This window comes from Botryllus schlosseri, chromosome 3 (assembly GCF_051294905.1).
Source record: "Botryllus schlosseri isolate E-star chromosome 3, Bs_hap1, whole genome shotgun sequence".
In the NCBI taxonomy this organism is placed as follows: Eukaryota; Metazoa; Chordata; class Ascidiacea; order Stolidobranchia; family Styelidae; genus Botryllus; species Botryllus schlosseri.
In genome coordinates, this window is record NC_137238.1 from 32,335,800 (window position 1) to 32,396,747 (window position 60,948).

Below are 60,948 nucleotides of genomic sequence, written 5' to 3' on the forward strand. Positions count from 1 at the left end.
ACTGTTTACTGCTCTGCATTTTAATTTCAAACGTTCAATGTAAGTTTGATGCACTTGTTGAAGCCCAGCAGAGGCTACATTTCTCGCACTAAACCGCCTTTTGACAATCATATTCACAATATCTTGGTGATTATATTTGAAATTCATCCTGGTGTGCTAATAGAAAGACGTGGTTGGCGTTGGTGTGATTAGCACATAATGTAAAACGGCTCATGCTCGTTCAATCCAAAACCTCAACGAGCAACCGATTGTGGCACTCTAATCAACACCAGCGTCGTGCTTGGTTACTCATATCAAGAGCAAGGTGAGGAAATGTTGATTAGAAACGGAATAACTTCACTGTGCTCTTTATAAACCTTAATATTGAAATGTAGTAACAATGAGATCTTATGACTCGCATCAGTGAGGAAAGTATGATCCATGGAACAGCTGGTTGATCTAATGCGCCATATGGCCGTGATTCTGCAATAGACACAGTAAAGCCTGTTTGCATTATTAAGACGCACCAGCCCACAGAGTGAGTGAGTCATCCGCGAGTGATATGCACACATTTATAAGGTAGAATTAGTTCCAGGGTACAAATGGTAGAGACAACTATTATCCATTGTTTAAGCATAAAGACAGAAACTGGCCGGAAATGGACATGTACAGTTTAACATGGGTAGCTGGTGTCCAGGGCTTGTACCAATACCGGGGTAACGATTACCGAGAATGAACACCACCAAAAATGGACATGACCGAGAATCTTACTTACTGCGACGGACGTTGTCGAGAATTTATACCCGAGAATCGACACCGAATGTGGCAACGCCGTGATACACACATACGCGATCTGTACATATGCATGACATGCCTGCATTGCGTACATTGTATTCTCGGTGGTGTCCATTATCCAGTGGCGGTTCGTACTGTAGGGCAACTGGGGTATTGCCCCGCCTAGAATGAGGTTCAATAACAATTATTTATCATTTATAGACGCACAGCAATCGATATATACCGAAATCACAGCGAAAATCGCATTCTTCTTGTGCTTTCGCTTGTAAATGCCCATATATTGCGAAGTCTCTGCAAAAATCGAATTCTCTTCCACGGGGTGTTTTCGGTTTGCGAATGCCTACCCGATTTGGAATTTCTATGTCCTAATTCAATCCAAATCCGAAGCTTCAAATCCAAATCCAGAACTTCTGTATATTCAAGCCCATGTCCAATCCTAATAGAGAGAGAGAGAGATATGGTATTCCTTTTCGCCTGCACCATCGAGATGCTTTGACGACGGAGTTGCGATACGGCCCCATGAGGTCATCTAGTCTGCGCCCCCGTTTTTTTTTTGTTCTCCATTCTATCCGTGATTGCTGAGCGCCTAGCAGGATAGCTGCGGATACCAATTTTCGAGTCTTTGGTATGACCCGGCCGGGGATCGAACCCACGACCTACCGCTCGAGAAGCCGGACGCATAACCATATTACACTATCTCGCTCGCTAATAACTTTGAAATTCAGAAAAAAATTCTAATTTATGCAAGGGAGGACTTGGGAAATTTCTTTCATAACCAATGATCAGGGTTGTAACCGAGTCACAAGGCTCCGAGTCACAAGTCAATCTCACTTTTATAGTTTTAACTCGAGTCAAGTCGAGTCATAGTTTTAACTCGAGTCAAGTCGAGTCATTTCAATTCACCACCGAGTCAAGTCCGAGTCCAAGTCAGCGATCAGAGGGTCGCGTTCGCGTCATGGAATTATGACTCGAGTTTGAATCCAAGTAATTGTATAGACTGCTCAGTTTCCAGTTAAAGTCTTGGTAAACCCACTTTTGTTAGTTTTGACTCGAGTCAAGTCCGAGTCCAAGTCAGCGAGCAGAGGGTCGCGTCCGCGTCATGGAATTATGACTCGAGTTTGAATCCAAGTCATTGTATAGACTGCTCAGTTTCCAGTTAAAGTCTTGGTAAACCCACTTTTGTTAGTTTTGACTCGAGTCAAGTCGAGTCATTTCAATTCACCACCGAGTCAAGTCCGAGTCCAGAGGGTCGGGTCCGCGTCATGGAATTATGACTCGAGTTTGAATCCAAGTCATTTTATAGACTGCTCAGTTTCCAGTTAAAGTCTTGGTAAACCCACTTTTATTAACTCTGTTTGGTGATATCGAATGTTTCGCATTTATAATATACCAATTTTCCTCACTTTTAGCAGTTTCTGGTCGCATATTCAAGTACCAGTACCAACAGACGAAATCCCAATAGTGTGTTCGCTTCGGAATTACAATGAAATGTCGGTCTTGGCCGTCTGAGTCTCGAGCCAATGACTTGGTTCGAGTCATGCGCAATGACTCGAGTCCAAGTCGAGTCAATACACATATTGACTCGAGTCATCCGGAAATCGTGACTCGAGTCATTACAACCCTGCCAATGATTGTCTAGATTTAAGATAACTTAGCATAGGGCTGCAACTCTCATGTTCATTTGCATCGCCTGTACCATAGTGCAGTGTTCCATAAGTACATTAATAACTGATCTGAATGAATAAAGTTTGTCTCCATCCGCCACACGACATATCAAACAAACAAACAATTTCATGGGGTTGGCAGAAAAATTCGAAAAAAAATATTTTGTTTGCGTTTCAGGCAAATTCAAAATTTTCAAACTCTACGAAACCAACGAATATTTGTTGGAATGAATTCAAATTTGGTGTGCGTCATTTTTTTAAGGCATCCTAACGATTTAATCACGCAGCCAGCAAGATTCAGGAAAAAAAGGTTATTTTGGTACAGCCTTAATATTCATACTGAAATGAACCCGAATATTTTTGGCTGACACTAGTCGGGGGTAATCAATCGTCAGCAACTAGTAGAAGTGTAGAGAATTGGAAAGAACATCGTATATCAACAATCCTATCACTAATATGACGTAAACAGCATGAAATTTCGATTTGAAACGAACCCGAATATTTTCGGCTGACACTAGTCAGGGGTAAGTCAGCAACTAGTAGAAGTAGAGAATTGGAAAGAACATTGTGTATCAACAATCCAATCCTATCACACATATGACGTAAACAGCATGAAATTTCGAATGAGAGAGCGTTCAATGTACGATTTTACGTGGTACACGAACTCCTTCTGTGGACAGAGTTTCGGTTGGCCCCAGGGGACTACCTGCGCGCCGCTTCACTGTATATTTGTTGCAACAGAACATCTTTAAGGCTAAACTGATCAGAGCAGGTTGAGGCGTGTAAAAGTTCAAGGAAGTCGTGACGCGGGATTGATGGTTCGTGGCAGCAGAGAGCTTGGGAATCACTTTGTAAGTGCTCGGAAAACCGGTTTCCGCTTGTACTTTCCGTCGAGTTGACCTCTTTTTCGGGTTACATGCAGAGTAAGCAGCAAGTGCATTTTTACTGATTCAATACTATATATGCCAATGGACGTTTCGACATTTTCGTCCCTGTCGCCGACTTTGGCATATACACACCCCCTTGTTTCTCAAAATCGCCCCCTGGGGGTGGGGGGGATAGCGCCCACGTTTGGTACCACTGATGAAAAGGACAGAAAATTATTAAAAACCTAGCAAAGGTCTCTTGTACCACTAGAGATATGCGAACCACAGTTAAGAACCACTGGTTTATGGTATTCAATAGTCGTTGTATCCTACGTTTTTAATATAAAAATATCAAGATTGACTTCTGCTACATAGTTTACAATACCCGAGTTTGACTTCTGGTCCATAGATTACAATACCCATTAGGGGCAGTATCCCGGATTTTTAGATGGTTAGCCATTCCAAGAGTAGGCTTCTCTGTGAATGTGGGCAATATATAGCTGACTATCATCAAATCGTGCAGACAAAAACCTCCATTCCTACAGGATGGAAATAATAGAAACGTATCGAAGAAATGAAGACTTCACATTGCACGGACCTTCGTTTATTAATTGAGCAATTCGCTTCTTCAAGAAACACTCGCGCGCTCTGAAAACAATAATAACTAGCAAGATTAGACACACAGGTGAACTCACATGGAAATTGGAAACAAGCCGTGATAAGCTTTCGATTCCAGAGCCCGCTAGTTCAATTACCTTTTTAGAATCAGTGCGACCCTAGCCTTTAAATTTGAGAGCTAGGATCACCAGCTTTACGCCTACCAGTTAAGTTGCTTTTATCCGGCGTAGCAGTAGACCTCTCCGGGTATCAAGTGTGACGACATGAGTTGCGACAATGAGAATATAGATAGATCACATAAACACAATACGCACGTAATCGAATTCGTCATATTCCAATGCCAGAAATTTATCCAGAATCTTCGGGTATCCTTCAAACCATTTCAAAGCTTTCCGATTTCGGATCTCTGTCTTCCACATTTTCAATATGATCTCGGTGATTCATTCCTGCACTGGCGTAGCAACATGTGCTGCCTCTTGATGCTTGAGTAAACAGGGCCATCTTTGCACTTGTAGCCGTGCTGCCTGCGAATCGGAGAGCCGTAGTGTAGCTTGCACAACACGAAAACCTCCATGTCTTGAGACAGTCCAAGAATGACTGCTGGCCAATCGCTCAGAACAGGAACATCATACGTAGGGCTCTGACAGGCGCTTTTGCCAGGAGTCGAACATCTTCTCCGTAAGGCACGTAATCGAATTCGTCATATTCCAATGCCAGAAATTTAACCAGAATCTTCGGGTATCCTTCAAACCATTTCAAAGCTTTCCGATTTCGGATCTCTGTCTTCCACATTTTCAATATGATCTCGGTGATCCATTCCTGCATTGGCTTGGCAGCATGTGCTGCCTCTTGATGCTCGAGTATACAGGGCCATCTTTGCACTTGTAGCCGTGCTGCCTGCGAATCGGAGAGCCGTAGTGTAGCTTGCACAACACGAAAACCTCCATGTCTTGAGACAGTCCAAGAATGACTGCTGGCCAATCGCTCAGAACAGGAACATCATACGTAGGGCTCTGACAGGCGCTTTTGCCAGGAGTCGAACATCTTCTCCGTAAGGCACGTAATCGAATTCGTCATATTCCAATGCCAGAAATTTAACCAGAATCTTCGGGTATCCTTCAAACCATTTCAAAGCTTTCCGATTTCGGATCTCTGTCTTCCACATTTTCAATATGATCTCGGTGATACATTCCTGCACTGGCGTAGCAGCATGTGCTGCCGCCCCACCCTAGGTAGACCGCAGCAATTTCGACATAGATTCATGTGCAAGCAATCGGCGGTCATTAGGACGTCCATGGAGCAACGAAGAACTTATAGCAGCGGGAGCGCCTAGACTCGATCGTAGGTTAACCGAATGAGCTCTCTGCGATCGTGTTAGATTCATGACCGGTCTTCCTGATCGTGTTAGATTCATGACCGGTCTTCCTGAGCTTGAGTCGATGGAATTAGGCTCTTGGCGTATATCCAAACCTTGAACAGGCTGTCGGCTCTTCGGGCTGTTATGAACCAGTTCGGAAAACCCGGCGTCGCAATCCGGGAAATCCGCACTAAATCGGTCGATATCAAGCTTGGACTAATCTTCAAGCCACGATAAAAAGTGGCCGTGCAGAGTTCCACGCTCTTGAAACCCGAACCTATAGAAATAGGTTAGGACGTTGCATCCGGGCGATCGAGAATCATTTGAGGTTTTGGCACCAGTCTATTTTCCCTTTGCCCGAGACGAAGTGACCCGTGATTTCCATCAGACCATGTGCGATATGAATCGTGCAATTGACGCCAACTCTGTAGGCCCTTTTCCGAGATTGCGTACTCGTTCGACGAGGACTTCAGCTCCAGGAAAAGTCCATTCGTAAGGGGATATTGTAATGAATACGTCGGGAAACCGAACTGCCGCACGGCGTCGACGATATCGCTCAACTGCAACTCCCAGTAGGTTAGCGAGAATGGTTTCAAATCCAATGCCCTTGCTGATGAACATCGAGCGCACGTGCTGATGAAATAGCACCCGAGATGGTCTTATAGAGCCACCTATCGAACTGGAAGCGCAGTATCGAGAAATTAGTCGAGTCGTCCAAGACACCACAGACCAATTTCAGCACGTAAGATCTCTTTGCGCTTTTGTGACTGCCGGTATCCGAAATTGACGTCTCACAGAGCGACCGGAACGGGTACAAGAGCGGCCATATAGCGGTCTCGATGAACTTGAAGCTGAAAAGCTCATCGCAGTTAAGCCTTGCAGGTAACCCGTTGTTGTCATGACGGGTAACGAACTATCCGTAAGCGCTCTCGCGACACGCTCGAAGATATTCATAGGCTAGGTCAGTGCTTTTCAACCTTTTTGAGCTCCATTCGCACTTTTTTTTGAAAAATAATTTCATTCGCACCAGTCAGCCGAAATTTAGTACACGAAAAGAAATTGAAGAAACTTATCACTTTTGTATGCGAAGAGCTTCTTGGAGGTACAGAGCTTCATTATTTTGCATTCAGTGTATCGTATTATTGACTAATCAAGCACTAAAATCACTGCAGTAGAAAAATCACAGATATCGCACTCCCGTTGTTCTCGAGAAGTTCGTTGCATTTCCGGGGGTATCGTGCAGTGATTTCCTTGGAAGCTTAAAGGGCGAACCCAAGAACAATATTCACTCGCAAGTCGCAACCATATCACTCTGCCACTAAATCCACATGTTGCGTCATCGCGATGTGAATTTGTTTGTATTTAGAACCAGAACGCACAAAATAGTGAAACTGCACTTGATTCGTAGCATCAATGCTGGGACTAGTACCTTTGGTTCATTGGTCTGACAACATTCGAAAAGATGCTTCGCGTACTAAGGTATGTTAGATAGGGTTACCATACGTGCTCCTTTAGGAGGATTTGTCCTCCTTTTTCCGGTTTTTGAAAAAGTCCTCCGATGACGCCTAAATGTCCTCCTTTTTGAGATTTTGTCCTCTTTTTAGGACTTTTGGTCAAATTTATATCAAAATTCGATTGAGATGCCGTAAATCAGCTCCGGTGGGTATTTCGGGAGCTGAGCGAAAGTTGACCGTTTCTTCTTTATTATTTTAGTCAACCGACTACGAAGTGGTAAAAATTTACCACTTTTTCGGGATTTTCCACTGATATTCTGTGTTCGAAAATTTTGAAATAGTGTCGTTCTTTCCCGATTCCAAAATATGGTAACCCTAATGATAGACCAGAGGCGGGCAACATACGGCCCGCGGGCCGGATCTGGCCCTCGGACAGTTTCCCGTTTTATATGATAATGTGGCCCGCGGCCCAAGTCTGCCGAAATTCCGCACTTATACTTGCTTAACGTCAATAAGTATTAGTGACTGTATGTTATTATATACGTGTGTGCGCTGCGTGCGTTCGTCGAAGCGAGACTTGCAATATTGGCATTAACGATGTTCTCAAACCCAATGAATTAATATATTGGGTAATTTGGGGTACCGGTCTTAACGAATGCCTTGATCAATCGGAGAGTCGCAACGGGTCATTGTTATGGCCATTGTGTTGCGATTACCCGATTGTTCTCAACAATGCCGAAATTTCAGACTTGGAGGACAGATTCTAGGTGGATCAGTGCCTGATCAATATTTTAATTTATATTTTCGGAATCTGTGCAACAGTAGCTTTCGATCAAGACCAGATTCAGTAATTTCTGCGCTCGGGAAGATAGCTTTTGGATTGCCAGAAATCCTACAGACGCTTACGCAAAACAATTCTCCACTCCAGCCTCAGCGAAGCGGAACGAAGCTGCAAAATCGGTCGTTGCCGTTCCTTGTTTAATTTCTATACGGCCGTAAACCAAACTTTACGCTGATTGGTCGAGAGACAGTGGCCATGGATACGACGCAGCAACGGAGGACGCTGCATTTACCTAAGCCTAGTTGGCACTACGATGTATTCCTATAGCCGTGTAGACTGCATAAAAACGACAAGATTACAGTTAAATGTTTATTACTTCATCAATAATAAAATTAGTAAAGGATATTAAATATTTAGTAATGTATACTAAAATATAATGCCGAAATACTGCTGTGTTTATAAATGCTGTGTCACCAATGGCAATGAACTGCGGAAGAACAGATTTTTCCATTCATTTCCTTCCAACGCAAAGGTCAGGAAGGCTTGGGAATGCAGAGTAAGAAGGCAGGATTTCAAGCCTACTTCCACAAGCTTCATTTGCTCCTCATCGCCGACCTCACTGCAGTTGCAGTGACTTAAAAAGCCCAGAAATCACAGTGAGCCGAGCTACAAGTCAGCAGCTAAAGACCCGATGAATCGCGAGCCGATGCATGAGAGAGTGGAAAGAATGTCAAAGACAAGAATAAATGCATTGATCAGTTCAAATACTGTCATGTCGTGGAGCACAAAGCCTTAAACAGGCTAAAAGCACCACTGTTGTGTACAATTATAATAATAATAATAATTTGCTACCACCACTTTTGCAAGGAAGATTTTGCTGCTAGTACATTATAGATACACCAATACAGTCACGTCTAAAGAGAGGTGCGATTCCCAGTCGCAATCTCCGTGGTGAAGCAGAAGATATGCACATTGCAAAGAGGCGGACCCTGAACTCACTGCCGTGTCAACTGTCTTCCTGCAATGTTGTGGATGCTGCACATGCGAATCTTACATTGTCATCTGGTGATCCTGATCTAGAATCGCCATCGACAAGCCTTGAAATGGAATCTTCAAATCCATCACCTGAATCTTAGGGTAAGAAGCCAACGAAGTCAGTCATATGCAGATTAGCTACCTATAAGCCCACAGGACATCAGAACAGAGATGATGTGCAGAATGGTGTAAATACATAGGGCTCTTCGACTCACAAGTAGCAATTTTGGTAGGGTTTTGGACTGCTTTGAGGGGAACAAGACAGCAAGTAATCCATATGCAACATCTCTTTTCAAATCACTTCAAGGACAGTACAGTATGAACAGGTATTCAATATTGTGGGGGTTTATTGCACGAAGAAAGGGCCATTCAATACTACTAAGCATCACTCATGTGAATGTAGCAAAGATAGGTCTTGTTCTTTTTCCATATGGATATCTGGGTGCTTCACATGATAGAGTGGTTCTAGCTGAGCAGACCTCATCTGCCTTGGTGTGCTTGAGGTATCGTAACAGCACATGCGATGAGTTCATGAAATTTGAACTTGGGCAGAAATCACAGAAAAAGAGTTTTTATTTGACTGCTGCTAGATAATTACAAGTAAATCACTCTTATTGGCATCAAATTCAGGCCCAAATGTGAGCCACAAATAATCCTGCCTTCTTATACTCTGCCTTCCCAAGCCTTCCTGTCCTTTGCGTTGGAAGAAAATGAATGGAAAGATCTGTTCTTCCCCAGTTCATTGCCATTGGTGGCACTGCATTCATAAACACACAGTAGTATTTCGGCATTATATTTCAGTATATGTTATTAAATATCTTATTTCCTTTCCGAATTTTAATATTGATGAAGTAATAAACATTTAACTGTAATCTTGTCGTTTTTATGCAGTCTACACGGCTATAGGAATACATCGTAGTGCCAACTAGGCTTAGGTAAATACAGCGTCCTCCGTTGCTGCGTCGTATCCATGGCCACTGTCTCTCGACCAATCAGCGTAAAGTTTGGTTTACGGCCGTATAGTGCGACTATGGAATGTGACTATGGAACGGAAACTCCCGTCTTCCCATTGTTAGGTCACGCTCGACTGAATCTAGCGGCTTTGGTCAATCGCAGCGCAACAATCGAACAATTTGCCTTAGGTTAAATGGCATATAACACTTACAGATACTCGAACAGATACTCGACTTTGATAACGAAATTACTAGACTCATCAGTTAGTGGTAATCTTGAAACTTGCCACAGAGTTAGATGACATTATCAAGATATACAATGCGGAAGCTAGTCGCTCATCTGGGTATGCAACACAATCAAAATCCACACATACCGATAGCGGCTTTTGCGAAAAATCCGTTACGCGCTAGGCTGCGCGCACCTATATGCTCGACATCGATAACTAAATTACCACCCTAATCAGTTAGTAGCAATCTTGAAACTTGCTGTAGTGTTAGATGACATCATCTCATCAAGATATACACTTCGAAAGCTAGTCGCTCATTTCCGTATTCAACACATTCAAAATCAACATAGACCGATACCGGCTTTCGCGAAAAATCCGTTATTGGCTAGGCCAGTGGTTCTCAGCCTTTTTGGCCCGCGGACTCTACTCAAGCTCGTCCATATATCCGCGCACTCAAGCTTTATATTTGCGAAAAGTAGGTTTTTTTGATTTCTATCCAAGAGAGTGTAATACGGTATCAACAAAAAAGCAAGCACTGTTTTTCACTCAACCCACTCTTAATGAGAGCTTTGTCCTTGATCTTGCTTGACAAGTTTATCGAATTCCGGAATTATGGTTGTCAATGTAGGCCTACATCTGATGCCATCTTCCGGTTGAAGTCTATTGCTACGCTTCTTTTGTTTACCGTCAGAGTTGAGAAGCCAGATTCATACAGGCACACAGCGAAATTTTTGTACTGTTCAGTTAACCAGCTTGTTTCGAATAACCACGCGAAGCGCGAAAATATTCTATATTTCATGATTGAATCGGTCAATATGATCAGGAATTGCATATATATAGCTGTAAATTTTTTTATCATGTCTCTGCTCATGTAATCAGATTTACCGGCAGAGCTGAGTGAGGCGTTTTGGAAAGTGATATAACTCATGCGTATTTTTTCTTGGGGAAGGGTTGGCTACCCAATAATCAAGAAATCCGACATCATTAAATCGCGCACTTTGCGAGTTTTTTTTTCAAGTTTCATACTGTAATGAATAATAGGGATTAGATTCTTTGTATAGTCGAATTATAGAATCTCACATTCGATAGTAGCATAAAAAGTACATATTTGAACTTTGACATATTACATACTTTTATGACGTCATATTGAGTTATAGTCGATTTACCGACTCGGCTCGAAGCATTTTACGTGATTCAAAATCGAATCACTCAGGTACTCGATTTTATCCTGCCCTAATTCCTGCACAACAGGAGAGGCCTAATCGCCACATTTTACGCCTATAGAAATAGACACATATAGCCTCAGCGGGAGATCGCGTCGCGTTACATTGTGCACAAACCATCCTCACTAATTGGGAAAACGCTTTTCGGTAATTAGCCGTGGCCGCGCGGCGCTACAGTGATAAAATCTGACTGAAAGAATTGCAACTGAATGATAGCGTCCGAATGGCCATTTCAAAAGGACGGTGTTTTGCTAAGCGTCTGAATGTATTGCTGCTGATTTCCATGTGTTCAGCAGCTTTACGAAATACAGTGCTCATTCCTTAATCGATCAATTCATCAGCCAGTCAGTTGCAGGCCTATCCGAATTCAGGGTATGCCGCATAGTAGGCCTACTTGAAAAAATTCATACAGGCATGCGCGGCATACCTAGTATACTTGAGTTCAGCGCCTATGAGTCTAGGTGTAACGTGTATAACTGGTATGGACTACAATGTCAATGTTATATGACAGTGAAGGTGTAGGTTAGTAAGCTTCATCAACTGCGTATTTACTTATACCAAACAACTGTTTTATAGCTCGAGAGAAAGCTTTCCAGACGATATTAGTTATTTTCTGCTAGTTATTTTCTGCTTTCCAGCTATGCAAAGATACCTCACTCAATCTATATCTCTGCAATTCTCTGCAAAGTTTTCTCGGCATCTATCAGGGTGAGTTGGCCAGGTACTTGCATTCGCTAGCCTAACTTACCGTCAATACTTCACTGCTTTTTTAGGCGAACGACTGCAAAAGTTTCAGCGGCACCGCAATCCAGGTGCACGTTCTGCAGCATATTGTGAACCAAAACCAGACTTCGTCTATTCAAAATCTAATTTCTTCAAAAATGCATTCAAACTCTGGTAAATATTATGATTTTAATCTGATTTAGAATATTTGTTACTTATATAGGCTAGATCACTTATAGTGTGAAAACATTTGAGGGTGGGCGCACAGCTACAGTTAAGTTTGAAAATTTTCGCGCTGGTGCGCGATTTACTTCGAGCTCATGGTTATTGCTCTTGTCTGTAGTCCGAATTTCATATTTCAGAATTCTCTAATCAACAGCCATAACCTTCAATGCCATCACACTCAGCACCGTAACTGCCGCACCCCAAACCCCCCAATTTAGGGGGGCCCGAGCTCGAAGGGGGCCCCAAATTATTTCGTGAATTAGCATAAATTATAGAGTATTTTTTGAAAATTTATGCAATATTTTCCAAAATTTTTCGCGCCGCGCGCGATTTAAAGTTGCCAAATATCTTGATTATTTGGTACTCTTCCCCCAAGAAAAAACACGCAAGATTTATAGAAATGGACATATCGGCGTTGGCCATTAATACGCCACTACGCACCAAGATATATAACGATTTACGGCTTATTACATGCGACTCCAAGAAGTGTGCCAGAACGATCGGCAGCACGGAAAGCTTGGCCGAAACAGACTGCCCTTACGCAGACCGAAAACTTCGTTATATATACAAAATAATAGGTTTAATTGTCCATAGGCGCCTAAATGACTGGCGCCATATGTTGCTTCCTGTCTTGGCAATCTGAACCTCAGAAGACAAAGACCATCCAGCAGGAAAAAATATATGCCTGTGAAGAAATACCAATTTGAAATCGTGTGCGTCTTTTAGTTTAGTACGTTTGAGCGATTCTATATTTTTGATATAGCAGACAGGAGGTCACGAAATAAAATCATGTAACGAAGTCATACCAACGGGTCCGTCCGAAGATGTTCAATTATTATTTACGGGCCCTACAGTTTCAGGTAAATCTGATAACGTGAGCAGAGAGGACAAGATATTGATAGCAATATATTAGCAATTCCCGATCTTATTGACCGATTGTATCATGAATTATCGAAAATTTTCGCGCTTCGAGCTGGCTCACTAAACAGTGCAGCTAATTTCGTGGCAAAAGCGAACACTGTGATGAGGGGGTCGGTTTATCACCCTATGAGACCCCCAAACCCAAGTTTTTGTGGGGGGGGGGGGGGGGCGAGGCTGACGAAGTGCTGTTTCGTTCCTGCAATGGATATACGCCCGAAGTTGTCTAATTATTATTGGGCGGTCCTACGTTTTAAAACATACCTCGCTCAGCTCTACCGGTAAATCTGATTACGTGAGCAGGGAGAGGATCAAAATTGATAGCAATATATATGTAATTCCCGATCATATTGCCTGATTCAATCATGATTTACTGAAATTTTTTCGAGCTTCGCGCGTCTAGGCGGCAAAAGCTGATTCACCAAACGGTCCCCCAATGCAGATGTGAAATAGCGTCAAAAAGCGGACAGCCAGAGGGGGGTCTGGGGGGCGAAGGCCCCCAGAAGTTAGGTTCATCACCCTATGGGGGGCCCACGGCCAACGTTTTGGGGGGGCCTGACGAAGTGCTGTTACGGCCCTGACACTATATATATATGTTGGGATTGCTAGAATTCTGATTGCTCTTCAATATTTTGAGAACTCATGAGACGTAATGAGTTCTCGCTAATTCATCAGTCGCTCCTCCAACAGGCGTGGGTGTGCACGACATAACCGTGAGCCTGAGCAATCGCATCTGACCTCGTTCGCAAGATATCGCGTCGCCGGCCTCGTAGGCTGGCTGTTATCTACCATCGTATAGAGGCAATACCGTTACTTGTATAATGATTAGCAATCACATCTGTAATAGGCCTCGTGCGCAAGACGTCGTGTCGCTGGCTCGAACTATCGCGTCGCCAGCCTCGCAGGCTTTGGCTGCTCTCTACTATCGTTTAGAGACAATGCCGTTAATTGCATAATAATTAGCGATGATTATGTCGTGATTGTTCGACAGTGACATTAGAAAACAGAACACCATCGTGTACTAAAACACTTGCTATTCATGTACTGCGAATGCAGGCTCTTACAAAATATGCTGCGTGTAATTCTATTAATTTTGGGAGCGGAAAACATTCCCGTACATGCCAAAAGACAGGTATGTTAGGTAGGTTGATATAAGTAGTATCGGAAATATTAGGTTGGAATTTTGAGTTACTTGCATTTCACTTGTAAACGAGCTGGCTCTTCCAAATCTGTATGGGCCTATGTGCGGTCTGGAAATCAAATTTTAGGCAATCTCGGGATTATGCATTTTCTAGTAAGTAGTTGTGGAGAGGGACTTTGTGTGGAATATGTTGTTTCCTTGATGTCGTAAGCTGTTAACTCCAGAATGAAGCCAGTAAAATTGCGTATAGCCTTGATTGTGATATAATTATCATGACTTTGCTATTTTTACCAGATATATGTTAGTGTGGTCCTGATAGGGTTGAAATAAAAACTGGTGTGGTCTGTTTGGTGGAATCGTAATCTTGTAATCGGTACTTTGTTGCATTTTGAGAAGATAATCAAGTATTGCTAAATTTCATGCTGGTGACGTCATATTTTGTGATACGATTGTTGATATACAATGTTCTTTCCAATTCTCTACTAGTTGCTGACGATTACCCCTGACGAGTGTCAGCCGAAAATATTCGGGTTCATTTCAATATGAATATACTATTTAATTGTATATTGAAGTTCTGTACCTCCAAGAAGCTCTTCTAAATTCAACACCTAACGATTTCCAGCACTGAAAAATATTGTGCTGCTTATAGGTATAGTGCTGCGCTTTTATCGTTATGTGATTATGAGCAGCTTTTTGACTAACAGATCGGAAGGATATTCCTTGATATTTACGAAAAAGAAGGCCGTAATGCTCCGGTGAGCTACAGGCCATTTGTGGAGGAACACGAGGAGGACTTGGATAAGTTGAGGTGAATCCCGTTTTGTGAATTGATATAGTGGTTTTCTAGGATGCTGTAATCTTTTTAGCTCGTCACGTTACGACGGCCAAACCATCACAAAACAAGTTGATTTCATTAACAATTGTTAGAGATTGTTAGGATTCTTTCATTCACTTGTCACCAAGAGTTTGTGTAGCCTATATTCTTAAGATGGTACTTTGTGCTCAAACCCTCTGCACCCATCGCATTGTGTGTCTTGTATATCGCATTGCAGGCTACATTGTTTGTGTGTGTGTTTTGGGCTGATGAAAATATAATCTGACCGTCATTGAATTGAATGCTCGCCGTGACCATTTGAATTTTCATGCCTGTGATGTCAAAGTTGGTGATACGACTGATGATATCCAAACTTCTGCGATGTATTCTGCCATTGGCAAATATTTGTAGGCAGATTTTATTGTTCGAAAAATTATTGAGATGACAGATTTCGCGTTGCCAGGAGAAGCGACCTAATTTGTCTGCCTTGGAAGCGTCTTTTATCAAACTTTTATCAAAATACGCAAATCTAGTTATTGCGCGGACCACCAGCCGCGCGAAATTTTTTTGAAGTTCATAGGTCAATAATATTGTCGCCTGACTATATTGCGGGCCTGCTGTATATCGCTGGGCTCGGTTTGCGAGGACTGGTCTACTCGGCGCCCGGACATATCGTTATCGAAAGTTTCGACCAACATGGCGTCAATCATTTTGTGCCTAGGTTTCATAGTCGACGGTTTTTCTGCGAGCGCAAACGCAAAGTCGCATGTGTTGAACGACTCTTTGTCTCGTAATCAGGAATATAGTAAGACTCAATCTGATACATTGAGCGTTCTTCGTTCATTTTCACAAAGGGGCAATACTAAATGCAAGAAATGGAGTGACAACCTGTTGCGCGAAGCTTGTGAAAATGTTTTACTTTTGATAAATGTATCGCAAATTATTCTGTTTTATGGTAGTGTACGAAGATCTACCAATATGTGACTGGCTCATGGATCAGCCATTGCGTCGGAACTGATATTTTAGTCATCACATATCAAATGTTGCGGCCAGACCAATCAAATTTTTCGTTGGCCTCACAAGATCACAATCTATGCAATCCATTTTTGATAATATTAAAAATTTCTGAAATTACCTTGTGGGCCGTTCAAAACCCCGCGAGTCACGGGTGGCCAGCCCTGATCTAAGGCACAGATTCCAAAAATATAAGTTGAAATTTGTTCAGGGTAATGGTACTAGCGGGGCCTGGTATCGAAAGGTGGATCAATGCTTGTTTCCAATCCCTATTCGCGCATAATGAAATATTTTCCTGACATTTCACTTCTCCGTCATAAACAAGAGGTGGTAACGAAGTACTTGTACTTTTTTAAGTACTTGAACTAGATTTGCCTACTAGCATTACTTATTAGGTGGGTATGATTCGATATCAGATATAACATCAGGTAAAATTGCAAGTCCAACCAAAATTTGATTAGACTGACCGCGAAGCTTGATGATGACTAAAGTATCATTTTCGGTGCATTGACGTAACCTTGGCCCAGAAGATCGCAGATCTTCGCATATGACCATAAAGCAGAATATTCCGCAGCAGATTTATTAGACTTGAAATTTTTCTTAAAACTTTGCATGATTTTTTGTCACATTTCTTGCATTTAGTATTGGAACCCCTCTTGAAAATTTTAAATACCCGTAATTTACAGAATTAAGTCCCAACTATACTCGCAATTAGAAAAAACGTGTCGTCCAACATGCGTCATCGATTGTGCGCTTGCAGCGAGATCGTCAGCGATCAAACATTTTCACAAAATGGCAGAAGCATGTTCACTGAAACAGTCGACATTGCTATGTCTAAAAGGCCAAATAATCCTGTTCTTGCCATGCGAGCTCATTGCTACAAGTAAATGGTATTTTTCAGACCACACTGACGAGGTTCGGCCGGTAATTCCTATCAGTCCGGTTACTTTCGAGGCAAATTCCACCATCGAACTGCCTGGTATCCAGACACTTCGGGACTCCCCTCGTGATGTGAGTCCACCCGGAGTTGCGGCGAATGGCTCGCCGAGAGGTGAACGTCTTATCCCGACTGGTCACACGGGAAAGACACTGCAGGATACCCGCCGACGAGATGTAAGTACTTGTCCAGTCCGCCCGTCTCCCGGTTTCACGAATGAAGTTTTTTGCAGCTACCACCTGGAAAAGGTGATAGACGAGAAGGAGCAAAAAATCGTGTTCCTGGCGAACAAGATCAACCAATTGAAGGCACGCCTGCCTGGTTGGGAATAAATGTCGGATTTGGGATTTTCGGTAAAGGGAAGGTGGTGGTGAAGGATTCATTTGAGGCCATTTTTTTCGCTAGTTTTTTTTTGAATCGTCAAAGTCCGAAAAAGTCTGGACGTCTGGGCCTGACGGCAGGCTGAGCAGCGGCCGAAGCGTGGGCGTTAGACTTATGAGGCTGCCGAGGAGGTGGCAGCCGGCAAGGCAAATTCCACCATCGAACTGCCTGGTATCCAGACACTTCGGGACTCCCCTCGTGATGTGAGTTTCTCAATGCAACTGCACTTTTTTACGCCAATATTGTTTAATAAGACTAATTAGTAGTGCTGGGAAAAATCGAGTACCTGAGTGGTTCGATTCTGAATCACGTATTATGCTTCTAGTCGACTATTACTCAATATGATCTGTACGTAGGCCACTCACTCACACACGACACATAAATAAACAGTAAACAATCTTCACACGAATACATATTTCTGGTTCAGTTCATACAGCCCATGGTTTTAGTTCACCTATTAACATTTTAAAGTAGGTGTTACTGCAGTATTCTGCAGTGTGTAGTAATTATCAGTAATTGATTAGGCGCCTCAAGTGTTGTTCTCTATATATGTTGATTGGGCGCCGCGTCTAGTTTATTCGGTTCTGTCGTTAGTACTATGTGTTAGCTACGTTGAGTTGGTACGCTGTCAGCTGTCATTTGTTTCCTATGTGGTCTCCAGTTACTGACATGTGTGTCTATTGTTTAGGCTTAACATTCCATAACCGCAGGCGACCACTATTTTAAAACCTAATTCCACGACAAACCTTATTTGCTGCATCTGGGACATTCATTTGTCACGTCGTTCATTCGAATACATCATTTCAACATTCATCGACGGATCAACGTTGGTCATTATCGGTCGTGGGAACTGAGTTCGATTAAAAGTGGTTTCAATAACGCCGTTAGCAGCTTTTGGACGCGAAAGTTGTGAAATGTTTCGCTGCTTCAATATCAATTTGAATCTAATTTGAAGAGTTTCTTTGCTTTAATTTCAATTTCAACCTAAATTGTAAAATGTTCCTATGTTCTGAAATGAATTCTAATCTAATTCATGGTTTTCCTGTAAATTCTGCAGGAGATCTCTAGGCCTATATTACGAAATGAGCCGAGCTTGCTGTGCGCACATTTCCTATTCTCATCCTCCAAGTTTTCACGAAATCAATAATTTCAATACTAATCTAGTTGGAATAAAAATGGCTCTGCTCTAATTTGGTAAAAAAATTCGCAGCTCTAATTTCAGTTCTAATCCAGTTTGGAAAAGCTGAAAATTCCCGAGTTTTTATAAAGTGTGCTTTCTTTGTCTTGCTTTTTTTCCAGTCTTGCTTTTTTTCCAGTGCGGTTATCACGAAAGGATATGCCTCGCCAGTGCTGGCGTCGGTCCACGTACACCATGATCTCCGTTCAAGTATGAATGAGAATGCGGACCGTGCACCAGCACAACCACTTGCAGAGTGGGTATCGAAGTTGCCCATGAAGAATAGCAGAGGTATAGTGCACACGGTCGGCAGCGATAGCGATGAAATTAGGGATACTTTGAACGACAAATTTGCCAATTCCAACACCAAGAGAACAGGAAAAAAGAGGAGTACGTCGCATAGAAAAGGTCGGCGCTTTAACTATATTTAAGGCTCGACAAAATCTAGGACCAGAACTGTAATTTCCCATGATACACCCCCCTGTATAGTCCGCACCCTGCACTCGCCGTGTAGGAATAGTTCATGCGTAAATGCCGATTACGCAAGCTTCTCGTGTTGATGAACTTGCTGGTTTGATAAGTTACCAGCGATTGCTGTGTTTAAGTTACCAGCGATTGCTGTGTTTTAGTATAAGTGGAAATCGATTATGGACGTTGAAGTCTGCTCGAAGCTATTTAATGTCATTCTGTTTTGCGATGCCGCTGTTGAACCATGACATGACGATCGCTAATCATCATACACTTAACGGCATTGTCTTTAAACCAGGGGTGTCGAACATACACCCAGCCAGATTATTTCATCTGCCCCGCTAAGCGATTCTGAGTAGATTGAAAATTACTTATGTTATCCAGCACATATCTGACAAATGTTGAGCTTTTTAGTAACAAATAATACTTCCAATAAATAGTCCTTAAAGACAGCACAGGTCGGGTATGTTTACAGGCCACATTATAACCACCCGACTGAGGTGTTGTGATTTCTAGTCACCATTAGGAGCAGGTCACTGACATTTACTCCGAGAAGTCTAAAAAGTGGGAATTTTTCAAATGACAAAAAGCGAAATGCTACTGTGAAACCCTGCTAATGAGCCTATATGCAGGATAGACTGAAAATATAGTAGAGGTGTCCAGCCTCGAGAGAAACCCGAATCTTGAAGCAAATTTCAACGTTCGCATTTATAGTTCAATCTTTTGCATTCCTCACAACCAGGGCTGTGGAGTCGGGAGTCAGAGTTTGGTTAATTTTCTTTATGGAGTCGGAGTTTGTGAAAATGACCGTGACTCCGACTTTAAGTGCGAAAACAATTGCTTTCAAAGGTATCTATAAATTTCTAATAATAACTATATTAGGAATTGTGTACCACCAATCACTGTTATTAGTAACGATACAGATCAGGGGTGGTCAAACCGTGCCCCGCAGGCCAAATGTGGTCCGCGAGGTTTTGTGTGGCCTGCGAGATAATTCTCGATATCAGATATAACATCAGGTAAAATTGCAAGGCCAACCAAAATTTGATTAGCCTGACCGCGAAGTTTGATGATGACTAAAGTATCATTTTCGGCGCATTGGCGTAACCTTGGCCCAGCCTGATTCATCGCAGATCTTCGCATATAACCATTAAGTAGAATATTCCGTAGCAGATTTATTAGACTTGAAATTTTTCTTAGCAGTTCGCATGATTTTTCGTCACATTTCTTGCATTTAGTATTGGAACCCCTCTTGAAAATTATAAATACGCGTAATTTACAGAATTGAGTCCAACTATACTCGCAATTAGGAATAATGTGTCATCCAACATGCGTCGTCGCTTGTGCGCTTGCAGCGAGATTGTCAGCGATGAAACATTTTCACAAAATGGCAGAAGCATGTTCACTGAAACCGTCGACATTGCTATGTCTAAAAGGCCAAATAATCCTGTTCTTGCCAAACGAGCCTATTGCTATACAGAGGCGACCCCCAATATATGCAAGCAATATATTTATTGATCGAATTCCTTCATTACCTTTCACAAAATTTCGTGCTTCACCGGACTAGGGCATGACTGCGTATGCGCACTGTACAGTTGCACACGGAATTTTCATGACATATCTGTTTTCAATTTTAAAGCATAGACAATACAGGTCTTGTTTTCAATGTTACCTAATATCGGACGACTGAAATAAGGTTATCAACATTTTGCATTATTGCAATTTGGGGAATTATGCCATGATATTGTGACAGCAAATATACTGTCTGGTTGTAAAATTGATGTAAATATAACCGAACGCTCCTTCCCACTTGACAAAAGTATAAATATTTATATTTGTGGTATAGCTTAACTGCCCGGGTAAAACAAATGATTAAGACTGCAACACCTAGTCCTTTAATACTTGTCGAAGTGCATGTAGTTAGACTAGACATATGCTATTTGACTACCTAAATTTTGTTCATGACCAATGCCTATTAGTAGTGGGAGTGTGTGTGCTTGTAATCAGTACAGTGTGCAATGAGAAAATCAGTAAGATGCATCTCTGTATTAGTTGGGATTGAAGGAATTTTGGTGTGGCCCGCGAGCAATCTGAAGTTTTGAATCCTGCCCGTGATGTCAGTTGAGTTTGACATCCCTGCTCTAAACAATTTCGGATGTGAGTCGAAGCGTGCGATGCCCAAGTCGCGATAGTTCGGGCCAGCAACCATATCTTGCGCACCAGGCCTGTTGTAGATGGGATTGTTCAAGCCTGTTGTTGACGCGATAAATCAGGTCAGCGAGGATTGCACGATTGTTCAGCAATCATTTGCCTAGTTTCGTATGGTGAGCAAACATAGCAGGAGATCGCGTGCTGTTGTGCAGTGCAGACGAATCTCATTAGGTCGAAAATTTTTTAAATTGTTTACAAAGTCAAATATTTTTGTACAAACTGCATTTCGTTCGTGTTGCAGCGTTTGGCACTTTGGCATTAGACATTTTACACCTTGTAGTCTGCTTTATTGGCCTACTGTTCAGTTCATTTCAATATGAATATACTATTCAATGGTATATTGAAGATATGTACCTCTAAGACGCTCTTCAAATAAATAAGTTGACATGGCGTGATGATCAACGCACCTAAGACGAGTAAAATTGTTAGTTGGTCTGAAGTTTTTACAGTCTCTCGTCGATATCTCAAATCTGATTCCGAAACTTGACATTGTAATGGACCTTTGGTTCTTATAGCACAGCATTACTCAGCGCATGGGTGACTTGTGAGATGTTAACGATACTCAGATATTTGGATTGAGGTCAAGAACAGTGGTTCCCAATCTTTTTTGGTGTCGCAGTCACATTTTAAATTTCAGAGTACGTCTGGAGCCTCACGAGTTCCCCCAATAATTATTACAATGAAAATTACAAAGCATGAAACCACGTACCAACGAATAGCAACACTAAGAAGAAAACGATACAAAAATCAATTTAATGGCCAACTTGACATTGGCTTTGAGCATCAAGCAGTGTGGCAAACAGAGGCGAAATTGCAGAGAACGTAGTATGCAATAGCTGCTTGAGGTGGTCATCGGTCAGTCGGTTGTGATATTGATTTTTGAATCTGACTATTTTGCTAATAACTGTTTCGCGTACATTTGAAATCACTGATAATTGCGAATGCAATTAATGGTATTTTTCAGACCACACTGACGAGGCTCGGCCGGTAATTCCTATCGGCACGCTTACTTATGAGGCTGCCGAGGAGATGGCAGCCGGTGAGGCACTATCGAACTGCCTGGTATCCAGACACTTCGGGACTCTCCTCGTGATGTGAGTCCACCCGGAGTCGCGGCGAATGGCTCTCCGAGACGTGGACGTCCTATCCTGACTGGTCACACGGGAAAGACACGGCAGGATACCCGCTGAGGAGATGTAACTACTTGACCAGTCCGCCCGTCTCTCGGTATCGCGAATGAAGTCTTTTGCAGCTAACACCTGGAAAAGGTGATAGAGAAGGAGCAAAAAATCGTGTTCCTGGCAAACAAGATCAATCAATCAAAGGCACGCCTGCCTGGTTGGGAATAAATATCGGATTTGGGATTTTCGGTAAAGGGAAGGTGGTGGTGAGGGATTCATTTGGGGACATTTTTTTCGCAAGTTTTTTTTTAATCGTCAAAGTCCAAAAAAGTCGGCAGGCTGAACGGCGGCCGAAGCGTGGGCATGAGAGTTATGAGGCTGCCATCTCGGTCAGGCAAATTCCACCATCGAACTGCCTGGTATCCAGACACTTCGTGACTCCCCTCGTGATGTGAGTTTCTCAATGCAACTGCGCTTCTTTTACGCCAATATTGTTTAATAAGACTAATTAGTAGTGCTGGGCAAAATCGAGTACCTGAGTGGTTCGATTCTGAATCACGTATTATGCTTCTAGTCGAGTATTACTCAATATGACTTCATAACAGAATGTAATATGTCAAAGTTCAAATATGTACCTTTTATGCCACCGCAAAGAATGTAATGCCTCTTATCTACCACATTAAAGATACTTTGATATTTTTTCGACCATACCGATCTCATAGTACACTTTACGACAATATTGTGGGATAATCATGACTTCAGAAATGTGTTATTTCCAGTATTTGTACTCAAGACTTCAAGGCTTCCACAAAGAGTATCGAAACATTCATTCTCTTTAATAAATTAAATTTTAGTGCTGACGAGCGTATAATATCAGTACTCGAAAAAATCTTCTACTACTCTACTCGAATTATTAAAATTAATCCTCGATTCAGATTCGAATACTTGAATCATTATGCCCAGCCCTACTAATTAGAACAAAATACCGACTAGGGTTTCCTCTGGAGGCCGAGCAGCCGGCAAGTCATAAGTGAAATAGGATTGTGATCACAGATATTTAAACTACGGTACATTTGTGTCATAATTATATTCTTCGTGTAACCTGCATTACATCCAAATAATAGTATCTACGAAAACCAACTATCTCGTGACAGGCCATTGATTGCGCATCAAATCCGATCGTGATAACTCTTTACGACCCTATGGGAAACAATACAAGCCAACAATTGAAATGAGATTCAGGTTTGTTTCACTTATTGCAGACCCATTTATTGCAGTAGTGTATAAAAAATTGATTGATGTATTCCACGAGTATGACTATGCTATATTTTTCCATAGCAATCATATTTATGTTTTGTTGCTACGAATTTCAATTTATGGCAATGATGAGTGAACACAGACCTACGTAAAGAGTACATATCTACGGAAACGTTGATGTATTTGTATATGTTACATGTATTACACCAGAAAATAACATGCTCATTAAGTGTTGATTTTTTCATACTGCCAGCATCATGCATATAGTGGTCCGCAATTGAAGTGCAATACATTTCAACGAAAGATGTTATAATGAAGTCCGAGTCATTGCAACAATTTGTTGGCCGTTAGCTAACTTCAAGATCACTGTTGGTGTGAGAGTATAGTTCTGAAAATATGGCCCGAGAATGTATTGGCTAGAACAGAGATTTGTATGTGGATATTATAAATTAGGACAAATCTATTAACAAGCCTGTATTTGTGTACAAGTTGTTGCCTTTCAGACATTAGCACAACACTGATACTGTCCTATGACAATTTCCTCTACAATGTCCAAAAATACAGATTTGGTGCATTCTGTTCGTTTCAAATACTACATCTAGATTTTTGAATCGTATCATTTTCATCACAGAACGTCGTTCTGGCAAAAGGCGAAAGAAGAGGAAACGTGAGGTTGTTTATATGTCGGAGTCGACATCAGGTATGTCGGTCTTTCTGAGGTCACAAAATTAACGTCCTAATTCGCGGTCAGGTTAATCAAATTGATGGGTGGCCTTGCGAATTCACAATAAATTACATGGGTAATAATTTTTTGAAAACTATAACTAATTTCGAGAGTTGCCTCGCTGGCCACGGGTTGGCCGCCCCTGGTTTCCCATGTTCCAATTTGTTTTCGCGTTTCAGTGGGAATTTCGTTGTCATTACAGAATTGTAACGTTCCAGTATGACAAGCTTGTGATTGGAAAGAAAACGTACCTGCCGACGTACTGATGGTGCAACTGTGCCGATTTTTGCTTATTTAGCGAAGTGCTCGAACTTAGGTGCCCCTTTACCGAGGATGGTTCGGAAAACGAACACGTATGTATCAGTTTCGAGATAACTCAAGTCATGACTTGGACTCGAGTCAACTTTTTTGTATGACTGACTTGACTCGAGTCACTTTGCAAAAATGACATGACTCGACTTGACTCGGCCCTTCAGAAATGTGGAGTCATATGAGTCATATTTATGAGTCATAGCAGAGATGAGCACGAGCATGGATTAGGTTTTGACAAAACCGTATTTGGGTAATTTTGCCAGATTAGGATTACGATTAGATATGACTGGTTAATGGTGACAAAGTTCTTGTCGTGCATCGATTTTACAGAGTTTTCACTGTTAATATTTCACATACTTTATTTACACTCATTAGGCGTTTTATTCCCTTTCACAGAATTATTTAGTTGGAATAGTGTATTCATATTGAAATGAACCCTAATATTTTCAGGGGTTCACATCACAAAATATGACGTCACCAGCATGAAAGAAGGAATAAGAGAGCGTTCAATGCATTATTTTTTAGGTGGTACATGAACTACTTTTGTCGGCACAGCCTTGACCGGTGTATTTTGATGAAAGGCACACAACTGAAAGTGAACGGCCCCTCCCAACTACACGAAATCTGTCGTCTCGATAATTTTTCGCACAAACAGGATTATCTAACAAATGTTATGTTTGCTGATTGCAGAATTTATTGCTAGAGATTGGCTGAGATTTGCAATATTATCCCTGTACGACTTTTTACTTTACTAAAAACAAATTGCAAACGTAATTAGTTCATCCAGAATACTGTTCAGGTAGCTGTTGAAAATTCCACAATTCACAATTCAACTTCAGCAAGTACTGCAAGTAGCCAAGATCTACTTGAGTACCTCAAAAAAGTATAAATATTCAACTTACATAATATATTCAACTTACATAATATCTCAAAAGCGTGACGTGATAGAGCAAAGAGAACGTCAGATTTGTATTCAGCGTCCCCAAATTAGGTATGTTTGTCCCAAAGAAGTCCTGGCGCGCAAAAGACCAGTGTTACAATAGAATCAGATCAGCGGCGTTCCGCTCAAATTAGGCAACTAGACTTCTCTAGTTGCCCAAGGCTCGCCCTAATGACGATGCTTTCTTTCAGCCAACAAACGCACTGGGGCTTGTGAATTGCACGTCAACTTCAAGGTGCCTGTCTGTCACGTGCTCAAGGATTTACGGATTCAGTACAAGGTGTCAAACAAAGTTGTCATATTTGGAAAAACACTTGAAAAAAACTGGGGCTGGATTCTAGGAAAGCTGGTGAGGGTAGCCGCATAATAGGCACATATATATTTGAAATTTCCACATCCGTTTTGCTTTGACCTCATAAATAATGATACTTGAGAATACTCGACTCGAAGTCCGACACTCTAGATTTTGCTTTCACTACTGATTATGCATTCTCCATCCTGCTATTACAAACGTAACAAACCTATGACTCACTATAAGCAGTATGCGACACCTCGGGTCAAGTCTACTATTACTACCTCAACTACTGAGAGATTTGCAATGCTTAGTACTGCGACCAACTACTAATAGATTTGCAATGCTTGGTATTGCGACCAACTCTACCAATGTCAGGCAATCGTCACTGGTAAAAAAAGCTATCACATCGTCCACTAGTAAAATTATGCATTACATTTCATCCCATACCAAAAGATCGTCGTGCAATTTTATGTCATGGTAACCTCGTCCTTTTTCTGGATAGAATTCAAACGACGATGTCAGACATTGGCAACCTGTGTCAGCGGAGATGTCGCATGCAAGTGCAAGGTTTGTGTGTTTGATGAATTTTATTTTCTAGACATAACCATGATGGGCATGCGTTTAGCTTGATGGCTGCATTCAAAATGGGAGTTTCTCTGTGGGCAGCACTATGGCAAAGACATCCATACCCATTTTAATTTGAGGCCATGTCATATAACTGTTGAGTTGAGAAATTTAGCTATGGACGGGTAAACAAAAGGGAGCAATGGCAAGCTATTATCAATATCCAGAGTTGGATCAATTACATTGATTTAGTTCGATTACAATTACTCCCTTACATGTGTCAATTACATTACAATTACAATTACTTAGTGCCAAAAATATCAAATTACAAATACTGTCGAACATCTGATTGAATAGGTAGAGAGAGAAATATATTTAGCCGCTGCTTGTCGGTTCATTTCCTTTTCGTGGTCGTAAAATTCGGTGCGTAAAGTAATTTATTTAAAAATTATCTCACCATCACTTAAACGTGGCTATTTCAATAAAGTGGACTAATATCCAGCTAATCCGTGTCTTATCTTTTTTCCTCTACTGGCGATTGTCTTCATCCAAACTCCACCATAGGCCCTTGTCAAGATCAAAACAAGTTGAAAAGACGGCCCTGCCTCTTCAGGCATACCTGGAACACTATTTTTGGTCATGACAGTTTGATGAAATGGGTCACCGTAAATACTATTATTTCAAAAATGACCGAAATTTCAATTTGACTGACCTCGGCTTCTACTGGTTGGAATTGATGCAAATTTGGTGTGGAAAGTTTTTTTAGGTAACCTGACGATTTGACAACCAAGCCGATGAAATTTGAAAAAAAGTGATTTTCAAACATCCTTAATTCCCAAGGAACAGCTCTTGGTTTCAAATAGATTAGTAAAACTTTGCAACGGCGATGTCAGAGTTTCGCAAGCTGAACATGTATTAGCGGAGATGCCGCATGCGAGTGCAAGGCCTGTGTGTTTGATGAAAACCACCGCACGTTACTAGTAGTTGGTACCCGCGTATGACTATGCGCACCAGCGACAGCAAATCGCGCGATCATGAGAATTTAATTTACAAGTAGCTTTTAACGTGATCGACCGGATCATAGCTTTTATAGTGATCATTAATGACGTTATTTTTTAACAGATCGTCTTCGGAGGACGATCTGCAGTAGTTAAGTGAACGCCGATAGAACGGGTGGTAGAACGATGGTGAGTCATGCGTGTCGGTTCAAACTAACATGAAAAGGGTAAACAAAATTGATGATTTGCAGACACGGAACGGACCATGATTCCGAACTTGACCCGAAAGTCAAATGCATCAAGCTCCGCAATTACGCTGAAGCAGCGTCACCGTGACGTTACATCATACCGTTTTTTAGTTCTGTTATTGTTACTTGTTGAAAATGGTAAAAAACTGCAACGCGGTGACTAATCGATATCGGAGGGGGCTAAGAATGCGATTACTATACCCGTAATTAGTGCGAAGTTAGCCAAGGCATAATTAGCGGCACGCACGTCAGTCAGATACCAGACACTATGCCAACAGACCAGTGTATATATAACTAAAGAAATAGACAGAATTGCGGATCCGTGTTGGCGGTTCTCCTGCTTTTTGGGCTCGCTTCATTTTGTGCGTACACATTGGGGTTCGACCTGGCCGTTTCTATTCATTTATTGCAATGACCTGCACGTTTCTGTTCATTTATTGGAATAAGAGACACTGTTTCGTGTGTTGCAATATTAGTAGTCCCAAGGGTCGTTTTTCAGTATGCAGATATAACATGAAAGCGACGAAAAGTGAATGTTGCATGTGTCGGTAGACGAGGTCGATAACTCGATATGTCAGATTGTGGTCCGGTAATTTCGAAGGCACAACAGTAGCCTATTGCAACCGTCATCTTATCTGATCGTGTGCAAATTTCAATTTTAGGCTAGTAATGACAATCAACAAAATGAGTTTTCTTGACACTATCTAGTAATTGGGTAGATTTATTCTTTCGCAGCGGGATTTATTGTCTTCTCAGAAACACGAGTCTTCGATTTGATATGAACAAGTGCCATCCAGCAAAACTCTTCCGACGACGGCTATGGTGCGAGTTTTTGATGAACTATCTATGGTGCGAGTTTTTGATGAACACATCAAGTTCATCCTAGTAATTTTTCTGTCTACCATCACATCTTGAAGTTATTTAGTTAGTGGTAACACCGGAGAAAATATAATCCGTGGCGAGTTTTCAGTTAGTTCATCGAAACAACAGACAAAGTTCATCGAGACAAATTAGGAAAAATCAATCCGGAATAATTAGCTTTTCGAACGACTGTTTGCTAATCTGATGGGACTGACGACTGCAAATCCAGAATTTTGCAAACATTTTGAAGTCGGTCATGTCTAATTAGGAATATGTTTGCAGTGGCAGCAATGTTCCCTCTATAATTTTTGACGAGTCTGCTCATACTCACCAACTCACTGCGCAAATATTGTTATTGAAATAATCTATCATGAAACCTGTGTTTATTGCATAACTGAGTTTTCGTTGAACTCTTATTTTCGACCCATAAAGTTATATGTTGATGCATCTATTTTTAGACGGTAGCAGTTATCATTATCTACCACTCTTTTTTTTAAGATTGTGATTAGTTGCTCCGTACCTAATTTAGCTCCCTGCGTTATCTATCTTTATTCATCTGTCCTCGTACTTGATCGGTCAATGCATTTTGCGATAGCACACTGCTCTTTGGTAAAACGTAAAAGTTTGCAAACAACAAAAATTGTATCGCTGGTATTTTATATAGAAACAACAAAATTGTATCGCTGGTATATTATATAGAAGAGAATTGTTCACTCTGGTAGGGGGATGTGGTACCGATGAGACACTGGGACCGAATATACTTGATATATTATCTATCATAATCCCATTACAGTACGCGAATTTGTCCACAATGGCATGCTGGCAGAATCGTTCCTCACATGCAAAAAACTCTCTACCTGCGTGAGTTATGGGGTCTGTGACAAATTATTCACGTTTTAGGGGGTGCAAAGTAAATTTGGATCGACATATGCATTTTTCTATATCACCTTTCAGATGAACTATATCTCGCAATAATTTTTGATGTGAATTATAGGGCTTGTATCAGGGTACATAATGGCACATATTTTTTTTAATCAATACCATCATCGAGTGGGCAAGCATACATGCCTCCGGCCGAGCCATTCATACCGACCTACCCTTTCCAAGCTGTTAGTGCTGATTATTGCACCGCCGCAGGCCACCACTATTTAGTCGTTGTTGACCGCTTCAGCAACTGGCCAGAGATATTACTGCTATCATCGTAGCACGATTTTCATATAAACGGAAATAAAAAATGATTCACCATGAACATTAAAATACAAAATGGTATAAATCTAGAATAGTAGGACTATCATAAGTAGTTTACCGACTAAGATATAGCTTAATAAACTAGCACTGTCATTTTAAGTCAACAGAAATCACATCCACATCGATAAAAAAAAGTCATGTATGAATTGCGCTGATGAGTACCGCGTCTACATCTTTTTCAAATTTCAATTAAAATCATGCAGGACCGTTTTTCCAGCATCATTCTGATTCTAATATACTCATCTAATTATATACATGAAGATAAAAGTAAATCGGGACATTTTCAGGCCCGACACGATAGCTACCTGTCACTCTGAAATTGACCTATCAATACGCGTAAATTGCGATTACCAGCCGCGCCTATGTACAATTTTCAAAGTTCATTAAGCAACACCCCGGACAGTTTCCCGAGGACCAATCTGGTTTTAATATACTCCAATGATCATAAACGCTGATATAAACGTAAATTAGGACATTTTAAAGTCCGACACGATGTCCAACTATCACTTTGAAGTGGGCCTATCAGACGCGTTAATTGCGATTATCAGCCGCGCCTATGTACCATTTTCAAAGTTCATTAAGCAACACCCCGGACAGTTTCCCGAGGACCAATCTGGTTTTAATATACTCCAATGATCATAAACGCCGATATAAAAGTACATTCAAACAATTCTAGGTCCGACACGATGTCCAACTATCACTTTGAAGTGGGCCTATCGATACGCATAAATTGCGATTATCAGCCGCGTCTATGTACAATTTTCAAAGTTCATTAAGCAACACCCCGGACAGTTTCCCGAAGACCAATCTGGTTTTAATATACTCCAATGATCATAAACGCTGATAAAAAAGTAAATTCAAACAATTCTAGGTCCGACACGATGTCCAACTATCACTTTGAAGTAGGCCTATCGATACGGGTAAATTGCGATTATCAGCCGCGTCTATGTACAATTTTCAAAGTTCATTAAGCAACACTCCGGACAGTTTCCCGAAGACCAATCTGGTTTTAATATACTCCAATGATCATAAACGCTGATATAAAAGTAAATCCAAACAATTCTAGGTCCGACACGATGTCCAACCATCACTTTGAAGTGGGCCTATCAGACGCGTTAATTGCGATTATCAGCTGCGCCCATGTACAATTTTCAAAGTTCATTAAGCAACACCCCGGACAGTTTCCCGAGGACCAATCTGGTTTAAATATACTCCAATGATCATAAACGCTGATATAAAAGTAAATCCAAACAATTCTAGGTCCGACACGATGTCCAACCATCACTTTGAAGTGGGCCTATCAGACGCGTTAATTGCGATTATCAGCCGCGCCTATGTACCATTTTCAAAGTTCATTAAGCAACACCCCGGACAGTTTCCCGAGGACGAATATGGTTTTAGTATACTCCAATGATCATAAACGTTGATATAAAAGTAAATTCAAACAATTCTAGGTCCGACACGATGTCCAACTATCACTTTGAAGTGGGCCTATCAATACGCATAAATTGCGATTATCAGCCGCGCATATGTACCATTTTCATAGTTCATTAAGCAACACCCCGGACAGTTTCCCGAAGACCAATCTGGTTTTAATATACTCCAATGATCATAAACGCTGATATAAAAGTAAATTAGGACATTTTAAAGTCCGACACGATGTCCAACTATCCCTTTGAAGTGGGCCTATCAGACGCGTTAATTGCGATTATCAGCCGCGCCTATGTACCATTTTCAAAGTTCATTAAGCAACACCCCGGACAGTTTCCCGAGGACGAATATGGTTTTAGTATACTCCAATGATCATAAACGTTGATATAAAAGTAAATTCAAACAATTCTAGGTCCGACACGATGTCCAACTATCACTTTGAAGTGGGCCTATCAATACGCATAAATTGCGATTATCAGCCGCGCATATGTACCATTTTCATAGTTCATTAAGCAACACCCCGGACAGTTTCCCGAAGACCAATCTGGTTTTAATATACTCCAATGATCATAAACGCTGATATAAAAGTAAATTAGGACATTTTAAAGTCCGACACGATGTCCAACTATCCCTTTGAAGTGGGCCTATCAGACGCGTTAATTGCGATTATCAGCCGCGCCTATGTACCATTTTCAAAGTTCATTAAGCAACACCCCGGACAGTTTCCCGAGGACGAATATGGTTTTAGTATACTCCAATGATCATAAACGTTGATATAAAAGTAAATTTAAACAATTCTAGGTCCGACATGATGTCCAACTATCACTTTGAAGTGGGCCTATCAATACGCATAAATTGCGATTATCAGCCGCGCATATGTACCATTTTCAAAGTTCATTAACCAACACCCCGGACAGTTTTCCGAAGACCAATCTGGTTTTAATATACTCCAACGATCATAAACGCTGATATAAAAGTAAATTCAAACAATTCTAGGTCCGACACGATGTCCAACTATCACTTTGAAGTGGGCCTATCAGACGCGTAAATTGCGATTATCAGCCGCGTCTATGTACAATTTTCAAAGTTCATTAGGCAACACCCCGGACAGTTTCCCGAGGACCAATCTGGTTTTCATATACTCCAATGATCATAAACGTTGATATAAAAGTAAATTAGGACATTTTTAGGTCCGACACGATGTCCAACAAACCAAACATTGATTTGATGATGGCGTACACGTGACAGAAACATTGATCTTAATTTATAAGCTGGTCGTCCTCTATTTCAAAATTAGGGGTTAAAGTCTGGTGTTCCGATTCTTAAAATCGGGTGAAAATTTGAGCCTGTGAGCAGCGATCCGTTCATAGATTAGCATATTGTACTTAGGGTTCATAACTCCAGGGAAAACAATCATGACAGCATATTAACCATGTTACCTTTAGGCTAATTCAATTTTGATTGCGGTAAAATAACTATTTATGATCCCATGGGCCATGAAGAAAAATATGAAGAAAATATTATGAAAAACTGCAGGTTAGTTGACGTATTGTACGTATTGACGTATAAAATAAAGGTAATCATGAAATATGGTCATTTGGTGTACATTTAATGTACAATATAAATTTACCATACTATTTTCGTTTTATCAGGAACTTTCTTAACCTCTACACTGCACATCGCCATTCTTTGCAAAAGAACATTTATCACCACGAGCAACAACAGGATGGATTCAATTGTGGAGTATTGGTGTTAAAAGTAATCTAATGATATGCAGTGTACAACGAAATCTATGTAATTCCATTTAGGCATGAGGAATGTCAAGCACCTGCTTCCGAGAACTGATTTCCGTCGGAATCGGTTCTTTAAATTTTGTGTTTTCTTTATTAAAACCAGTTTGTTTGCTTTGCCTGAATTCTACTGTGTATATATGATCGAAGGATTGTGAATTGTCCGGGGGGTTGCTTTGTTGTTTGCATGTTTACTTTTATATCAACGTTTATTATCATTGGAGTATATTAAAACCAGATTGGTCCTCGGGAAACTGTCCGGGGTGTTGCTTAATGAACTTTGTAAATTGTACACAGACGCAGCTGATAATCGCAATTTACGCGTCTGATAGGCCCACTTCAAAGTGATAGTTGGACATCGTGTCGGACCTAGAATTGTTTGAATTTACTTTTATATCAGTGTTTATGATCATTGGAGTATATTAAAACCAGATTGGTCTTCGGGAAACTGTCCGGGGTGTTGCTTAATGAACTTTGAAAATTGTACATAGGCGCAGCTGATAATCGCAATTAACGCGTCTGATAGGCCCACTTCAAAGTGATAGTTGGACATCGTGTCGGACCTAGAATTGTTCTAATTTACTTTTATATCAACGTTTATGATCATTGGAGTATATTAAAACCAGATTGGTCCTCGGGAAACTGTCCGGGGTGTTGCTTAATGAACTTTGAAAATTGTACATAGGCGCAGCTGATAATCGCAATTAACGCGTCTGATAGGCCCACTTCAAAGTGATAGCTGGACATCGTGTCGGACTTTAAAATGTCCTAATTTACGTTTATATCAACGTTTATGATCATTGGAGTATATGAAAACCAGATTGGTCCTCGGGAAACTGTCCGGGGTGTTGCTTAATGAACTTTAAAAATTGTACATAGACGCGGCTGATAATCGCAATTTACGCGTCTGATAGGCCCACTTCAAAGTGATAGTCGGACATCGTGTCGGACCTAGAATTGTTCTAATTTACTTTTATATCAACGTTTATGATCATTGAAGTATATTAAAACCAGATTGGTCCTCGGGAAACTGTCCGGCGTGTTGCTTAATGAACTTTGAAAATTGTACATAGACGCGGCTGATAATCGCAATTTACGCGTCTGATAGGCCCACTTCAAAGTGATAGTTGGACATCGTGTCGGACCTAGAATTGTTTGAATTTACTTTTATATCAGCGTTTATGATCATTGGAGTATATTAAAACCAGATTGGTCTTCGGGAAACTGTCCGGGGTGTTGCTTAATGAACTTTGAAAATTGTACAATGTACATAGACGCGGCTGATAATCGCAATTTACGCGTCTGATAGGCCCACTTCAAAGTGATAGTTGGACATCGTGTCGGACCTAAAAATGTTCTAATTTACATTTATATCAACGTTCATGATCATTGGAGTATATTAAAACCAAATTGGTCCTCGGGAAACTGTCCGGGGTATTGCTAAATGAACTTTGAAAATGGTACATGGGCGCGGCTGGTATTCGCAATTTACGCGTATTGATAGGCCAACTGCAAAGTGATAGTTGGACATCGTGTCGGACCTAAGAATGTCCTACTATACTTTTATCCTAAAGTATATAATTAGATGAGTATATTAGAATCAGAGTGGTCCTGGGAAAACGGTCCTGGATGATTTAATTGAAATTTGAAAACGATGTAGACGCGCTACTCATCAGCGCAATTTATACATGACTTTTTTCGTTCATCTATGTGGATGTGATTTCTGTTGACTTAAAACGACAGTGCTAGTTTATTCAGCTATATCTTAGTCGAGAAACTACTTATAATAGTCCTACTATTCTAGATTTATCACATTTTGTATTTTATGTTCATGGTGACTCATTTTTTATTTCCGTTTATATGAAAATCGTGCTACGATGATAGCAGTGAGATATTCCATGTAAAGCACCGTGGACAAACGTCTGGAGCCCTCGGACTCCAAGATCCACTACGAAGTTACTTCGGCACGTTTGGAGTGACTGATGAACTTAGCAGTGACGGGGGACCCGAATTTGCTGCGCACAGCATTCGGGAGTTTTTTCGAAAATGGGGGGTGCGCCACAGGCTGTCGTCGGCTTACCACTCCAGGTCAAACGGCCGCGCGGAGGCCGCGGTGAAATCGATGAAACGACTTCTTCTTGGCAACATTTCACAGGACGGCAGCATCCGGACCGATGCAATTACTCGGGCAGTGCTACAGTTTCGCAATTGCCCCGACCCCGCGAACGGACTCTCCCCTGCAGAAATAGCATTTGGCAGGACTTTGAAAGATGCGTTGCTGATATGGATATGGATATGGATATGGATGCGTTGCTGATATGGATATGGATCCAGAGATATCAAAGAAGCTGAAAGAAATAACCAAACAACTTGCAACTAAAATCGACAACAGCGAAAACCGTTTACTCAAAAAACTTGAACAGGAACTAAACCTCTGGTGGAGAAAAGCGTGGAAAACCATCTTGATTCTGCTATCTCCAAAAATCAAGACACCAATGCCATCAGTTTGCTCCATGATAAGATGGATCATATAATTCATCAAAATAAAGAAACAGAAAATAGTCTATACGAAATAAAAGGATTTCAGGACACTTTGAAATCCAAACTGGAAGCCCAGGACGCTAGGCTGAAAGAATTGGAATCAAAAGTTGAAGCAATCACTCTGGACAATCAGAATATGAGAGCAACAGCAATCGCCAAATGATCGACCAACTCGAACAGAATCAGCGGAACGATTCCTTGGTGATCAGTGGATTACCTGAAAAAGAAAACGAAAATTTGGAAAAAGAAATAATTGATATTGGGGGAAGGATTGGACTGGATATCCAACCCAGTGACCTTGAGTGCTCTTACCGACTCAAACAATCGTCGAAAACTGCAGACAAACAAGCTCCATTGGCTCTCATAAAGTTCAGAAACTCCAAAATCAGATCACAACTCCTGCGAAAAAGAAAAGAACTTCGGAGCATCCACGATAACTTGCCTGGCTTTGAGAATCTCTACATCAGGGGTGTCAAACATCCGGCCCGCGAAGCAATTACGTGTAGATTAAACAATGCGTGTATTATTTACCACATTTCTAAAAAAAGTTGAGATTTTTAGTACAAATTAAAACCACCCAACAGCGGTGTAGTGGTTTCTTGTCACCATTATAGGAGCACGTCGCTGACATTGACACCCAATTGCAAAATCGTGCATGTTGAGTTCAGAGTTTTGTGGAAAAATTGATCAAAATCTAGTTATTCACACTAGCGAAAACACCAATGCGAAACTGTTATATGCAGGTTACATGGAGAATACAATAATTACACAGAAATATAATTCAAATATCTGTGGTCGCACTTGCTGCATCACATTTGACTCAAAAGGTCTCTGGCTCGAGAGAAACTCGAATAGTAATAACATAAAGGAAGTGTCTACTCGTCCGGACCCGGACGAATAAAGTTCCTCAGGCTATTCGTCCGGTGTAAGCATGCCGCAACTGTAGAATGGGTGCCGGCGATTTCCGGAACTGTGGGCCGTAACTGCGGCATGGATTCCGAGAGTAGGTTCGCCTCTTATGAAGACTTAAAAAGTGCTTTGGAGAAATACCAGAAAGAAAATTACGTCCAGCTCTACAAGAGAGATTCACGTACGCTCGATGCAGTAAGAAAGCGAACCACTCAGCGAAATTTCAATGATGCGCTCAAGTATGGCCAGATATCTTTTCACTGCATCCACGGCGGCCGTAGATTTCAGAGCTTATCTAAGGGTTTACGACCTAACCAACGGTAAGTAAGCGTTACGTATGATACGGAATTTCCACCGGGTCCACAACCACATGAACATGAAGAAGCAATGTTCCCCATGAGCATTTTGTAGTCTTGGTATCGTGAAATTAGGGTTAAATTAGCCTCAGCCTAAACCCCAACCCATTCCTATGACACCCTAATCCTAACCCACACGTGCTGACACCCCAATCCCTAACCCCACACATGCAACCGCAACCCCTATCCTAACCACGCAACTGCAACCACACCCCCACCCTAATCCTAACCCCACACATGCAACCTCATCTTACGACACCCTTCTAACCCCACACATGCAACCGCAACCCTGCCACCCCTATCCTAACCCCGCATACGCAACCCAACACATGCAGACCCCACACATGCAACTGTAACCCCACCACCTCATTTTACGCATACGCAACCCCGCACACCCCACCACCTCATCTTACGACACCCTAATCCTAACCCACACGTGCTGACACCCCAATCCCTAACCCCACACATGCAACCGCAACCGCTATCCTAACCCCGCACACGCAACTGCAACCACACCCCCACCCTAATCCTAACCCCATCTACGACACCCTTCTAACCCCACACATGCAACCGCAACCCTGCCACCCCTATCCTAACCCCGCATACGCAACCCAACACATGCAAACCCCACACATGCAACTGTAACCCCACCACCTCATTTTACGCATACGCAACCCCGCACACGCAACTGCAACCACACCCCCACCACCCCACCCCACACATGCAACTGCAACCCCACCACCTCATCTTACGACACCCTAATCCTAACCCCACACATGCAACCTCATCTTACGACACCCTTCTAACCCCACACATGCAACCGCAACCCTGCCACCCCTATCCTAACCCCGCATACGCAACCCAACACATGCAAACCCCACACATGCAACTGTAACCCCACCACCTCATTTTACGCATACGCAACCCCACACGTGCAACCGTGCCACCCCTATCCTAACCCCGCATACGCAACCCCCACACATGCAACTGTAACCCCATTTTACGCATACGCAACCCCACACATGCAACCTCATCTTACGACACCCTAATCCTAACCCACGCGTGCTGACCCCCCAATCCTAACCCCACACATGCAACCACAATCCCGCCACCCCAATCCTAACCCACCCGACCCCAACGCGAAAATCAATTTATTTTAACGTTTATAAATTCTCACATGTTCATAGGAAGCATTGGTTTCATGGAGACCACTTCCTGATGTGTGGAGAATAACGAAGAAATGCCCCCTTTTTAGCTCGCTACTGGACTACAAGTAGCGGCACTGCCACACATGCTGTGCATTACGCTTGAAATACAGGGTAACGTATCACGATTTCATTGCAGCACTTTCCGTAAAGAGTGCCAAGCTCATATCAGGTTTAGTACATCAGAGGATGGGCAGTATCTCATAGTGAAGAGTATTAATGAACAGCATAACCACGGGTTGAGCAAGGTAATATGCGATTATCACTATTGAATCAATAAATGACAACTAATGCATAATCACCGTTATATTTTTTCATTTTGATCTGATGATTCAATAAATGACAACTAATGCATAATCACCGTTATATTGTTGGAATTTATTGCAGGTCGCCTTCGATCACTTGCCACATCAGCGTAAGTTAGACTCGCAGCAGAAAGAAGAGATCAAAGAACTGCTGAGGCTGAAGGCAAATAAAAAGCTACTACAGAATCATTTACAGAATTCGTTAGGTCGGGTCGTGCTTCTAAAAGACCTGCACAACATCGCGACTGCTAGAAGTACCAATGAATTATCAGAACTAGAGGCGACAGTAAAGGAGCTGAAAGAAATTCCAGGTAAAACAATTATGTGACGGTACCCAATTTTGATACTTATACTGATACTGTGTTTAGGAGCTATTGTGGAAATAGTGGTATCAGAAGAAAATGTCTTGAATGGTATTTTTTTTCAAGACAAGGAAATGCGACTGACATATCAGCAATATCCTGAAATATTGTTCATTGATGCAACATACAAGTTGAACGACTTGAGAATGCCACTTTATCTGATGATTGTCGAAGATGGTAATGGAGAAAGTGTAGTAGTTGGTGTGTTTGTGTTGGCGTCGGAAGATGCAACATCCATAGCCCAGATGGCAAAAATCTTCAAAAGAAATAATAGTAGATGGAGTGAAACGGTCACAATCATGGCAGACAAAGATTTAACCGAGCGCCAAGTCTTCAAGGCAGAATTCCCAGATGCAAAAATTCTGATATGCCTATTTCATGTCTTGAGGACATTCCGCAGAGAATTGACATGCGACAAAATGGGAGTAACTGCATCACAGCGGCTTGAAATTTTGAGTATTGTTGAAGAAATGGCCTACGCAAGGTCTCACCAACGTTACGGGGAATTGTACGCAAAACTGGTTGAAAATGGACCAGAAAATGTTGTGACATACTTCAACAAAAACTGGCATAACATCAAAGAGGAGTGGGTGTATGCCCACAAAAATTGTGGTGTGACTTTTCAAAATCAAACGAACAATAGAGTTGAGTGCATCAATCAAAAATTGAAGGACGTCATTGCAAAGTACTCAAATCTGCAGCTATTTTTTCGAAATTTATTGCTTGTCCTGGAGTCTCTACGCACAGAGCAATCCCATCGAGCTATTTCGATTCTGCAGAAAGTGCCTGCGATGCCATTTGAGGTGGGTAGTGTGCAGCACCAGTACGGTCAGATCCTCACACCGCATGCTCTTGAGAAGGTTATTCATGAGCTCAACATTGGTGCAAAAGAAAATCAATCGCAGATAAATCAAGACCTTCAAATTTCTGCGAATGACTGCAATTGCCATTTTCGCAGGTCGATGAAATTACCTTGTCATCACATTTTCCGCTTTCGTCGACAATATTCTCGAAGCTTATTCTGTCCAGATTTATGTGCAGTGCGGTGGACACTCGAATACTACAGGATAAACAATAACGTTCTCTCAGATCATGAAATTGAATTCCATGCTGGGGCCTTTGGGATTAATGTCACAAAGCCGAAGCCCATCACGTCACAGTTTCAAAAGTTCAAAAAAGCCAATTTGATAGCCCAAAAATTAGCTTCGATCGTATCCGAGTCATCCATGTCTGAATTCAACAGCAAAATCGAAGTGTTGGAACTACTGGTGCAGGAATGGGGCAGTGGACGTGCAGTAGCACTGTCTACCAGCAACCCAGCTGAAACACAAGGTTAATAGATAATTTAGAAAAAATTATAATTCATAACACCGACTTTTATAACAGAAACTGAATCAATAAACCTCCAACGAAAGTCTGTACCTGGGACCAATAACACTACAGCAGGTACTGCCTCTGTACCTGGGACCAATAACACTACAGCAGGTACTGCCTCTGTACATGGGACCTATAACACTACAGCAGGTAGGCCTACGTCTATTGTGCACTCGTTAACACTTGATATTTATTTCTGTATCCTCTCCATTTCTGGTAGGTTGTGTTGATTCTAACAAAGATGGATCTCATGCCTCTGTACCTGGGACCAATAACACTACAGCAGGTACTGCCTCTGTACCTGGGACCAGTAACACTACCGCAGGTACTGCCTCTGTACCTGGGACCAATAACACTACAGCAGGTACTGCCTCTGTACCTGGGACCAGTAACACTACCGCAGGTACTGCCACTGTACATGGGACTAATAACACTACAGCAGGTACGTCTATTGTGCACTCATTAACACTTGATATTTATTTCGGTATCCTCTCCGTTTCTGGTAGGTTGTGTTGATTCGAACAAAGATGGATCTCATGCCTCTGCGAAGGAAAAGACGGTGGTGATTGTTGAGACATCAGGTTAGTTAGCATTTTACTTGAAATGTTATTCTAGTCTATTAGTTGCAGACAACACTACATCACCAAGTAATGTAGGCCTATCAGTCATTCATTCAATCAATCAATCAACCATACATACACTATTCACAAGCAACATCTCAGGTTAATTAAGCTACCAGACATCATGTTATTAGGACTGCTTTCACAAAATATCAGTATCAATAAACTCCTATATTTGTTGCAATTTGATTACAATAAAGAAATTATCTTAAATCACAGACCAGGTCACTATACTCACTGGATTTAGATGTATGTTGCAATTTCATGATGTTTGCATGTTTGTTTACCTTCAGATTGCGCTATAGCAGTGTCCGAAGTCTGTGATGCAGAAAATAGCACCCCAGCAGTGTCCGTAGACTGTAGCAAAATCACCATGACACCAGACAAGTTCACGGGTTGGTGTCAAATAAATCCAAACTTTATCTTGCTACACTATAGTAAAACTGATCTTGCTGTTTCAGATCTTTCCAACATTCATCTGCCATCAAAACTGAAAAAAAGAGGACGCCCAAAAGGCTTGGAACAAACTGTGGTTGGCCTTCCGAAGAAGAAGAAATGTGACACTCCAGTTCCATTTAAAAAAATACATCCTAAAGACAGAGACCGATGTAAGTTTATTTCATGCAGAACTTCAGCAAATTTCACTTCTGCCTTATTCACAGTGATGCTGTCATGGTTTGTATCACCATCTGACACTAATGAAGCAGTGTATGGAAAGAAATTGGGCAGTAAGTCTGTCACGTCTGACACTCGTCTCATCCCCAACAGCTGCCTTGATGAGACTGTGAATATACTCCACATCAAGAATTACTTCGCATATGATGGATGGGCTGCTGTGATGAAGGCATTCCAAAGTAAATATAGTCAGAAAGACTGGTACTGTGGAGTATGCGACCTTCAACTTACAAAGAGCAATTCAATTCGTTGCGACTCCTGTCTCAACCGGGATCATCTTCTATGTGCTGGACTAAACACTTACCCTAAACAAAACAAATGGTTCTGTGGCCGCTGCAAAAAATAACAGATGCCTCTGTTAGAAAAATATGTAGCGGCAACTTTGACATTGAAAGTAGGCTACTTAGTTTTCATGTTTGATGTTCCCAGTGAAAACACGCTATCAATGCTTGAATATCTTGAAAGCAGCAAATTGTATGCACAGCATTTACTGTCACCTGCAATAAGGAATGTGCGGAAATGCCAGCATGCATACCAGATTAACACCCAATGATCATATAAACATTGAAGTTGTACACAAATATTTTTCGAACAGTTTGTCGTATGTGTTCGATGACTTTTTCATACCTGCTTAAGTTGTTCACTCCCTTAATACAGGACCCTCATCGAAGGGAAATATCTACTTGGGCCCATTTAATAGTTACCTAACCAAGAGATCTGTCGACTGACCTATCATTTTGAATGGATTACCATCTGTGAACTGCTGTATTGCAGATTATAAAAAAAAATACCTCATTACCTCTTGTCGCCGTAATAACACTCTTGCCATACCTAATTACCTCTGATAGTCCTAGTAACACTCTTGACCTACCTGATTACCTCTGATAGTCGTATTAACACTGTTGCCCTACTTTGCCCAGACATTGCTTCATTCATTCATTTGCTATCATTTAATTTTTCTTCATCTTTTCAACTACGATTTGTTACAGTCAGATGATGCAGAGACAATGTAGGCATATACTCGTTTCATGGGGTTTTTATCAGACCACTTGACTTCCAAGGCTGTATCGATCTCTCCTATCCGACACCAAATACTGGTATTTTTCTCCTATTAACACTGTTGCCCTACTTCGCCCAGACATTGCTTCATTCATTCATTTGCTATCATTTAATTTTTCTTCATCTTTTCAACTACGATTTGTTACAGTCAGATGATGCAGAGACAATGTAGGCATACTTGTTTCATGCGGGTTTTATCAGACCACTTGACTTCCATGGCTGTATCGATCTCTTCTATCCGACATCAAATACTGTGCATGCACATGTTTTCTGTATGATCATTGCTGCTGTCCATTTGTTCTGTATTTCTGTTGTATGAAAATAAAGACGCACAGTCTCTCTCAGTTAGTATTCCAATCATTACTGCACAGCAACATCAAGTATGAGTACTCGTAGTACAGCAGAGGTGACAATTCCGTCTTAGCTGTGCAAGTTCACGTACAATTGGTTAGGTCAATGGCGCTTGCATGAGTTCAGAAATAGGTGGAGACAGCAAGAATTTCAGCGAATCGTTCGTGTTCTGACTGCATCCGGTTATTTAACGATAGCACTTTGGAGCTCTTCGTATGGCGCAAACATTCCCTCGGAGCTCCAATTATGAGCTTACAAATCACTATCCTACTTGTTCTCACTACATTAAGCGTAGGTAAACATCTCTTGTAAAGGTAAAGGTGGGCGTCAAGTTCTGGTACTTTCAACACAGCTATTTGCAATTATTAGTATGGCGTAAACTTTCCCTCGGAGCTATAATTATGAGCATACAAATCAGTAACAGTAACCATTGAAATCAGTAACCAGAAGGGCGAATAAATAATGTACAAAACCGAAGCCTGTCAAAAACGCATACAGTCTCCATAGTAACGGGCCTACGTCACACGGTGCCGGACGAATAGCCTGAGAAAATTATTCGTCCGGGTCCGGACGAGTAGCCACTGCCTAACATAAATAATATGAAGCAAATTCGAACTCTCGCGATTACAGTTAAATATTTTCGATTCCCCACAACGCATACCCAGGGCTGATGCCATAGTATACGACTAAAACAAAGGGAGCATAGAAATATGACAAATGACATCATCATTAGACTCACTGTTTTGTCGGTTTATAACTGTATTCTGCCGTCCAATCATCGTACTAATTGCCAGTCCCATTGTTTGCGAATAAAGTTGCAGCAAGAATAGCATCCCTATGATCCGCAATATAATGTAATATTATTGTGTATACAGGCTTGATAATAAAGTATTCAAATGATAAACAAGGGCATGGATTTTGAGGAAAGATTTTGGAATCATTTGACTATAGTGCGGCCCGCGAGCGAACTGGAGCTTTGAATCCGGCCCGCGACGTCAGTTGAGTTTGACACCCCTGCTCTACATCAATGAAAACTTGACCAAGTTCAGAAGAGTGCTCCACTCAAAGACTCGCCAGCTGGGTAAATCTTTAGGATACAAGCACTGTTGGGTGGTCAATGGTAAAATTTTCTCAGACTTCTCGATAACACAAAATCTATTTTCATTGATTCTTACGAAACACTAGAAAAGCTGCGCAACGACGCTTAAATCACTATTTTTTTTGTCGAGCATTTATCTTTGTCTTCTCCAAACGAAATCAATGCTGACGGTTCCCCCAATTTCCAGGATATGCAATACCCAAATATTAGTGACTGTATTGTGACTACGCGTGACCATTTATTGCCTATTTTAGGTCAAGTCCAAGAATATGAACATTGAACAGTTTACAATGATTCACCTTAACATAAGGTCCTTGCCTTGTCATTTGAATGAGATGAAATTAGAAATAAGGCATACTGTTGTTGGTGTCATCTATCGTCACCCTAACTTCACTATTTCAGAATTCACAAGTGAACTCAGTAGTACTCTCAACAAACTGCAGCAAAGAAACATCCAATTTTTCATAATGGGAGACATCAATATTGATCACCTATCAGATTTAGCGCCGCACCAGGACTATCTCCTTATGCTACGATCTAAAGGAGTTGCATCCGTTATTTCAAAACCCATTAGAGTCACAGCTAACTCTTCACATATACACCAATCTTTCCATTATTAATATAAGACCTATGGTGTTAGACAGGCCTGGGCAAAGTGCGGCCCGCGGGCCAAATGCTTCCCGCGAAGCCATTCTTTGCGGCCCGCGAAAGGTTGTTTGGAATTCATAACATTAAACCTGCTTTTTGAAAATTGATGCGTGGAATAAAACCATAGGCTGTATCAACTAAACAGGAAATTCGTTTACTTTGAAGCCTGCTCATTAATATGCCACGATTACGCAGCCTACGTACCCCAAATGGGTATTCCAGATTAAAAATAAAGACAATGTATCAAAGTACGAGTAACAATTAAATTCACAAGAAATCACTATTTCCATATAGTTTACGTCAAAGCTTCTTTGTTGCCATTGTCACATTACGCATTATACGGGTACAGGCTGGTACACGTTTAAAACTGTTACGTGAGGCGTTTCCAAATCCCCAATTCAAAAAACAAATCAATCAGTGCTCGTGATTATTATATCTCATCATATCTATCACCCATAAAGGATGAACGGGCATGTCAAAAAGAGAAAGCCGAAAGCTGAAATTCAAAGAAGGTTCACAGCACTAAATATTTGTATATTGGAGTAAACTGGGGTAAACTGGATAAACCTGTCCTTTTAGTTTTTGCCGGTAGGATATGGCGAATTCACACATACACGGTTCCCGGCCACGATTTTTGGCCAGTAGGATTTTAATTATGATAAAAACACGAATCACTCGGTCAGCGGAGGGCGAATTTCAGAAAAACTGCAAACTTCGCTCAGCATCATGGCTATTTGAGCTTTACACTGCTCGGAATACAGCAACCAAGACAAGCTTTGTACAATCCCATATGCATTTCAGTGTAGTGATTCTCGAACTGGGGGCGTGAATGCATCTGAAGATTATAGCTAAAAATTTTCTCTCGGCCCGCCAACGTATATTCTACTTCTCATTTGGCCCGCGGAGGAAAATAATTGCCCCCCCCCCCCCTGGTGTTAGACTATGTTATGACGGATCACTACCCTTTTCTAGCTCAGGTTAAGTTGTCAAAAAAACGTCAAAAAGATAATATGAAACCGATATACCGGCGCAGTATGCATTCTGAAGCATGTGAACTTCTGACAGATGATGTAGAAAGGAATTCTTCTCATCCAATGAACTTCCCACTCTTTGCTATGGCAACTTCAATCAGTCATTCGAACATTTCCTGTCAGTAGTGAAGATGCCAATCCAGGGGTCCTCAGCCCTTTCTTGGCCGTGGCCCATTTTCCGGTTTGAAAATGTGCTGTGGCCCACCTCTTATCTTGGAGTAATAATCCTGTTCAATGCGTGGTAATTGACGGCGCCGATATGCCTATTTCGCTAAAATATGCGCATTTTCTCTTAATTTACTGGTTATATTTAAATGTAGATCACTCGGCCCACGGAATCGCGCAAAGAGGGACGAAAATTTTCATGTCTAATAAATATCCTCCGCCACACGACCAACGACATAATCTTCGGCCCCTTCGAGCTCCTGCAATTGTGGGTTTGGGTGCAGCAGTTACGGCCCTGGTAGATCATAGGCTAAAACTCTTGTGTATATATTATGATCGTTCCCTGCTCCATTCGCGTCGCGAAATTCAATGATCAAATCCAAGCATCCGCTGTGTGATTGGGATTTTAGTTCCACTGTTGTGGGGAATAATGTAATCATTCCAGGTCAGCTTCAAACAATTCACTGATGAATGCGGTACTACAGAGAATTAGAGAAAGATTCATTTGATATGCATGCTGTACAATGCACATTGTATGTCTTGTACCAAACCAACTGAAGTTGACCGATACAATCAATTCATGTGACTCTTGCATTATGTACAATGATTTCAAGGGCGGACATTTTAAACCGACTCCAAGGATTAATGCGTTCCGCCAAATCCTCAATACATTACGATTCGTTGCGGTGGTGCAGTATAGCCTACCTCCGCCAATAGTTGCTAGTAATTTGCAATTATGACTATTTTTATCTTGCAATAATACGATGACTTGCCTAATAGGCTACAGTAAATCTATACTTCAATTACACTTCATTCCGAGTTTATTGCACACCCCTTTCAACGGCATACGACATACGACCCTGCCGGAATACTTGGTTACTTCAGCTTTACCTTCCAGCTATTATATACTCGAAATTATTTTAGTTATTGTTAGCCATAGGTTGTCATAGCCAGTGGAAAAAGCCGCCGTCTCTCCCTCACGTTTTCGACTTGAGCATGCTGACTCCATACGTATGCCACTACGTCTCATCAGAGTCGGATGAAAAGCTTTACGTGGCCTACGTATAATTAGATTATGTTTTTAGCGATTAACATAAAAAATATAACTAAACTTACGCTTACATTACCGTAATTTTAAAATTTTCTAAATAGCTTTGTGGCCCACCTGAAATTCTCCCACCCTTTGAGAACCCCTGTACTAATCGATCGACATATGCCTCTACAAAAACTGAGTAGAAAAAAACTACAAAAACTGAGTAGAAAAAAAAGAAAATTGCTGTTGAAACCTTGGATAACTGCCAGTATTCTTAGGGCCATTAAAAACGCAATAGTCTTCATAGAAAATGGATATCACTAGGCTCAGACGAATCCAAAATTGAATACCAAGAGTATGCCAAGCACTTTCCAGGATCAAATCTAAAGCAAAACGGACGTATTTATTATCAGCTGTTTCACAGAAATAAAAACAATCCTAAGCAAACCTGGAAAACTATCAATAGCTTAAATAAATCGTCCTTCGGCTAAAGGTACACTGCCAACGACCATTACAAATGAGCACTGAGCAGGGAGTACCCCCTTCTAATTCTCACGACATAGCCTCCTTATTCAATAAACATTTCTGTTCTATCGGTAATAACCTAGCATCCAAAGTGCCGCCAAGCAATGATTCCCCTACAGCAGCTATTCGCAGTGTTCCCAACTCGGTACTTCTCTCTCCGACCACAGAAGAGGAAATGATTATATTAGCGTACTCACTCAAGAATGACAAAGCAGAAGGATGTGATCGAATTCCTATTAAACTACTAAAATTGATTTTTCCTTTGGTCTCTAGTAGGGATGGTGTGAACGTGAGGTTCACGTTCGCGTTCTGTGTGTGAACCTCGGAAATTTAGAGGTTCGCGTTCACAAACGAACCTTGGTAGGTTCTGCACTGTGAACCTTTTACATATATTATAATTTTCATTTCATTCCAATATATTTGGTTGAGGTTGAAATTTATTGCATTTCAACTGCGGGCCACTCTATCCATGGCACTGGCAGCATAAAAAATCCACACTAAACGAACGTGCACCTTGACAATCTCAAAAATTTAACTTGCTTTGTTACAAAGGTTTGCTCGAAATATCCAGCTTTCTGTTTGTGAATATTTAGCGACTCTCTGCTGTGAGCTTGACCCGCAATCACACCACATCAAAAGCGAAATTACCTACATATGTAGTCAGCGAATGATGCTTATTCAACCAGCCAATGAAATTGATATCGTTGTCTGATTTAAAAAATCTAGCACGCGTACGGAGTCGATCTTTATTTCATCTGTTTATTGTATCATAAAAACTAAATCTGTGCGATTGGAATGTTGGCTACTTCTGTATAACTTGGTAAAGAGGTAATATCGGTAGCAAGTAGTACAGAAACCCGTTTTATACTCTGCTTGATATCATCGTAGCAATACTAAGACGCCGAATACATTGTCCGGTCTGGCCTAGACCGATAAGGCGTAATCTTATATTCCCTAGCAGGTCCTGGTCGAAATTGTTGGCAAAGCGACGGAAGATATTGATTTTATGGGATTATTATATCATTTGATTGCCCCAGTTGATACGTTTGGCAACGTTTAAAACGTCAATATGTACTTCAGCATTGTGACATTATGTGGTCCGAGTCGTCGCTAGGTATCATATACATTAATATAGGCGATCAGCTCACTGAAATGTAGGGTTGGAATTAGCAATATGACGTCACGTGACGTCATGATGTTCACGTTCGCGTTCACACAGAACCTTTCAAAAAGGTTCGCGTTCACACGAACCTGAACCTCTCAGAGGTTCACACCATCCCTAGTCTCTAGACACCTGGTCCATTTTTTCAACAGTTCTATTTCATTAGGGATATTTCCAGATGCATTGAAGGTCGCCAAGTTGTCACTATTTTCAAGTCAGGTGATAAAAACAATTTCAACAACTACCGCCCCATATCTATCCTACCATCCTTGTCAACAATTTTTGAAAAGCTACTACATCGACGACTTACCAGCTTCCTCGATGCTCACTCTGTCATACTTGACCAGCTTCCTCGATGCTCACTCTGTCATACTTGACAACCAGTTTGGCTTCCGACAAAATCTTGACACAAATCAAGCAATGCCCTTACTTCCAAAATTTATCAGAGACACAACTCTGGTATGATTTCATGTGTTGTTTTTCTTGATATAAAAAAAGCTTTCGACACTGTCAATCATTCAATACTTATAAGTAAACTCTCGTGTTATGGTATAAGAGGTGTAGCCTTGGATTTGATTACAAGCTATCTTACCAATCGATGTCAATATGTTTACAGTGAGGATCACCTACCTTCTGAAAAGGGTGACATATTGTGTGGTGTAGCCTACCACAAGGCTCCGTTTTAGGACCCCTATTATTCAGTCTTTATATCAATGATGTTGCTCCATGTATCTCAGAGACCTCGGTCCGATTTGCTGATGATACTTGTGTACTTATCTGCTACAGACTTGACCTCTCTACAAACCAAAGCTAATTCTGAGATTTGTAAGATGAATGCTTGGATGAAAACCAACCGAGTAACCATTAATCCAATTAAGACTCAGGTACTGGTCTTCAGCTACCTCAACTTTTTCACTAAGGGTATCTGATGTCATTACTGCACCCTCGACCCATACAAGATATCTGGGAATTATCATTGACTCCAATATTAAATGGAAGACCCACATTTTCAATCTATGTAAAAAGCTATCTGCTACGGCCGGAATTCTAGCGAGACTGAGACATTCTCTCCCTAGACCAGTGGTTCCCAACCGGGGGGGGGGGGATTTTGAAATTTCTAGGGGGGAATCTAGCTTACTGGGTTTAAAGGTTTTTGAGTAGAAATTAGTTCTTTACAATACAACGGGTTTAAAGCTAGGTGTATGTTTAAATGCCTTCCGTAGATATTACACCCCTGATAAAGTGAAGCTCACGAGACGATTTCGTAGGGTCCGCGACAGCCTCTCGACCAAATTGCAACTAAGCAGGAAAACGTCAAGGCGAATTCAGCACAAGGCCGCTAGTGAAACTGTTTAACTTTTTATGCCAACTTATGAGCTAACGTGAAAAACATACCAAATTCATCGATTCAACTGAAGTCTTTAGCAAGCGGACTTGGTGATTTATTTTTCGTCAGCGGCTACCCGACCGGTCAAAAACAGGTCAAATTTGACTGTACTTTACCAAAGTTTAGTGCGGTCCGCATTCGCCATAGTTCGGACATATCTGAATTTGTGTTGCCATTAATTGCTCAGTCAACAAATGGCTGCGCGTTAAAAAGCACATTTTTTAGTCACAGGCAACTTTTTCGTAGGGGGGGGGGGGATTTTAGCTCAAATATCGGCCAAGGGGGGCACGAGACGAAAAAGGTTGGGAACCACTGCCCTAGACAGACCTTGAGAGCCATATATTTCTCATTATTTCACTCTCATCTGCTTTATGGATTATGTGTATGGGGGAAGGCCAATCAGACGAATTTAAACAGAATCTGTGTCATCCAAAATCGAGCCATAAGAAATATATGTGGCATAGATTCTAGGTCATCTGCTACTCCTGGTTATTTAGCTCTCAGGATACTTAAGCTACCCGATTTGTATAATTATGAAATAGCCAACCTGATGCATAAATTTACAAACGGTAATATCTCCCCTTACTTTAATAGGTCAAACAAGCTTCCACTGTGCATGGGTATTCTACTAGATCATCGGAATCTGGTCATCTTTATGTTCACCGCAGAACTCCAGACTGACCCAACAGTCCATTGAATATATGGGCCCAAACATTTGGAATGACGTGCTCGACAGTATCAAAGAGCTACCTCAGCATGAATTTAAAACCCAACACCAGGATTACCTTTTTCAAATTATAATCAGATATGAGAGTATCTACTTACTATCTAGTACCCGTTGATTTATAAATCAAACATCTATTTATTGACTTCATATTGCTTTACCTAGTATGTTGCCATGGCTACTGTCTTTGTTATATATTTGTGAATACTATTTTCTTCTATTTGTGATTATTATTTTCTTCTATGTTGCAGACCGTCTGTCCACTGTTATATTTATTGGGATGAGTGCACTTGATTACTTCACTGCCATGGAGGTGACGAGTAACAAGGCCTTTATAGGCCATATCGTCACCTCCAGTCAACTTTTTATGTTTGACGAAGCAATAAATGTCTGTCTGTCATTATGGAGGAACCTCTGGCAGAGTCGCGAGCACACGTTACGTACCAGATTTGCGAAGCAGCTGGAATCTCCGTCGTTAAACACTAAGCCATTATGACCGCTCCTTGAAGGTGATGTCCGTCGCATTCAAAACAAAAACGGTCGTTATCCCCTTCGCTGGGACAGAATCGGCACTGTGGTTCAGTGCCGGGACCATGACCAGTACCTCGTTGAAAGTGGACGGTTCCGGCAGATTGACGTTGCGTAACAGGAAATTTCTGCGCAAGATTGAGCCGTACGTCCCGAACCAAAGCACACATCTTTTCAGCCAACGGTCTCGTCTCCCGGCACAGCTACGTCACCTCAAGTCGTTTCGCCACCCGCTCCAAGTGGACAGTCAAATGAGGTAGACCCTGGCGTGCTGAGATCCGCCGAATCGAGTGCAGAAGATCATCTACCAGTTGAAGTACCGATCGACGACACTAGTGTTGCCGCACCGTCTAATGATAGACGCCAGCGCTCCGGCAGAAATGTTACTCCACCAATATGGCACAAGGACAACGTTATTGGGGCACAAATTCTATGCTGATTTCCTTTCCAATCGCCATCAGAGTATTTGGTTGGACGTTCTCTACACGCTGTATTTTGAACTCCTCACTCAATGCACGTTGATTTCGTTAGGAGTTTGGGGGGGGGGGGGTGTGTGATTATCTCTTACTACTATCTCTCTCTCTCTAATAGTTTCCCTAAACGCATGAGCGATCTCGTCTTGTTGTGAGTGGTTGGAGTTGGAGCAATAGGTAATATGCTGGTCGATGCAACTGTTCTTTTGTATTTCAGTTTGGTCATTTATTACGGTATTTAACCTATGAATAAATGTAAAGTTGCACAGTGGGGGACCTGTGGTACCATAGCCAAATCAAGCAAAGTAGCTGGACCAACTATAATCACTTGACAACAGAAACACGCCTACATATATAGCGGCTGTAAATCATAGTTACGCGAGGTGTTACGAAAGTATTTCAAAGTCAAAACATCGATTTTCCGGTAATATGTAGGTGGTATTAATTTTGCAAGTTTCGGCGGAAATCAAGGCGTGATTTTATCCCAACATTTGAGATGATATAATATATTTTAGTCTTGTATGTGGCGACGAAACATTCTTCACTGGCATGCTGTATCTTAGATTTAGTACACAACAAAACAAGTTGAAAAATTTGAGTTTTGAGCATATGTCTCTTTAGGTCCCAGGGTCGTGTGCCATTGGAACCACCGGGTGGGGACCGATGAAACGGTCAAGCAACTAATTTTTAACGTTTATAAATATGTTTTGAAAAGTACGATATCCATGTAAATGTCCGCGATAGTTAGAGCTTGTATCAAGGTGTTGAGACAGCAAAAGATTCGCTATTCTCGACTGAAGATTTTAGGGCTAGAGATCATTTTCCAATTTTTGATCCATCGGTACATCTCCCCTACGTGACCCGAATATGCGGCCCTTTTAGCTTGTTTTGAAACATTCTAAAGAAACTGGACGTCTGCTTTTCTGAAGAAAAAAGTGCTCATCACGATAACTTGAAAGAATTTCAATTGTAATTCGTCTCCAGTTTCCATGCACTGTCAATCATGGTAATTCTTCTCTAGTTTCCATGTACAGTCATATTTTATCGGAATCGAGAAAAGCTCTTTTTGAACTGTTTTTTTTTTGGTTTATTGCCATGATATGAAGGGCTTCTTTTGCATTGCCTATTATAGACAACCAGATGAATAAAGACTGCTTACTAACAGCTCAACACGAAGCCTTAAAGTGCGTGTTACTTCGCAATAGAAATAAATGTGCAATATGCACAACAGAAATAAATATGCATCTCGACATGGAGATTTTGTGACCTACAGCAAATACCATATGTTCTATGCCGGAGCAGAGCCAGAGATTAGCATTGGCTAATTTCGAGGCTTTTTGTTTGTGTTTTGAATGATTAAATGTCAGTTCTACATACAAAAGGCTTTACATTTCGCAGTTTTTGGTTTGCCGCAATATTTTACTATGAACTAGAGTTGGTCGAAGTGATCAGCGTGGCTACTCAAGTAGCACAAGTAACGGCTTTCATTGCTACTCAATTACAAGTAGAAGTACTAATATCTAAGACATGTGGAAACTATTTTTAGTGGAAGACGAAATGAAAGGTCTGAGAATTAGATAAAGTCAGTAAATATCTCAGTATATTTGGTATGGGAGAGGGTGTTCGCGTACTTTCTACAGTTAGTCGGAGGTGGATACATACGAAATCTCAAGATGTATCATCGTCGAAGCTAACCCAAAATGACAATAATGACACACCCATGGGTAGAATCTCAAAAAATATTCAGTCACCGTTATTCAGAGACTATTTCACGCGTTTCATATGGCAATTCAACTCGTGAGACTGGTGCAATATTATCCCTGTACGACTTTTTACTTTACTAAAAACAAATTGCAAACGTAATTAGTTCATCCAGAATACTGTTCAGGTAGATGTTGAAAATTCCACAATCCAACAATTCCACTTCAGCAAGTACTGCAAGTAGCCAAAATCTACTTAAGTACCTCGAAAAAGTATAAATATTCAACTTATATAATATCTCAAAAGCGTGACGTGATAGAGCAAGGAGAACGTCAGATTCGTATTCAGCGTCCCCAAATTAGGTATGATTGACCCAAAGAAGTCCTGGCGCGCAAAAATCGTGTAGACCAGTGTTATAATAGAATCAGATTAGCGGCGTTCCGCTCAAATTAGGCAACTAGACTTCTCTAGTTGCCCAAGGCTCGCCCTAATGATGATGCTTTCTTTCAGCCAACAAACGCACTGGTGCTTGTCCAACAAACGCACTGGTGCTTATGAATTGCACGTCAACTTCGCACTGGTGCTTATGAATTGCACGTCAACTTCAAGGTGCCTGTCTGTCACGTGCTCAAGAATTTACGGAGCCTAATGATGATGCTTTCTTTCAGCCAACAAACGCACTGGTGCTTATGAATTGCAAGTCAACTTCAAGGTGCCTGTCTGTCACGTGCTCAAGAATTTACGGAGCCTAATGATGATGCATTCTTTCAGCCAACAAACGCACTGGTGCTTATGAATTGCACGTAAACTTCAAGGTGCCTGTTTGTCACGTGCTCAAGAATTTACGGAGCCTAATGATGATACATTCTTTCAGCCAACAAACGCACTGGTGCTTATGTATTGCACGTCAACTCCAAGTTGCCTGTCTGTCACGTGCTCAAGAATTTACGGAGCCTAATGATGATGCTTTCTTTCAGCCAACAAACGCACTGGTGCTTCTGAATTGCACGTAAACTTCGAGGTGCCTGTCTGTCACGTGCTCAAGAGTTTACGGATTCAGGACAAGGTGTCAAACAAAGTTGTAGTCATATTTGGAAAAACACTTGAAAAAAAACGAGGCTTGATTCCAGGAAAGCTGGTGAGGGCGGCCAATGCGATATTTAGCATAACAAAAAATTTGGTAAGTTTTGCAACCTGTTGGGTACGGCAGATGTTGTACTGCCTGGAAATCATGCTGTTTCGTTTGTGGAAAATATTAATTGCATGGAAATATCTGGCGTCACTGTCGCTTCTACCACAAAAGTAGAAATGGAGACTAATTTGGCCATCTAGGCATGGTTAAATGACCACTACCGTGTCAACCGGACACTCGACTTTGCCACGGTGTATTTGCTAAGCGATGTTCCATTTCTCTTTGACGGCCATGGTAGTGGCTCGTTGGTGCCAAATGTCAGCAGCATCACTGGAAACCATGGCGCATGGGTGCGGTTTATTTTACACCATGGGTGTGCAACCTTCTTTGTATATAAACGGCCGCATTCCAGCCTGACATAGTCGCAATGAACCAACTGGACACTGACTACCCATGTTAAACCGTCCATTTCCGGTGAAGTCCGGACCAATCAATTCTTTTGTGTCGCAATGTGAAACAGAAATGTTTGATATGGAAGAAGCTCGAAGGTGACAAATATTATTTCGTAAATTATTAAAAAGTAGAGTATTTGGCGGCAGATTCTATGAATTTGAACATTTTCTCCGCGCTAGCGCTGGTCGCTCACACGCCTACTCTACGGGAGCAACATGTTAACATAATGTGTTTGCAAATTATGAACAACCCTAGTGCGCACTCATGAACAAACTACAGCATCGTCACACAGTGCAATGTCTTTGGTCGAAAAATACCAAATTATCTCTGCGACTTCGAGCGGACATGATGTTCGTCGTGGTCGCATAAAATGCATATATATTTGAAATTTCCACATCCGTTTTGCTTTGACGTCATCAATAATGATATTTGAATACTCGACTCGGAGTATTTCCATCCTGATATTACAAAAGTAACCAACCTATGACTCGCTACAAGTAGTATGCGATACCCTGGACAATTCCACTATTACTACTTCAACTACCGATAGATTTGCAGCAATTGCTTGGTGGTACTGTGACCAACTCTACGAATGTCAAGCAACCGTCACAAGTGAGAAAAGCTAGTACATCGTCCACTAGTAAAATTACGCATTACATTTCATCCCATACCAAAGATCGTTGTGTAATTTTATGTCACGGTAACCTCGTCATTTGAATTCAAACGACGATGTCAGACATTGGCAACCTGTGTCAGCGGAGATGCCGCATGCAAGTGCAAGGTTTGTGTGTTTGATGAATTTCATTTTTTAGTCATAACTATGGTGGTCATGCGTTTAGCCTGATGGTTGCATTCAAAATGGGAGTTTCTCAGTGGGCAGCACTATGGCAAGGACATGGTATCCACTTTAATTGGAGGCCATGTCATATTTTGAGCGCAGTGCTCCTTTGACAGCTTTTGAAGGTCTCTGGCAGACCTAGATACCCATTACTCCCGTCGTTCCCCATACTGTTGTCGAATTTCATTACTTTGACATTCAGAGTACTTATCGGTATAGAGTTTCTGCTCCTCATCAAAAATATAACTGTTCGGTACAGAGTTTCTGTTCCTTATCAAAAAATATAACTGTTGAGTGCTGATCGAACCCACAACATACCGATCAAGAGGCTGGACGCTTCTCCATTACGCTATCTTGTCGAAGAAGAACGAGGAATCCTTCCAAGGAATATGCAAAGAAGGTGGATATCTGAGAAAGGCAGTATCTAACTACGAAAAACAGCAGCATTGTCATGAAGGTGATTCATGGCCCGCATCGAACAGCCCTAAATATCTACTAAGTTACAGAGGTCATTTGCTAAACATGGGAAGCCATTTACTGACGGGGGTGAGTGTGTGAGAAAGGCGTTTCTCAACGCATTGTTTGTGATGATCAAGCGTTTCTCAACGCATTGTTCGTGATGATCAAACAAAAAGCCTGCCATATTCTCGAGGATCAAGAAAATAGCAGTTTCCCTTTGGACAGCGGAGAGATAGATGCACAGATATGGCTCTAGACCAGGGGTGGGCAAACTACGGCCCGCAACACCGTTCTGTGCGGCCCGCGAGAGTCTGAAAAAACTTTTTAAAAATATTGATAAAATGGCACTAAAAATCGAATTAATGCACTGACTTGATTAACTTTTTATTAGTATATTTCACCATGATAATTCTAAGACAGTTATTCTCAAACTGGTGCGCGCGCCCCCCTGGGGACGTGAAAGCATCTGAAGGGAGGCGCTAAGCTGCGCTTAACAGAAAAAATTTTCGCGCTCCGCGCGATTTACATCCACTTCAATGATATTGCTCTGTCTTTAGTCTGAATTACATCTACAAATCTCTCATCCACAGTCGTAACCTTCCATGCCATCAAATTACCCGTTAGGTTTGCTAGCAACCTGGTTGCGTTTTGTGATATGACGATAAGGGGGCGCAAGATCTTTCACCACCATAATTGTCTTAAAAAGTTTGGGAACCACTGATCTAGGGAAAATACTTAATATCACCCAGCGAGTTAGCTGCAACGAGATTGAAATAATTTGGATCACGAGTGGGATTTCAGATTGGCCACTCCATTTTCAATTATTTCAGTGTTGTGCTGATAAAAAACGATTCGGGCGTGTCTTAGGTAGATTCGTTGTCTGTATGCGTAAAATTGGGGTATTTATATTTTATCCACACATAGTAGAAGCGTGTTTGATGCTAACATGGATGCTGTCAGCATTGTGTGTCCTGGAACTGAACCAAAAGTGGAATTGGTAAATCAATGAGCAGATCGCTTCTCTCAGATTTAAACTTCAATCCTGTTCTAACAATCGGCTCAACCGACTTTGATCTCTATAGTTTTGACAAATTGGTTATTGAGGTCCTACAGCCTATGAGATCTCACCACTATATATGTTTCTGACGCGTGTACGATATCATCAATGCAATGTTTGGTTTGTTTTAAATAAGCATAACTGTATTATCTCCATGTCCTCACTATATAATCAAATATCAATATTGCGTTCTGGTTTATAATCCCAATTTTATACAGTGCGGCCCGCGAATGGATTCAGATGTTGAATGCGGCCCGCGAGCTCAAAAGTTTGCCCACCCCTGCTCTAGACGTAGTAAATAAGCAACCAAATCCATGCGGTACATTCTGACTTCTTTTTACGAATGCAGACATACGATAACCCGCGTTTAGAAATTGTTGCTAGGTACTGCAGTGAATGCATGAAGACTGAAGATCTTTGTTGCTCAAAAACTATGGTGCCACTAAAAGGCAAGATATACTTGATCGCTTCGCTTCACGACGCATTTGAAGAAAGGGGATTGATATCAAGAACATATTCTCAATTACAACAGACCTGCGATGTAAGCAAGACACTGTGGATTTGTGACTCTTTCGAGAAAATGATTGTACACCCTGTTATGAAGTTGCATTGCATTGTTCAAGAAAAACCTTCGTGCGAAGGTGTCAAATTCAGCTCTTAATGGTGTAATAATGTCAACCGTAACGAAAATAGTGATTTACCTTATTGCTCACTCTGCTACAGCACATAGACACGTTTCGATCATTGCCTGAAGAGATTAACAGTATGTACTGCAGTGTTAGATGGTTAAGTAGCGGGAAGGTTCTCGTGAGGTTTGTTGAAATGTATATTCGAGAAAATGGCATTTTCGGCATGATAAGGCAAGGTAAAATATCCTGAACGGGCTGATGAAAAGTGACTTGTAAAACTTGTTTTTATTATTATTATATTCTTTATTCACAGTAAAACTGGTAGATACACACATAATCCGGGGAGCAACCTGCCCCCAAAGGAAAATGGCGAGATTGGAGTAAATTTTTAAAATTTCAGTAATACATTCAAATTGTTATTCCTATGCAATACACGGAGAAGTCAGATTACAGAATTGCAGCAGATGAAGAATTGGCAAGGGTTACAGAGCAGAGGTAGAGATGATTGAAGATGAAGAATCGAAATTACAGAAATTATGCTGTGATTCACAAGCGTAATTTTAGTCCAGTGGTGCATTCAAGGCCTTCCGAAGAATGTGCACAGTGCCCAATAATGTGATCTTTTGGATCATGTCGAATCGAACGTTACCCGGAATTTGTTGGATATGTCTCATGAGTTTTTTGCTCACGACCCCTGTAGCACCAATGACTATCGGTACAATGTTTATTTTGCATCGCCACATTTTCTCACATTCCATTTTGAGGTCTGCGTATTTGGAGTATTTTTCTGATTCTTTTTGCAGTAGGTTGTGATCAGCTGGGACAGCCAGTTCAATGAATAAGCATTCTCTTTTCTTTTTTAGTTTGACGATTATATCCGGGCCGTTGCTCCTGATTTCGCGGTCAGTTATAACTGGTACATCCCACAGAATTTTTACTTGTTCGTTTTCTGTCACTGGTGCTGGGCTGTAATCGTACCAATTTTTTGTCGAAGTGGTGATGTTAAAATGTTTGCATAATTCAAGATGAATGTAGTGACCAATCCTATTGTGCCTCCATGTGTATTCGGTAGCTGCTAGTGCACCACAGCCGGACATGAGATGTGCTACAGTTTCATTTTGGTTGTGGCACATTCTGCATTTGCCGTCCGTGTTTTGCTTCAGAATTCTTTTGCGATAGTATTTTGTAGGAAGCGATTGGTCTTGTGCTGCGAAAATGAATCCTTCGCTTGCCGGTTTCAGGCCAGAGCTGGATAGCCAGGTCCATGAAAGCTCGTCTACATGGGGCTGTGAAGTTAACTTCTTGTGCTGTCCATGAAGAGGCATCGACTCCCATATCGTTTCTCTCATTTTCAGCGTTGCATTTTTGTATCGGACTCGTGCTGCTTTTGCTATTGTTGTGGGTTTAGCAACAGTGTTTTCTGCAGTGTACAGGTTAGCTGTTTCCAAGTTGACTTCTCTGGCGTACTTGTCGTGACGATAGCTCAGAGATTTTGTTTTGCGCTGTTTGTCTTCCTGTGCAATGAGTTTGCAGTAAATGTTATCGCTGTTGTTGATGTACTGTGACAAGCCGATGATTTCTGTTTTGAAGGTTTGTTCAATTTCTTGTAGTCCTCGACCACCTTTTTTTCTGGGGATGTACAGTCTTTGTGTATCAGATTTTGGGTGATGCATGTGGTGCATTGTCATCAGTTTTCTCGTCTTTGTGTCCAATTTTTTAATTTCATCTTTACGCCAGTTCACCACACCAAAGCTATATCTCAAGACAGGCACTGCAAGACTGTTTATGGCATTGATTTTGTTTTTGGAATTGAGTTCAGTTTTGAGAATTTTGTTTTTGGAATTGAGTTCAGTTTTGAGAATTGACTTGAGCCTGCTGATGTATTCTTTTTTTAGACTTGATTTCATTGCAGCATGTTTAATGTTGTCGCTTTCACAGATCCTAAGATATTTATAGTGATCTTCGGCATTCAATTCTGTTATGGTTTTGTCCATTTTGAAGTTCATGTCGCCAGTGCTGGTGGCTCTTCCGCGTCGTATGGTAAGTTTTGAGCATTTATCCAAGCCAAATTTCATTTTTATATCTTCCGAAAACTCATGAACAATTTTCATTTGGTTATTCAGGTCCGTGTCGGATTTCGCATACAGTTTCAGATCATCCATGAACAAAAGGTGATGAATCTTTTGACCTTCAGAATTTGCTGCTTTTTTCATCACGTATCCTGTTTCATTTTTTCTCAGCAACTCACTGAGTGGAGCTAAGCTGAGGCAGAATAGAAGTGGTGAGAATGAGTCGCCTTGGAAGATACCATTGCATATCTGAATTGTACAGGTTTCTGTTTCACCTTGGTCATGTTTGATCAACAGTTTTGTATGCCAATTTTTCATTGAATTTTCAATAAATCTGATGATGATCGGATTCATTTTGTACATACGCATTGTTTTCAGTATCCACGTGTGAGGGACTGAATCGAAAGCTTTTTTGCAATCTATACATGCCATGGTTAGTGTGTCTCCTCTTGCAGTTTTCAAGAATGGTTTTGTCAAGGAGCCGTTTTCAAGAATGGTTTTGTCAAGGAGCAGGTGGTCCTTACAGCCAAGGGCGCCTTCCTTGCATCATTTCTGCTCAGGCGGTAGAAGATTTTCTAGGTGTTTGTAGCTTCGTTTTGCCAGGATTTTGGTCAGTGTTTTGTACATGGTTGTCAGGCATGTTATTGGCCTTGGGGTCCCTGTGTTTTCATTTTTTGGATTAAGATAGGTGATCCCTTGTGTGAACCAGGCTGGGATCTCGTGCGAGCTGGTTGAGGATAAAAGCTCATTGTAGGTCACCGCTAGGTAATTATGTGTTGCAGGTAGTTTTTTTAGCCAAAAGTTTTTGATCTGGTCAGGACCAGCTGCTTTCCAGTTCAGTGAACTCTTTAGGGCCTCTTTGATTTCTTGTTTTGTGATTTCTGACCATTGTTGTTCTGGTGTTTGTAGATGGTCAGTGTGGAGGTCTTGTATCCAATTTGCATTTGAGTTGTGCAATTTTTTGGTTTCCCATATTTTCTTCCAAAATGATTCCACATCTGCAGTGGCTGGTATTTTGCTGCTGGTAATTTTTTGATTTGACTTTTGTTTCATCATTCGAAAAAATTGTCCAGGTTTGCGAGCAAATAACAAATTTTGGCGATATTGTGTTTCTCGTTTTTTATATCGTTTCAATCGTTGTGCTTTGGCGCATATTCTCATTTTTAATTCTTCTTGCAACATTGTCACTTTTCCTGTTGACTGCAGTTTGGTTTGGTGCTCCAGTTCTATTCTTTTTACTTTATTTTTTACTTTGCGGGAAACATTTCCTTATTATTATTATTATTATTAATAAAAGCATGTTATGGTGCTTATAACAGCATGGTCTT

At 41.3% G+C, this 60,948-nt stretch overlaps 2 protein-coding genes and 3 long non-coding RNA genes across 22 annotated transcripts; 4 read left to right on the forward strand and 1 right to left on the reverse strand.

Annotated features, from left to right (window-relative positions):
- Nucleotides 1-13,597: 13,597 nt before the first annotated feature.
- On the forward strand, nucleotides 13,598-15,302 carry LOC145435068 (uncharacterized). Of its 2 annotated transcripts, none has more exons than XR_013913686.1 (2): nucleotides 13,598-13,959; nucleotides 14,664-15,302. It is a non-coding gene; the product is annotated as an uncharacterized LOC145435068 (long non-coding RNA). The 2 variants fall into 2 exon arrangements; XR_013913685.1 differs by having other exon boundaries at nucleotides 13,598-13,950.
- An 897-nt stretch (nucleotides 15,303-16,199) lies between these two features.
- On the forward strand, nucleotides 16,200-27,572 carry LOC145435054 (uncharacterized). 9 transcript variants are annotated; one of them, XR_013913675.1, is made up of 12 exons: nucleotides 16,200-16,900; nucleotides 16,957-17,308; nucleotides 18,422-18,573; nucleotides 21,926-22,157; nucleotides 22,214-22,533; nucleotides 23,971-24,039; nucleotides 24,266-24,416; nucleotides 24,826-25,366; nucleotides 25,507-25,664; nucleotides 26,113-26,177; nucleotides 27,297-27,361; nucleotides 27,424-27,572. XR_013913675.1 is itself a non-coding variant. In XM_080312337.1 (12 exons), exons 8-11 carry the CDS (start codon nucleotides 24,858-24,860, stop codon nucleotides 27,322-27,324), a joined length of 294 nt encoding a protein of 97 aa, XP_080168463.1. In that variant the 5' UTR covers nucleotides 16,494-16,900; nucleotides 16,957-17,308; nucleotides 18,422-18,573; nucleotides 21,926-22,157; nucleotides 22,214-22,533; nucleotides 23,971-24,039; nucleotides 24,266-24,416; nucleotides 24,826-24,857; the 3' UTR covers nucleotides 27,325-27,361; nucleotides 27,424-27,572. The 9 variants fall into 9 exon arrangements, 1 of the variants encoding a protein (XP_080168463.1); XR_013913676.1 differs by having other exon boundaries at nucleotides 24,826-24,900; XR_013913673.1 differs by having other exon boundaries at nucleotides 22,214-22,348; nucleotides 22,414-22,533; nucleotides 24,826-25,664.
- A 7,674-nt stretch (nucleotides 27,573-35,246) lies between these two features.
- Nucleotides 35,247-35,738, reverse strand: LOC145435088 (uncharacterized). The gene is made up of 2 exons (XR_013913706.1): nucleotides 35,604-35,738; nucleotides 35,247-35,508 (listed from the first exon to the last, which is right to left on the reverse strand). It is a non-coding gene; the product is annotated as an uncharacterized LOC145435088 (long non-coding RNA).
- Nucleotides 35,739-36,154: 416 nt separating this feature from the next.
- LOC145435025 (zinc finger SWIM domain-containing protein 3-like) lies at nucleotides 36,155-42,500 on the forward strand. Of its 9 annotated transcripts, none has more exons than XM_080312296.1 (10): nucleotides 36,156-36,520; nucleotides 37,901-38,009; nucleotides 38,149-38,377; nucleotides 38,435-39,760; nucleotides 39,815-39,952; nucleotides 40,023-40,088; nucleotides 40,128-40,166; nucleotides 40,309-40,383; nucleotides 40,716-40,817; nucleotides 40,884-42,500. In XM_080312296.1, the coding sequence occupies exons 1-10, from the start codon at nucleotides 36,282-36,284 to the stop codon at nucleotides 41,441-41,443; spliced, it is 2,883 nt and encodes a 960-aa protein (XP_080168422.1). In that variant the 5' UTR covers nucleotides 36,156-36,281; the 3' UTR covers nucleotides 41,444-42,500. The 9 variants fall into 9 exon arrangements, with proteins under 9 accessions (XP_080168420.1, XP_080168422.1, XP_080168421.1 ...); XM_080312295.1 differs by lacking the exon at nucleotides 40,128-40,166 and adding an exon at nucleotides 40,206-40,244; XM_080312298.1 differs by lacking the exon at nucleotides 40,128-40,166 and adding an exon at nucleotides 40,206-40,244 and having other exon boundaries at nucleotides 40,044-40,088.
- Nucleotides 42,501-59,529: 17,029 nt separating this feature from the next.
- LOC145435076 (uncharacterized) lies at nucleotides 59,530-59,980 on the forward strand. The gene is made up of 2 exons (XR_013913691.1): nucleotides 59,530-59,591; nucleotides 59,675-59,980. It is a non-coding gene; the product is annotated as an uncharacterized LOC145435076 (long non-coding RNA).
- Nucleotides 59,981-60,948: the final 968 nt, after the last annotated feature.

Coding starts and splice junctions, on each gene's coding strand:
- LOC145435025 (XM_080312293.1), top strand. CDS start 36,282: ATGGATTCCGAGAGTAGGTTCGCCTCTTATGAAGACTTAAAAAGTGCT. Junction 39,953..40,022: donor GACCTATAACACTACAGCAG/GTAGGCCTACGT, acceptor CATTTCTGGTAG/GTTGTGTTGATTCTAACAAA. Junction 40,167..40,308: donor GACCAATAACACTACAGCAG/GTACTGCCTCTG, acceptor CGTTTCTGGTAG/GTTGTGTTGATTCGAACAAA.
- LOC145435054 (XM_080312337.1), top strand. CDS start 24,858: ATGAAAGAAGGAATAAGAGAGCGTTCAATGCATTATTTTTTAG. Junction 24,901..25,506: donor TTCAATGCATTATTTTTTAG/GTGGTACATGAA, acceptor GCTTTCTTTCAG/CCAACAAACGCACTGGGGCT. Junction 26,178..27,296: donor ATGTCGCATGCAAGTGCAAG/GTTTGTGTGTTT, acceptor ATTTTTTAACAG/ATCGTCTTCGGAGGACGATC.